The sequence below is a fragment of the Equus asinus genome, chromosome 15 (genome assembly GCF_041296235.1).
Source record: "Equus asinus isolate D_3611 breed Donkey chromosome 15, EquAss-T2T_v2, whole genome shotgun sequence".
NCBI classification, from domain to species: domain Eukaryota; kingdom Metazoa; phylum Chordata; class Mammalia; order Perissodactyla; family Equidae; genus Equus; species Equus asinus.
In genome coordinates, this window is record NC_091804.1 from 37,909,132 (window position 1) to 37,980,964 (window position 71,833).

Here is a 71,833-nt window from a genome sequence, read left to right on the forward strand (position 1 = left end):
ATCAGATTAAGTAGACTTCAGAGCAAAGAAAATTACTAGGGACCATAATGGACAATATATACTGATAAAAGGGTCAATCCACCAAGAAGATACAGCGGTGCTAAATGTGTGTGCACCAAACAACAGAGCTTCAAATTACAGGAAGCAAAATCTGATAGCGTTGAAAGGAGACACAGATAAATCCGCTGTTGGAGACTTCAACAGCTAACACATCAGCATCTGATACCCTCTATCGGTAACTGACATACCCAGCAGACAGAAAATCAGTAAGGGCATAGTTAAGCCGAACGGCACCATAAATCAAGCGGATCTAATTGACATTAATAGACTACTTTGTCAACAATAACAGAATACACATTCTTTCCAAGATCACATGGGACATTCACCAAGAGAGACCATATCCTGCTTCATAAAGCGAACTTAACAAATTTAGAATTCAAATCACAGGATATATTCTTTCTCAGTAACGGAATCCAACCAGAAATGAGCAACAGAAAGACAACAGGAAAATCTTCAAACATGTGAACGTTAGCACACTTCTGTATAACCCATGAGTCAAGGGAAATTTTAAAAATACACCGAATTGAGTGAAAATGAAAATACAACACATCGAAATTTGTGAGGTGCCGCTAAAGTCACGCTGAGAGAGAAATTTAGAGTACTGAGTGCTTCACGTTGGAAAAAAGGAAAGATCTCAAATCGATAACCTAAGTTTCTACCTCAAAAAACCAGAAAAGAGCAAAGTAAACCCAAAGTGAGCAGAGGGAAGGAAGTAATAAAGATAAGAGCAGGACTCAATGACTTTGAAAACAGAAGGACAATAGAGAAAATCAGTGAAACAAAGAACAGCTTCTTTGAAAAGACGGATAAAATTGATAAGTTTCTAGTAAGACTGACAAAGATAAAAAAAAGAGAAGAAACAAATCATCAACTCTAGGAATAAAACAGAGGCTGTCGCTACAGATTACATAGCCATTAAAGGCATAGTGAGGGAGTGCTATGAACAACTCCACACGCATCAATTCCACATCTTGGAGGAAAGGGATCAGTTCTTTGAAAACCACAAGCTACCCAACTCAATCAAGATGAAATAAATACTGAATAGTCCTACAACTATTAAAGAAATTGCATTTGTAATTAAAAAGCTCCTGAAAAAGGAATCTCCAGCCCCAAATGGTTTCACTGGAGAATTTTATCTAACTAACATTTTTAAAAAATGAACACAAACTACACAGTCTACTCCAGAAAACAGAAGAGGAAACATTTCTCTGCTCATTTTATGAGGCTAGTATTTCCCAAAGCCAGACGAAAACAGTGCAAAAATGGAAAAGTATAGACCAATATCTGTCGTGAATTTAGACACAAGGATTCTTAAACATATTAGCAAACTGAATCCATCAATGCATAAAGGAATTATAGAATGTGTCCAAACAGGATTTGCTCTAGTGTGAAAGACTGGTTTGATATTCACAACTCAATCAATGTAATCCGCTACATCAACAGGTTGAAAAAGAAAAATCATTTTAATTGATGCAGAAGAACCATTCATGTTAAAGATGCTCAGAAACCAGGAAGAGGGGGTAACTTCCTCAATCTCATAAAGACTGTCTACAAAAAAGCTACTTAACGTCATACTAACAATGAAAGATTGAATGCTTTGTCTCTAAGACCAGGAAGGAGGCGAGAATGCCCATTTTCACCACTTTTATCCAAATTGTTACTGGAAGTTCAAGACAGTACAATAAGCCAAGAAAAATAAATAAAAGTCATACAAACGGGAGAAATAAAATTCTCTTTAGGGGTCTGGCCCCATGGTGTAGTGGTTAAAAGTTTGGTGTGCTCTGCTTCAGCAACCTGGGTTTGTGGGTTTGGATCCCAGGCATGGACCTACACCACTTGTCAGCCATGCTGTGGCAGGCATCCCATATATAAAGTGGAGAAAGACTGGCAACAGATGTTAGCTGGGGGCTAATCTTCCTCAGCAAAAAAAAAAGTTTTTATTTGCAGATGACGATTTCCTACAGAGAAAATCCCAAAGAATCTACCAAAAAGACTCCTGGAACTAATGAGTTCACCAAGGTTGCAGGATATAAGATCAGTACACAAAAATCAATTGCGTTTCTATATCCTAATAATAAACAAATGGGAACTGAAATTAAAAATGCAATACAGCTTATAATTGCTCCAAATAAAATGAAATACATAGGTATAAAATTAATAAAACATGTATAAGATCTATATGCTAAAAACTACCAAATATTAATTTAGTAATTAAAGAAATTGAACTATGTAATTGGAAAGGCCTTGCTTATGGATTGGAAGACTCAAGACAGTGAAAACGTCAATTCTTTCCTAATCGGTCTATATGTTGAATGCAATTTCTATTGAAATCCTAGCAAGTTTTTTGCAGACATGGGCAGCCAGTGGGCTCTCCGCTCTATCTCTGCTGATGCCGCCAGGGAACGGACGCTCCTACCGGGCCTCCTTCTGGAGGTGGGCGGGGGAGTAGGAGCTGTGGGGTCTGGGTGACTCTGCTGTGGGTGACGGGTGGGGAGACCGTGGCCTGGTTCACCTTCTACTGCTGGATGGAGGGCTGGGGGACACCAGGTCTGAGTCACTCTCTGCTACTGGGTGGAGGGTCATGAGATGCCAGGTTTTCTGGTACTGCCTGGGTGAGCAGAGGGCCTGCATGCTGCAGGCGGGTGTGGGGTGTGGGGTCTGGGATGGGCCCACCCCCAGGATCTCTGCCAGGATGCTGCTGCTGACAGATACAGCCCATCATTACTGCTAGGTGTGGTCCCCACCAGGCTGCCCCTTTCCCGGTCTTGGGTTGGTTGGTTTGTTTTGCTTTTGTGTCTATCCGTGGTTTGGGGTGGCAGACCTCTCCAGAATCCAGTGCAGGATATATGGGTGGTAAAGAGAAAACCCAGGTAACTCACCTGAGGTGTCCTTATTCCAGTCATGGGGTTCCTAGCCAGTTCATTTCCTTCTTCCGACCTTTCCGAGTGCTTTATGATTCCCTGTTGAATTATTTCCAGGGTGTTTAGCTGGATTAGAGGGGGAGAGCAGGCAAAAGTGAATCTGTACCATCTTGTCCCATAACCATAGGACAGTTTCTTTTAAAACTAAGAATGGACTTACCATAGACCCAGTAATTGCACTCTTGGGCATTTATCCCAGAGAAACGAAGACGTGTGTTCACACATGAATTTGTGCATCAAATTTCACAGCAACTTTACTTATAACTACTCCAAACTGGAAATGGCCCCAATGTCCTTCAGTGGGAGAATGGTTCGACAAACTGTAGAGCCTCCATAACGCAGAACGTGCCGACAGTAGGAAGGAGAAACTCTTGAGACACACAACAACTTGGAGGAACCTCTAGAGAATTATACTGAGTGGGAAAAAAAGCCAATCTCAAAACATTACATGTTGTATGATTCCATTTCTATAGCATTCTTGAAAAAAAATTATAGAAATGGAAACCAGTGAGGAGCTGCCAGGGAGCAGGGGCCGGTGGGCTTGGCTAGAAGGGGGAGACCAGGGATCGTTTTGGCGATGGAACACTTCTGTATGTGGAGTGCATTAGAGGTTACACATAGCTACACATGGGATAAAATGGCGCAGAACTATAGAAAAACACACACACACACAGAGTGCATGTATAGCTGCTGGCGTCTGAATAAACTCGTGGGTTGCACCGATACCGATTTCGATGTTTTAATGTCATTCTCTAGACGTGCAAGATGCTACCGTGGAGGGAAACTGCGTGAAGAGGATGGGAACCCCTTAAACAGTTCTCTGCAACTTCCTGTGAATCTACATTATTCAAAATAAAAAGATTTTAAGAAAGCAAAACCAAAACAATATTACCAATTTCCAACTAGATAATATTTCTTTGAAACTCTCTCTCTCCTCAATCTCTTCCTTGAAGCCGCCACAGAGACCCGTTAGCACCAACCTGAAACTTGCTCTCCGAGGTCCTGGAGGGGCTGGCAGAGAGTGGAGAAGGGGACAACTTTTCAGCTGCCCGACTCAGTGGGGTTTAATGTGGTCCCTGAAATACCCGAAATAGTGGAGATTTAGGGTAATCCCTCTGTTTCTCAGCAGCCCCTGCCCCAACCTTTGGGAAACATTCCGGGCACTTGGTATTTAATAACGGGTACAAGGAAACCACTGAACAGTGGCTGATCCTGGTGCCTTCAAACATAAGGCGATCGAATGATGAAATATTGAGATAGATTTCACAAATTCTCCACAAATGGCAATCAAACCAGCGCGTGGATTCCAGGCACTGTGGGTGTCCTCTGAGGGTAGCCTTGCAGCTCTGCATGGCTCACGTCCTTGGGAGGATGGCTGAAAGGGCGTCGCATCCTGGGCAGATAGACAAACAGACACGCACACATATGTACACACACACGGACATGCTCTCCTCCTCCAAGCCAGGCATTTCACAGCCAATTCGTGGATCGCCTAATATGTTTGGAAACTTAGAACTATATCAGGATTTCAGGAAAAAGCACTAAATTCAAATAAAATATGTGTATGTATGTAGATGTATATACACACACCCCCTGAGCACTCACCTCTCAGCCGTGGCTGTTGTGCCAGCTTCCCGCATTTCTGTACGTAAACTTGGTCTGCGGAAGGCAGATCCTCCCTGTGCGCACGTCCAGCTGCCTTCATCCACGTGCCACCCTCACCCTGCGAGCTGCTCACTGGAAACTAAACCACACACGGGACAGGCTGCTTGATGAGCCTTCTCTCCTCCACCAGGTGGGACGAGCAGAGCTGGGAGGGGCTCCCTCACAAGGTGAGTGGTCTGCAGCCCGCCCCCCGCCCTTCTGCTTTAATTTAATTACAGCCCTCCCGTGGTTCTGTAACGGAGCGGAGACGCAGTCAGAAATCCCCTTCACCAGGAACCACGAGGGGACAGTAACTCCTCCGGCTCCGGGAGCGCCCCGGGGGTCCTCCAGGGGAAGCCCATCCTCCCCGCTTCTCAGTCCTGCTCAGGAGCAGCCTCTGCTCTCCGCCCCAAAGGACAGGAGGGCGGCCCTGTGGGAAAGAGGCAGGGGACAGACGCAGGGGTGAGAGGGCGGGGGTCCCGACATGCACAGATGCGCAATTACCCAGATTCAAACGTAAGCTGAATGTAATTACTTGGTTAATTAAATATTGACTTTTAACTCAAAGAGTGATTAAAACAAGCTGCAGGGAAGACTGTCCAGAGAGGAGGGGGCAGGGAGGGTTCAGAACTTTGAAGAAGGCGGGGCAGGGGCAAGGGGATTGTCAAAATGAAGGTCTGCGCGCGTCCTAGTGTGAGCAGGCGCCTACTGTGTGCAGGGGGCGTGGCCTTCAGGCTCCAGGCAGGTGGGGAACTGCGGACAGAGGTCACTGTGCAAAGACTGGGATTTGCGGGTGTCTCCTTACATTTTTCCACCCTGAGACCGCATCTCTTACCAGTTGTCCTCCAAGTGGACCAGAGCCTCTGGCACAGGAACAAGACCTGGCTCATCTGAGTTTTCTTGGAACGTAATGTGGTGCGTGGCAAGAAGCGCTCCACGAACGCCTGCAGAACTAGTGAACTACCGCATAGGCAGGGGCGATGTCTGCGTGTGCACGTGTGCATGTGAGTGCATGTGTGTGCATGCGCGAGTGCCTACACGTGTGTGTGTGTGTGTGATCCCTGCAGGCAGGTGCTTGGATGGGGTCTCAGGTCAGGACTTAAGCCTCCAGCTCAGAGGCTCACGGGGTCGGAGGGTCTGTAAGGCGCCCTCTGGTCATGTTTCTTTCCCCTAATTCACAGCAGACGCCACTGTCCTCTGGGTCTGAGGCCTCGGCCTGAGTTTCCCAGGTCCCCTCCAGGCAGGTGGCGGCTCCTGGCCCCATCGGGAGCTCAGTGTCCGCCTGGGAGACTGGAGGGGCCTCAGGGGCGCAGATGATCCCCAGTCTGGGAAATCACTCAGCCAGGACTCAGCCGGGCCTGGGTGGGGCCCTCCCGGCCTCCTGATTCTCCAGCACCTGCCCATCCCCAACCACCCCGGCTGGGACAGCCTTCCTCCTCCGTGTCCCTCCTCACCCGATGGCCTCTCTCGGTGTGACCGTCCTGGCTGGGTGACTGGGCTTATCAGCCACCTCATGTCACTCCTGACTCCGCCCTCCCGCCTTGGTTTAACCTCCAGGGGACCTTTCTCTCGACACCTGCGCGCCTCGATTCCTCCTCCCGTGACTTCCTTGGCGGCTGCCTGTGCGGGTCGCCCATCTGGTTCTATCCACCTGGCACAGCTGGAATGCTGTTCTGTTTTCTGCACTCCCGTGCAACAAGTAAAAACAATCATTCCTCCTGTGTTTTGCTTTTTCTCCTTCAAGAGCTGAAATACCACCCGAACCATTTTTGTCCAAGTATTTTCCGGCCAAGTTTGGGTTGGAGTTGAGGCAATTTAGGAGGTTGTAAAAGTCAAGCTTTCAGTGAGTAAACGAATCAGCATGTGAAGGAGAAATGTTAAAAGTAGGATAAATGGCTGTGGCCTGGATGCGTTTGGAAGGTTCCAGAAAAGAAGGGCACAGAGTTGGAACCAGGCGACTATAATGGTCACAAAGTTTATCCAAAACTTGCTTTTCAAGAGCAAAAGATGCTGCAGAACCACCCTCGGGGGGTTGGGGCCAAAATCCTCAGCTCCTGGGTGGCGACAGTTGAGCACATGTTTTCAGACAGACCTTCCAGCCACATCTATAATGATGCGCTCTTGCGGTTAATTCTGCCTGAGTATTCATTTAGACATAAGCTGTCTTGTATGTAGAACTGTAATTGCATTAGGAAAAAAAATCTGTTTATATGTCTTGAGAAATTATGGTAATGAAAAATAGCAGCATAAGCCCCCATTAAGTCAGAAGAAAGATAATTGTATTTCATGCTGCCTCCCTGGGCGGGGATCCTGACATGGAGATGGATTTACTTCGGCAAAATAGGGCTCATCTTTGCAGCGCGGTACCCATTTTTCCCTGTAATTACACATAACTGTATAGTCTAATTTATACTGACGCCCAGTGCCTAACAGAGCATCTTCATGAGGGAGGGTAAGTTTGGGAGGCGGGAGAATTATAAACGGGTTTAATTATAGTCACCCGTGAGCTGTTTCATGTGGGGCCTCTGACAACAGAGATGGTTACCCTCAGTTCTCACTAGAGAAAGGCAACGAGGCCGTGACCAGTTAAGACGCTGCTCTGAGCACAGCGATGAAGGTGGCGATGTGTCTGTCTGCGTTATTATCCCACCAAGAGCTCTCTTCTGGTTAAACAGATAAGGAAGATTAAACCCATGGATTTCACCTTGTGGTGAAACAGAGACACGCAAGCCGCACCAGCGCCCGTGTTGTTGCAGTTAGTGCCGTCGAGTTGATTCCCACCCCTGGCGACCTGTGCCCAGCAGAGCAGATCCTGCCCCGTCGGTTCGCGTCATCCTCTCGTCTTCCCGCGCTGTATCAGATAATGCTCACTGCTATTCATGGGGTTTTCATGACTGATTTTTGAGGAAGTGGGTGACCAGCTCCTTCTTCCCTGTCTGTCTTGGTCTGGAAGCTCTGCCGGAACCTGTCCACCATGGGGGGCCCTGCGGGGGTTTGAAATACGAGTGGCACAGCTGTCAGCAGCACACAACAGTGCACATGTAATTGAGGATTAAAGTGAGTAACGCTGCCCCGGGGCAGCACAGCCGCCAGTCTCTGTGGGCAGGGCACAGCTCGTGGGTCTCTGGCAGCTACTGGCTTTCTAAAGGGGAAAAGCAGCGCCTACCTGACAATTAGTGCAACTCAGGTTAGGCCTCTCTCTGTAACAGCAACTCTTGTTTCATAATCACCTTCCAGAAACTTCACCTACGAATGTCAGTGACACGGCAGGGCTGTCCTGTGGACTAAGTGAGGTTAATGCGGGTACAAATGCACAGCAAGGGCCAGCTCAGATCTTCCAACGTCCTTTCTGAGCAGGAAGACAGGCCTCCCCCGTGAACAGGACGTGCCGAGAGGGAAGCCACCTGCGAGATCTTGCAAAGGATGCTTTGATTTGGGTTCTCGGAACGCAAAGCAGCCATGGCTGTCCCTGACGACACTCCCGCTCCTGCATTCATTCATTTGACAGAATACCATTAAGTTAAGCACCGGGTCACCGCATACCCGGGGCTTGTAAATAGGATATGACGCCGTTTGGGGGGACTGTGAATCTAGCAGGTGGAACAGATGTAACAAGTGAGTTTGTGGCAGAGACTCCTGGTGGCTCACCTCTTCTCTGCTGGTAGAAATTGGATCTGTTTGGGCAGTAATGTGCCCATCGCATGGGGCCACATCAACCCTGCCAGTCATGACAGTCCCGAGCGGGGAGGCATTCGGCCACTTCTGGCCAGGGAGCTGTAAGGTCCAGTCAGCTGGGGGCTTCTGGGAAATATTTTCCTCCCTGGTAAAATGAGAAGATGCCCTTCTAGTTCCTGCTCAGGGCCACAGCAAGCTGGAGGGAGCACAGCTCCCAACCCTACAAAGGACAAAAACACATAAGCAGCAAGTTTGTGATTTTCTTGAACCCAGTGGAACTCTGAGATCACAAGGCAACCAAACAGCCCCAGATCTAAGGAGAAAAAGAAGCACCGGCAGGGAGAGACGAACCTGGCTTACCTGGGCGAGACGCAGCTGGACCGGCGCGAAGAGTTCAGTCAGGGCGGTGGTTCTCAGGTGGGGCCATCTTCTCCCCGGGGGGCATTTGGCAGTGTCTCAACAAAATTTTGATTGTTACAACCAGGCTGGAAGAGCTTCTGGCATCTAGAGGGCTAAACATTCCACGATGCACGGGACGGCCCCAGCACGGAGAATGACCCAGCCCCGAATGTCCATAGTGTCAAGGTTGAGAAAACTTGAGACGAACCAACATTGTCTCTCGGCTAAGCACCTGCCACAGGGTCCTAACTGGTCCCCTTGATTCTGCCCCTGCTGCCTGCAGTGTGTTCTCCATCCAGCAGCCAGAGGCTTCTGTGAAAATACAAAACCGATCATGCCACTCCTCTACCGGAAACCCTCCGACGGCTCATCTCAAGACTCCACGGCGTCCTCACAGACCTGCCGTTCTGCCCCCAGTGCTCCTCTCATTTACCATCCTGTCATTCCGCTCCCCCCGCCCCCCCACCAGCTTCTCTCACTCCGATCCAGCCTTACTGGTCCCACTGCATCCCTGGAAGATGCCCAGAACATTCCCACCTCAGGGTTTTGCACCTGCTTCCTCTGCCTGGGATGGTCTTCTCCTGGCCAAGCCTTATCATCACGTTTCGTCCCAGCCTCTGCTCCTGTGTATCATCTTCAAAGAGAAGCAGAGCGCACCCAGGGTCACACGCTACGACAGTCACCGGCAGAAAGCAGGTGCTCAAATAAATGTGTGTCGAAGGAATAAATAAGGGAAATGAAGCCCTGCCCTTTGAACGATCGAATAATCTGGGTTAATCTCATTATATTCTCAGGCTCTAGGAATTGGTGCATGGACATCTTTGGGGGCAATTACTCTGCTTATTTCCACACATGCATACATGTGAAAAGCACATTCCAGGCAGCAGAGGCAGAGGCCATGAGCCACTAACAGGCTTGATTTGTTCAAGGGGCTTCAAGGGGCCAGTGTGGCTGGGCAGGCGAGCCTGGAGGAGAGGTGTCGTGACGAGGTCAGCGAGGTAGTGGGTCCAGGCCATGTAGGGCCTTGTAGACAGTGGGAATGTGTTTGGGTTTTGTTCCAAGAGCCTATGGAACTCGGAGCATTTCCAGAGCTAATATAAAAAAATCTAACTAGTGTTTTAAAAAAAAAAAAAAAAATGACGGGGGTCTGACCCCGTGGCCGAGTGGTTAAGTTCACGCGCTCCGCTGCAGGCGGCCCAGTGTTTCGTTGGTTTGAATCCTGGGAGCGGACATGGCACTGCTCATCAAGCCACGCTGAGGCAGCGTCCCACATGCCACAACTAGAAGGACCCACAACGAAGAATATACAACTATGTACTGGGGGGCTTTGGGGAGAAAAAGGAAAAAATAAAATCTTTAAAAAAAAAAAAATGACGGGCTTCTGTGGGGCAAAAAGCAGGATGGAAACAGGAAGACCAGTTAGAAAGCCATGGCCATAGACGGTAGTGGTTTGAACCAGGATGGTGAGGACAGAACGGAGGTCAGGAGATGCGATTGGAGTCTGGATATCTCTAAGTGATTAAAAAAAAAAAGACAAGCAGAATTTTTTGATGAGGTAAACAAACGGCTTCTCAATTCTCTTCTAGGTGACGACGGGAGGGGTGGCCATGGAGAACATTCATCTCCCTCTCCTGGGTGCCCCACAATCCTCCAACCGAGACCAACTGGAATAGAAATAAAAGCTACGCAGATTCCGCGTGCCCGCGCAAGCTCAGCACTCCCCTGGGCTCGCCACACCGAGACCTAGACGCACACACGGGTGGACACAAACTCCATTTACCAACAACCAAAGGATAGAACGAAAGGAGGATGCTTAGGAAACGGATAACCATTTCTCTGGGATCGGAAATAACAGCAACCAGGAGAGGCCGTCTTTGGAGCAGGAAGGGTGAAAATGCCGCAGAGGTTGGCGGGTGTGAGGGCAGCGTTTTCACCGTGCCGGCACCCTGGGCAGCGCACGGCAGCCTTAAGAAGTTCACGGGCAAAACTCTGCACCGTCCTTCCACTCCTTCTGAGATCAAACCAGGGGGCCTCCGGCTCTGGCTTTGATTAGCTGTGCAAGGCCCGATGGCCTGGGACCCGCGCAACAGAGATGAATGGAAAATGAGGTCTGTAATTATTTTCAAAAGATGCACAGCCTGGCTTCACCCCGTGACAAAGTACAGGCCTCTGGAAAAGGCGTAGGCCTTAGGGGCGTGCAGCCCGTGCAGCCTCACAGGGCCTGCGTTTAGAAGGGCTCATGCTTGGTTTAACGCTCTGCTGTCTTGAAATTCCTAACAATTTTTGAACAAGGGGCCCCGTAGTTTCATTTTGTGCTGGGAAACCATCTCTCTCGTTTTCATTTTGGTTGCTCAAAGCTTTGAGAGGGGAGGGCGACCTGGGAGACATTGCCAGGACTGTGTGGTGGAGGCTGGGGGTTCTCACAGCAGCTCCTGGATGGTTGAGGATGATGGCCCTGGGGACACAAGTTGGGCCTCAGCTGAATGAGACTGCAGGACAAGCCAACCTGGAGATCCATCCTCAAAAGAGGGAGGAGGCATCATTTCACCCAAGTATAGACAATCTGGGGCATAGAACAGAAACTTCCCCAGCCCCAAATTTATCAACAGAACAGCCAGGGGCTCAGTAACACTCTGATCAAACTCGTCCTGAAGCAGCAGGGGCAGGGCCAAAAAAAGGGAGAGGAAGAAACTAACCAGAAGTCTCCTGGCCACACTCCGCTGATGTTCCATCTCTGGCCTGGCTCAGATATTGAAGTTGTGACTTGGCTCTCAGGGTATGAGCTGAGCAACGGTAAGAGCTGTGTTGTTTAGCAAACTCAGTGGTGCTTATGGATCCCAATGAGCACGGTCTTTTTTGAGTGGGACCCTCTGGTGACACACCCACTGATCAGACACTTTGGCATTTCTTTTGGGAAGGGAGTTGCCTTTAATCTGGAGCCTGTGCTTCTCAATACCTGAGAAGGGGCAAACCTTGCTCCCAGGATGGTGGTAGGTCCAGCTACATAATGTTTGGGTCCCAATGCAAAGGAAAAATGCAGAGGCCTGGGTCAAAAGATTCTCAAGAATTTCAAGTCAGCGACAGGAGGGCACTAAAGCAAGCATCAGCTCTTCTCAGCACTGGGCCCTGTGCGGCTGTGCAGCTGGCCCTGGAGAGCGAGCTCAGCATTTGTAAGTGTCTGGAGGTGATTCGGGTTCAAGGTCATCAGGAGGAAACGTGAGCCAGCTCCGAGTGGTCTGGAAGGGCAGGCGAGATGTGGCTGTGGGATAAAGGGACGGATTTCTGTGTGGTTCTCACCCCAGCTCTGAGCATCCCAGAGGAGGCCACAATCGTCTTGACAACGACTCCGTCGTCAGAATGAGTATGAGGTCTCCTGGAGCTGACCCTGCAGGCACCAAGGTTGATTGGATGCCTAATACGTTCTGGTCTGTTTGTTAAAAAATTAGCTTTTGTAGCCAGCCTGGTGGCGCGGTGGTTAAGTTTACGCGTTCCGCTTCTTGGCAGCCCAGGGTTCGCCGGTTCGGATCCCGGGTGCGGACATGGCACCGCTTGGCACGCCATACTGTAGTGCTGTCCCACGTATAAAGTAGAGGAAGATGTGCACAGATGTTAGCTCAGGGCCAGTCTTCCTCAGCAGAAAGAGGAGGATTGGCAGCAGGTGTTAGCTCAGGGCTAATCTTCCTCAAAAAAAAAAAAATTAGCTTTTACAATCGCAGCTCCCTGGGTCTGGCAGAATGTAAGGGACCATCCCTGAGGCCTGGGGGAAAGACCTGGAAACCAGGAATGGTGGAAATCTGCTCCTGAGAAGTTTGGGCAGTGTGCCTCAGTTTCCCCATCTGTGCAATGTGCAAGATAACAGTACTCTCTCATCTACTGCTGTGAGGCCTTAGTGAGTTGGGAAATCAATCAAAGGGACCAACGAACCGACTGACTGGCGGTTCACAAGTAAATAGATGTCGCTCTTTTTGCTGCTTCCTCCCTCTTTTCTCAGATGGAGAGTGGGAGCTGTTTAGCGCACAGTCTCAGAGGCCGCTGCGCTGAAGTGACTGTCTCTGCATGCCTGGGACTCCATCATCTCAGGAAGGACCGTGTCCCTCAAGGCTCTGAATTTCCCACAGAGCTTTGCACAGAGTAGTCTTAGGGAGAAAAATACCTGGACTCCTGTGAAATCGGTGTTACAAATACCTTCTAGGTCACCCCATCCAGAGCCTTGAGTCACAGACAGGGCTCAGAAGATGGGACATCCTGGCCAATGTCACACAGCCCATGGCTGATGGGGCCAGGACTTGAACCTGGCCTTTGGACCTCAAGGCCACTGCTCGCTCTCCATCCTCGTTGACTGCTCGGGTGAAGGGCCCTTCTCACCAGAACAGCATCAAGTGGGCAGCAGGCCGGCAGAGTCACTGCCTCCCCCAGGACAGAGACCAGGGCTGGGGCCTCCGTGCTCAGGGGACTTCTGTGACCTCAGCACAGAGAAGCAGCACAGCGACAGCCAGCCTGGTGGCTCTGGTCCTGCTCTACACATCATGTCTTTCCTTACGGAGCCCCACAGGCAGCCCCGTGCAGGCCCTGCCGGTGAGTCCAGGGTTTTATTTCAAGCCGTCCTTCCCCGTCAAGCTCATCGCCTGCGTTTGGCCACACACTCGCAGCTCTCCGAGCACAGCTGGTTTTTTCCTCTTTGTTTACTCTTTCAACAAAAGCTGGATTCTAGACCAAGCTGTTAAGTCCTGGAGATGCAGAAAGGAACAAGACAAACACAGGCTCAGCCCTCCAAAGCTTTCAGGTCTGATGTGGGCAGTAGCATTTTAACGAGTGGGGGGGACAGAGCCACCCACCCTGGTGGGAGGGGTGTTTTATCACTGAATTTGAGTCTGCTTTATTATTGGTTTTCAATTTTCTACGCATAACGTACCCTCCACTGCCTACACCTGGGGCAGACTGCTCCCGCCATCCCTTGCTTACTGTGCCCTTGAATGTGGGATTCCAAAGAGTACATATGCTATTCCCCCAACACATGAGACAGTCCTGCCTCAGGGCCTTTGCACCTGCTGTGCCCTCTGCCTTGAGCTCTCTTTCCTCATTTAGAAGCTTGACTCACATCTTCACTTCCTTCAGGTCTACGCTTGGTTGTCACTTCCCTGACCACCTTGTAAAAGAAGACATCACTCTTAAGGATACCCCTCATTCCGTTGTACTTTTCCCCACAGCCCTGATCTGCGCCTGACAGACTGTGTCTTGTTCCCCATCTATCTTCCTTAACACAGCCCACCAGGGCAGGGCTTTGTCGATTTTGTTCACGGCTGTTTCTCCAGTGACTGTCCCTCAAAAGAGGCTCAACAAACAGTGAAGGGATGAACGGACGGAAAAAGGTTCTTGTGTGCGAATGCCATTCCTGCCCTGTGCCAGCTGTGTGAGCTTGGCTGAGTTATTGCTCCTCTCTGAGCCTCAGTTTCTTTTTCTGAAAACAGAAACAAGACCGACCACAAAGTGACTGAGCCAATTAATCCAGGCAAGAGGTGAGAACACCTGTTCCCCCCGGGGGAGACGATGAGCATCACCTCCCTCCACCCTTTCTCCCCACGGCCTCTGATTTAATGCAGGGGAGGGCGGTGGGGGTCATCTGAGCCTGTCCAGGCAGGAGCAGGTTCCTTTCCACTCCGCCCGCCCCAGCCTGGTCCCAGGGGCTCACACAGCCGAGCAGAGCAGGAGAGATGGGCTGAAACAGGCTGGATTGATTTCCTGCCTTCCCAGCAAAGTGCTCTAAGATGGTGCACATCCATCACCTCATTTTCCTCACGAAGACCAGGTGACAACCCAGATGGACGGAGATGCATGAGCCTCTCCCTGGTATGAAAATCTAATCCCGAGCATTCAGTGGGGAAGTGGGACAAAATCAAGGACAGGCAAGATAGAAAGAAGGAGGGCAGAAAGGAAGAAAGGCTGGCCTACCTCTGGATGAGCCTGGGGGAGAAGACCCACCAGCAGCTGATGCGAACACACCCACGGCCACTGCCAGGAGCCTCCGGTCTCAATGGGGATGGTGACACCTAGACTACTGGGCAACGACCCTGGGGTTTCTAGCCCAATTCAGGGATGGGAAATGAGAAGTCTCTCCCCCATCCACCTTCCTGAAGCCCCTCTTCTGCCAAGAGGTGCATCCAGCACACATTTAACTCCAATTTCAACTTAAACTGCAGCTGCCGTCCTGCCTGGGGACCCCTATCTTTTTACATGTTATTGTAGATCAGTGGCCCGCTGCTGCAATCAAGAACTCTCGATGGGCTGTCTGGAATTTCTAAATCAGCGCTGCAGAGAGCCCGGCGGATCAAGCAGGCGGGCTCCCCGGCGGGGGTGAGAAGTGCTCAACTCCAGCAGACGACTGCGGGGCCCTGGGCTCCTGAGAGCAGCCCCCAAAGGTCAGCTCAAGGAGGAGACTGGCCTCCCTGCTCTGAGGGCAACGGATGCACACTGTGGCCTCAGGGGCTCCCCCAGCATCCTTTAGTCCAGATGCTAAACAACTCATCAGCCTTCTCTAATGACTTTGGTTCCCAGCATTGTCCTTGCAATTACAGGGCAGAGAAGAGAGGGGCAGATGGTCAGGTATTCGATCAGCCATCATCGAACTGAAGCACTCAGACCCCTGGGGTACATAGTGACTTTCTAGGGTTCACAGGCACAGACAGTTTGCAGATAATCGATTTCCAGACCTTTGACTGACGTGCGTGCTCCGTGGGTTCTTCCTTTCCACATCCTCTTTTACAAATGCCCTTCTTCCACTTTATAAAAGAAGGATTGATCAGTCGGGACTCCAGCAGGAAACAGATGGCACACCCACATTTGCTAATTTGAGGCTAGGTTCATAAAGGCACGACACAGAACCTGCAGGCAAGATGAAGGGAAATTACAAAGGACAGGTCCCTGGCTCTTACCAGTGCGGCCCTGGGCGGGGGGAGGGGAGGGAGAGTTCTGGAATCTGGAGACAGAGGGCTCTACGGCGGGGGGGGGGGGCCCTGCAGACAGGAGCTGTGACCTGGAGAGGATGCAGGCAGCGGGGGCTACACCGAGTGGGATCCAGAGGAATGAAGACCCCCCACCTCACTCACTGCCCACCCTTCCATCTCCCGCTGGATCTCCTCACCCGTTGGCAACGCTCATTCCGAAGCCAGAAAGCAAGGCAGCCCCTTTGGGTGGAAGCCATTCAATATAACAGAAACTCTTCGATTCCCGTCTGTTTATCTAAGCAAGGTTCACCAGGCTTACACCAACCAAACCAAAATTAAAAAGAAGAAATGGAGCAGGATAGCATTGGTGCTGAAAGCTGTCCCTTCATAACCATAAGTAGTATTCATTCATCAATACGTGAATTAATGGAAAAACAGCCCCGCTATTGTTACATTGTTTTCGTCAATTGTGCCGCACTCATAATTGTCGGGATAATGCAATTCAGAACCATGTGTGAAACACTGAAAGCGTTGTGGTCACAGACATTTGCAAATTTTCAAGTTTAATTTATACGTGTTTTTGTTGCAGTAATGATCAATAAAAGACTTCCAAGCATAAAAACAGGAGGTATTTTCATCAAATCTTGCCAGCAGATTACAAGATCAAGGAGAAAAAGAAATGATGCAACGTTTCCAACAATTAGAGCCAAGTTTTTTGCGTGTTTTTTACATCAGCGATGGCGGATGTCAGATCACTGTGGCACTGAGTTTCCTCTGGACACACCTGAAAAGTGATGTAACAGTTTTATTTCAGAATGTCAATATTAAATATGATGCAAAGATTTCAATGTACGATAAAAAAGTTAAGTGTTAAAGATGTGAGAGGGAGTACGTGGATTTTCAAATGTGGGAGGAAATGGAGGGGGTGAGTCTGAGGATTCAGCAGGGGTCAGATATTTATGTGGGCCCTTCAGGTGACTGGGAAATCAGGATGGAACAAGAGAGGACTCTAGAAGATGTCCAGGACGGCCCTCACCACGGGTCTGATGACGAGGGAGTGATGTGAGGTCAGGAGAGGAAAAGATCGCTGGGGTGGTCAGAGTAGATTTTCTAGAAAGGAATAGAATCTTGTCCATGGCTTGAAGGGAGGGTGGGTTTTGAATACATGGGGAAGAGCTGCCAGGACATTCTAGAAAGAGGAGAGTGGCTCAAAGCCCCTGAACTCCTCTAGTTTGCAATCAACAGCAACGACGTTACCCTGCTATGTTTATTGAAAACGGATATCTTGCAGGCACGGGGCTACGCCACAAATATCTATTCCGAGTCTACATGTAAATATCCCACTTAACATAATCCCTGAAAGGAGAAGTCTTATCATCATCATTGTCAATTTATAGATGAGGGAACTGGTTAAGTACCTTGCCCGGATCATTCAGCGGCTGATAAATAGTAACGCTAGAATCTGAACATTTACAGCCTAGTTCTCAAATTCTAGTGCCCGTTCTCTAGCCAGCAAGCCACACTACTTGCCTCTCTGTGGTTTGGTTACTCACATGGTCATTCAATCTTTCTTTCATAAGGCAAATAATTCTAGAGCGCCGGCTGTGTGCTGTGCCCTCTGCTAGAGACACATATCAATACCTCCCAGTTGTCGGGGAGCCCTCGTTCACACTGATCTCCTGCGGAAACCCCCTCTGGTATGGTTTGATTCTCTGCTTCTGGCTTAGAAAGAAGCGACAACTTCCCTTCCCAGCTTTGGAAGGTGAGCCACGCTCTCTCTCCTCCTCTCTCCCTCACTGTCCAGCCTCAGGGCCCAGCGCCCACACCCTGTCTGCCCCGGCCAGGCCCTGAGCGGGCGTCTGCCCCACCCAGTCCTATAACCCTTAGCTTCTGCTCCACGCCGCCCAGCTCCCAGTCCACGGAGTTTTGTACTGTCTTTCGAATCAGGCTTTTCACTAGAACTTCATGTTAAACTTCTTCTCACTGCCCACTTCCTCCGCTCAAAGTTTCTAGCTCGGTGCTGAACAAAATGGTCTGTGTTTTGGCTGAGATTGCAGTCTGCTGGGAGTTTCCCAAAACCAGAAAGGGCAGTACCTTTAATAAGATAAAGATGAAGCTCTGTCATGTAAATGTGGGCAGTCCAGGGCCAGCACAGTGACTCTGAGACATCAAGGCCCAGGCCCCCTCTATCTTGTTGCTCTGCCCAGCTCAGCATAAGGCTCCTCACTCATGGCTCCAGGTCCTGCTCCAGATCAGACACTGAGTCTGCGTTCTGACCAGCAGGAAGCAGGAAAGAAGCGATGGAGGGAGGGAACACTCTGTTTCCTTAACATACTTCTCAGAATTCAAACATACATCACAGAACTTAGTGATCTGGCCACAAGTATCTGCAAGGTTAGCTAAAATATGTTCTGAGTGGCCAGATAAAGATTCTACGGGATTTTATGACTTCAGAAGAAAGAGATCATGGACACCGGTGGCAACCAGTAGGGTTTGCCAGAGCAGCCACCACATTCTTTTCCCTTCGTCCTGACTTTTCTCCTTCCCCCAGCTCCCAACCCTCTGTCCCACTTCTCAAGGGGTTCAGGGACCAGGACACAGAGTCTGTGGCCAGCCCCGCCCCCCCTGCCCCGTCCCAGGAAAATCCTATCCTAGTAGTGACTCAGATCAATCCTGCATATTCTCCAGGGACTTTGTTCTCCTCCAACTTATAACATTTAGAATTTGTGAGAACATGTCCACAGATGGGCTCTCCATTGATTCACAATCCAATTTTCATATTTTCAAGCAAAAAATGTTTTCTGCTCTGTTAGTCTGTCAGCTGCCGCAGGGAGGTGACAAGGAAAGGCTCCTCCACATCAGACACTTGGGTGGTGGCCATGCAGGGCCTGCCAGCTGTGCAGACGTGGGAAGGGTGAGAGCGGGAGGCAGAAGGGCTGGTCCACACATTGGTCGCGGCGCCCAGGTCGCTAGTGTCCCCACCAGCTATTTGAGTAGGAAAGGACTTTAGTAAACGGCGTTGGGGAGCGCCCAGACTCCCTGGGAGAGGCACAAAGCAGGATTCTTGGAGTCTATGCAGCCGGGAGTAATGTCCGAATTACACCCTGGAACTCTCCAGGGGAGACACCGCAGGCCGCTGCGTGGACCCTGAGCACTGGATTCCAGCACGTCGGGCACGGCTGCCTCTGGAAACAGTCAGGATGCCCCCATCACCAGAACTGAGTCCTCGCACACCCTGCTGCCCCACATCACGAGCTTCTCGATGCAAGTCTCCACGGGGGGCCGCTGGCCAAGTCCGGGTCACATGACTGCTCTGTGCCTGCAGGGGAAGCTCAGCAAGCAGGTCTCCGGCTTCCATATTGGAGATGAGATGGTTGCTAAGATGGGAAATTCCCCCAACGCAGGAAGTGTGTGTGGATGTGCAAGGCCGCCAAAACATGCCAAGCATCTCCTACAAACCGGAACGGTCTCACCCTTCTCTCGCCCCACGTCCCCGTCTCAGTTTTCTTCCCACTTCTTCTGAGGACAGTCTTACTGGGGAGAACTCTTGATCCTCTCTCAAACGTTCTCCATTACTGTATCTATCGGATTCTTTGTTTACAAACAGGAGAAACTGGCTCTAGTTAACTTGAGCCAAAAAAAAGAGCTTTACTGGAAAGACATGGGGAAGGTCACTGAGTGAAACAAGTCTGGTGTTAGGAGTGAGGAGAGCCACGAAGCCTCAGAACGCTGCACCAAAGGGACTCTCAGTGCTCTCTCCCTAGGCGCTCTGCCCCCCAACATCCAGTCCTATCTGCTTCGTGGCGCTGTCATCACCTGGAATTACCTCGCTTACGTGTTTGCTGGGCCTTTTTTTTTCTTTTCTCTCTCCTCAACTAGACTGGGAAGAGAGCACAGCTCCTCTGCCCACCATCAGCGCTGCATGTCCAGAGCCCGGGTCAAGGCCAGGCGCAGGGGACGCACTCAGGAAATGTGTGGTGAGAACACACACGAATGAGCGAATGAATGATGTGTTGAGCTCCAGAATTTCTAATTTTCTTCTAAGCCTAGAATTCCATGACTTCTAGGTCCAATATCTGGAGACCCCAAAGGGAAGCAGGCTGGAGAGATCTGGGAGCTGAAATAACCAATCCCCTGATTTCTTCTCGAGTTTAGACTCAGTCCCACCACCCACCCCCCCCCCCCCCAGGAGACATTCATCAGCTCGTGCAGAAGAGCGTGCCTCCTGCTTGCCGTCAGATGTTTTCAAAGCGCCAGCAGGAGACTAGTTGACGGGAAGTCTGGGGTCTTAGAGGATATTGGGCTGCATCTGTCACTCCACGGGGAGCTGTCACTTCTCCTCAGTACAGAGGAGCTGCGATCCGGGGCAGGAAACCCCAAGAAATTGTCAATTTAAAACACACGGGGAGCTTAGGTGGCGGTATCTGAATTAGATCAAATTTCGCCCCGGAGTCCCACTTGAAGGCATTGATAAGCAGCCCAGGTGTTTAATGATCTCAAATATTTGGTTAAAGAAATGGTATAAATACCATGTTAAATCCAACTGCTGTCACTATTACAAACGTCACAGGTAGCTTATTCCTCTCTCTCGCTCAGAAAGCAACCTCTGCTTCACGAGCCCTGGTGAGCCCTTTGCAAGAGGGGGCACAGAAATGAGCAATATCCAGCCAGGTCCTGTCGGTTCCTCCGAGCTCCCCACACTGCCTGCCTGAAATCCTTTCCCCACGTTCATCCACGTGGTTTCTTTCTAAGTAAAACTCATTACCCAGCTTCCTCGGGGCATTCTTTTTCTTTTTCTTTTTTCATTTCTTGACTTTTGTTAAATAAACTATTGATTTTTGTTTTCAAAGTAATTTAAGGGACTAATACAGTTCCGATTTGATAAGTACAACCATGATGCATTCAGAGTAAACACATTTTAGGGGTTCAATTAAGGCTTCTTATTTAAAAAAAAAATCAAATAAATGAAATGATGACTGACTGCCATGGGGATTTCTGGGTGGACTGGATGAAGCCGCATGTGACATTAATAAGGCAGAAACAAATTATCAAAAGGAAAACTGATATTAGCGGCTGGGGAGATTATTGCAAAGACATGTGCTCTTCAAGGATGAATTAACACTGGGTTTCTTGGAGCAGATCAAAGCAAACAGCCATTTTGGAGAAGTCAGAGGAACTTATTCTAGATGGGTCAAGAAAGTCCATCCAGCGTCATTGCAGAGCCTCCGCGTCAAGACAATGAACGTTAGTCCTCAAAGGGGCATATTGCATCTGTCAGGATACACTTGGTTGTAAGTGACGGAAAACCCAAGGCCCCTGGGTTTAAACTCGGGAGAATTTATTGGATCATGCCAAGGAAAGGTCAGGGCTCGAGCTGGCCTTGGGCAAGTCCAATTCTAGAAGCTTAAAACTTTATATCAGGCCTCTGACTCTCTCTTCCTGTCTGCTTGGATTGACGTCACACTGGGGCATGTGCTGTCCCCACGGTGACCTTGGCAGTCCTGGTCTCACGTCCTCCAGCCCTGGTCCCTCTGCAAGAGAACTCACACCCCGCAAAGGCCCAGGGTTCGCTCTGATTGGCTCTGACTGGGTCACATGCCATTCCTGAGCCAATCACTGTGACCAGAGTCATGTGGCATCTGATTGGCCAACCCTGGGTCACATGACACCCCTGGAGCTGGCCTGGGACTGGTGAAGCCTGGCTCTCAGTCCTGTGGCCAGAAGTGTGGGGTGAAGGCCGGGCAGACACAGGGATGAGGGGCCACCCCCCGATCCAGACCAATGGTCCTCCAGAGTCAGCCCAGCGTCCTCTGCTCCTGGGCCCTCCTGGCCCTTGGTGCCTGGACCTCATTTCTCAGAGCCTCTGCCCTCCACCGTGGCCACCCACCTCCTCCCTGAGCCTCTGCTCCTGGAACGTGGCTTCCACCCACATCCCGCCCTTTCTCGCTCTTCCTCAGCTCCCCTCCCGGAATGTCCCGCGCGCCCTCCTCGACCCCCTCCTCGACCCCCACTCGCTCTCCTTTCTTCACCACATCCTGACTCCGGGGTTCCAGCTGTGTCAGCGTTGGAGCATCTGAGCTCTCTGCTCACGTGTCGTCTCTGATGTGAGACATCAGATTGCCCGGTGCAGTGCACACATGGCCCAGAACAGCCCTCAGAACAGCCCTTCCCTCTTGCTCACACAAGGAAGCACCAAACACGCCCCCGGAATTTGCTCCATAAACTGCGCTGCAGCCTCAGGCCAAAGCGTTAAAGCTCTGACGCTGAGTTTTCCTGGAAAAAGAATGAAACGGGTGCTTTGTGTGTGTATTTTATCATATTCTATTTATTATTTTACATTATATTATATGTATATACACAGACACACTAAAATTAGGGAGTACAATGGAAGATTACTCCTTTATTAGTGTTGAAAATTCAACTCCTTATAAATTACAGAACAATGTCGCATTATGGTATCATTCTTAGACACACCATACTTTGTTTATAGACGTGAGTCATTATCGTCTCCACCAGCATCAGCATCAGCACAGCTAGCACTGATTGAGCACCATTCTAAGCACTTACATTTGTCATCTCATTCACCTCTCTTACCAGTCCTCTGAAATAAGTACTGTATTTCTGTTCTTATTTTACAGATGAGGAAACTGAGGCACAGAGGCGTGAAGTGACTTTCCCAAGGTCACGCACATGGAAAGTGGTGAGGTCAGGTACATGATAGGATTGACTTTCTTCACCCTGTGGAGCTGGGGGTGGCCACGTGCCCGGCTCTGGCAGGTGGAAAGGGACGGGAAGTGTGTGTGATCCTTGGGGCGGATCCCATGGCAGTCTAGTACATGTTTTGCTTTCTTGTCTTAGTGACACATTCTAGATGGTTGAGGAACTGCCACGGTGGGGGTGTGAGTGAGGGTGTGTGGCACCGAGATGCCCACTGCCCTGCGGTGGACTTTGACTTAAGCCACTGAAGTCTGGGCTTTTTCCTCGTATGTTTCTGCAGCGTACCATCGACGTCAAAGGGAACTTTAACCTCATTCAATGTTTTCATTATTTTTAATACAGGGAATGTATTCATGTATAATTTGTGTAATTAAAATGGCGCTCAATAAAAAGAAACCTAAGATGCTTTAATAGCAGTAGAATTCATCTTTACCCTGGAACCTAATGAATTCAGGCATTCCAGATATCTGTGTTCTCAATGGTTAGTGATTAGTAATTAAAACTTCATTTCATATTCAAAGGATCTGGTCGTACTGGTGTTCATCGCTCTGTTCCTTTAACTCTTCTGCTATATTTTAGGGTAAGATATTCAGCTGTCTTCTTAAAGCGTAATTTAACTGCTTAGTGGTTCATGTCAGAGAAAGTGATCTCGTACTGTCCAAGGCTTCTACAGCGACTCCTCTGTGCCAGGCGCACTGTAAACGCCTTGCAAATATTTAACTCATTTAAACTGAACAATAACCTTTGAATCCGGTATTCCTATTAATTAACTATCCCACAGTTAGTGGCTGAGGAAGCCAGGATCCAGTCTAAGGCAGAGCAGTCCAGAGTCCCCACCTTCAACTATGACATTAGTCTGTCTTTCTGCACCCAGGGGTCTAGAACAGGGCTGGCTCCACTGTAGTCCGTCGACAATTATTTGTTGAGTGAATAAGTGAATGAATGAATGAATGGCACTTCACTGAGTCCTTTCATTTACATTCTTTTGTTTGAATGTAACAGCAATCCACTCACCGTGAGGAGAAAGCTGTGAGGAGAAAGAGAGAGCCAGGCCAAGACCTGGCAGAGAGCATTACCAGGCAGGGGGAACTGACTATGCAAAGGCCCTGAGGTAGGAGAGCTTTGCACGTGCAGTGAATGGCAAGGAGGTGGTGTGACCAGTGCAGAGTAGGGGTGAGGGGAGAAAAGCAGCAGGGGGGAGCAGCACCTTGCTGTGGGCACCCCTGCCCTGGGGGCTCAAGCTGTTCTGAGGGCTCCTCCTCTGCTCACTTTCCCTTTTCTCCCTCTTTTGGGGTTTCTCTGTGCGTCTCCCATCTCTCTGGCTCTCTCTCCATCTCTTCCTGTGTCTCTGTTTGATGCTCTTCCTCTGTCTCCGTCTGTGTGTCCCCCTGTCTCTCTCAGCGGCACATATAAGCATGCACAAGGGTCTGGACACCAGGAAGTGCCCAAGACACTCACGGCAATGAGAGAAGTTGGCAGGCCCCCATTAGTCATTCATTCATGACGAGCGTTGGCGAAGCTCCTAGCAGGTGTCTGTCCCTGGGAATGTGAAGCCAGTCTCTCTTCTCAGGAAGCTGACAGCCCACTGGGGAGACAGGTGAGCAAATGAAAATTACAGAACCCTCTGAGCAGTGCCCTGGAGAGGAAGGCGGGCTTCCGAGGGGGCCGCCCAGGGAGTCCTGATCTCTGCCCGGGAGGGTCAAGGATGTCTGCATGAGGTCGTGACATTTGACCTGGGGTGGAGGGTGGTAGTGAGAGTAGGGGCTCTGGAGCGAGGTGGTGCTGGTTCAAAAGGGGACCCAAGGGTGTCACCAGTGAGTGTGCCTCTCTGTGCCTCAGTTTCCACATCTGTAACATGGGAAAGACTCTACTCAGGATGCCCACCTCCTGGAGCTGCCGTGAAAGTTACATGTTAGGACATGTTATGCTCAGAACAGTACCTGGCACATGGTAAGTGCTCCTGAAATACTTGTCAAGTGAGAAAACCAATAAATGGCTGAATCCAGAGTACCCTTCCAGGTTTGTAATGTAGATCAGACCAGAGCAGGACCAAATGGTTTTCTCCCTCCTCAGCAATCTCCAAAAGGAGATCATTCCCCTGGTCTGCCGCATCCCGTTAATCCTGGACAGCTGCTGAAATTTCACTGCTCGTGCGATGGGAAGAAGCCGGTTTTCCTTCTTTTTAGCCAAAGGCAGCACCGTGCAGGATTGAGCACGTGGTTTCTGTAGCACGCTCTGCCGCCTACTAACTGTGTCACTCCCGGATTTGTCAAATGGGACTAGTCTTGGTGCCAGGATTGGAGTAAATATATGGAAGGTGCTGAGGACTCACAGAGCGAGTGTGCTCGAGTGTGGTGGGCAGAATAACAGCCCCCCAAACGTCTCATGTCGTAATCCCCGAACCTGCAAGCACTTTACCTTACACGGCAAGGAGGGGTGTAGGTTGCTAATCAAGTGACCTCGAGAATGGGGAGATTGTCCTGATTTTCCAAGTGGACCCACAGTCATCACAGGCTCCCTGGAAGTGGAGGAGGAGAGCGAGAGTCAGAGGACACGCGGTGATGGAGGAAAGGTCAGAGGATGCAGAGTGAGGCCTCCGCCCACCACTGCTGGCTTTGAAGATGGACGTGGGACCCTGAGCCTGGAAGCGCAGGCCACCTCCAGGAGCTGGAAAAGGCCAGGAAGCACATTCCGCCCTGGAGCCTCCACAAAGGAGCACAGCCCCGCTGGCACCATGGTTTCAGCCCCATAAGACTAATTTCGGACTTCTGACCCCCAGAAACGGAAGCGATAAATATGTGACTTTTTAGCCACTGAGATCGCACTCATTTGTTACAGCGGCCACAGGAGACTAGTCCAACAGCCAGCTGTAATATCCAGTCCGTGGGGACACGGGTGTCTGTCTTTTCGCCACTGTTTTGCCGGTGCCTGGAGCACCACCTGGAGCTGAGCGCCTGCTTGCACATATTTGTTCGACGAGTGGACGGATGACGCAGGTCGGTCCATCTGTGCGTTCCGCCCCAGCCGTAGTGCTGGCTTTGGAGTGGCCGTGTGCCCTGCCCCGCCCCCTAGAAGAGGCTACTTGAGATGATTATTGCTGGAAACATTGGGGCAAAGGAGCTCTCCATTCGGATGGTGTGCCATGTGGCTCTGAGGACTGGGTCAGCCACAGCCACCAGTGCGACCATGAGGGGGACCAGTGGAGAACGGGGGTGAATAGTGAGCGTGGGGGACGAGCTGTTGGGCAGGCAGAGAGGGAAACAGAGAAGTGCTGAAGAATTCCCAAGGTTTGAAACCTGGTCCAAAGTTGAGTCAATTAGTCAGAGAGGAGGAAGGCTGGGTTCAGTATGGAATGGAATGTTGGCTCATATTATGCAGAGTCTGGAAAATCCAAGTTTCCCAGGCAGAATTATGGAGGCTAGACATGTGAGGGCAGGAAGCTGTGAGCTCCTTTCTAGTCCCGATCACCCTGTCTGCACAAGCTCTCAGGTACGGAGCAAGAGTGGTACCAACTCATCCCTGCACAGGACTTTACAGTTTGCAAAGCATTTCAAAATATTTTAAAAATTCACTTCTGAAGGCAACTCTTATTAACAGCATGTACACGGAGCAGATGGGGAAACTGAGCTCAGGGAATTTACTCATTTAACAGACACTTACGGAGCCCCTACTTGGGGCATTTTCTAGGTCCTGGGGGTACAGCAGGGAAGAGGGCCCATGAAGACAAGCCCTAGTGGGAGGGCCAGTCAGTCATCGAGGTGATGGGAGGTGCGGCTGCCCGAATCCTCAGCTGGAGGGCTTGGGCCATGATTCCCAGGGCAGCTGGTTCAGATGGTGGCAGAGGTGTCATGGGGCAGCAGCCTCCTCTGGGACACCCCAGACCTGCCTCTGTGGTCACAGTTGACCCAGGCTTTCCTTCCCATCCTGGTACTGCTCTGCTTAGAAGAAAAAAGAAGAAACCAAACAATTGTTGATTTCCTTGGGGAAAAAAAAAAAACTAGTTCCCTATCAGTGGCTCTGGAATTTTTATGTAGGAGATAGCAATTTGGTTTGAAAAGGATTTGAGAAGCTTTTATTGCTCATGAGAATTCTCCCTCCTTCTGGAAACAGAGGTGTGGCTCTTCTCTGTCCCTTGAAGCTGAGTGGGGCCTAGGGACGTGCTGGAGACCGTTGGTGGGGATGGAAGAGACCTGATGTGTCGCGTCACCGAAGCATTTCACGGCAGGTGCGGGAGCCCCAGCGCTGCGATGGTGGAGGCAGCACAGCAAGGTCGCCACCAAGATGGAAGCTCCCAGATGGCTGAGTCTATGCGGCGACACTGCCCTCGAGGGCCCCCTGGACCTTCAGCGGACCTCACATAAGGGAAAAAAAAACCATAAATAAGCATGTACGTTAATACACAAACAAACACTCTTTTGATGTCATCACCACTGAGATGTTGGCGTGGTTGTTATCAAAGGAAGAGCCCAGTGCTGTGTGTGGAACAAGGAGCTCTGACGACGGGCACAGGGGACCGAGGCTGCCTAGGCAGAGCGTTCCGTTTCCATTTAGAGTCTATGTCTCAGATAAATGAAATAGTTTTATGATGATTATTTTATTGTTACTTTACAAACATCTCTTCTGGGTGGGGCACTAATGGAGATCGCGGTGGGTGGCAGACCCTCTTTTCCAGCCTCTGTTGGCCCTACTGCTAGTAAAGAATATTCAGCCAAGAACTCAGGTGCTTGGGGACCTCTTAAGGGCCAACTCTTATTGCAACTTAATTAAGAAGCTTGGCTGAGAAGCATCAGGCTATTAAACAGAGGTCGGGGAGCCGGGCCGACTCAGGGCTGCACAGTCTTTATCAGTCTTCTTCACTTCTATGGAAGCAAAGCAGGCTTGTGTTCCACTTGGGGACTAATCCATTAGTCACTGCGGAATCTCTGAGGATAGACAGGTCCATTTCCAACCTAATTTGCAGTTGGCTTTTCATTTTAGTGGTTTGGGAACAGAATTGATCTGCCTGAACCCCGGAGTGTTTGGTTACTTCATGCAAATATTTAATACCCACAACGCAATTTCAATTTAACACTAACGATTTGTTTTCCCTGATATCGGCCTCATTTGTCAAAGCCGTTGACCCAGGCCCATAAAGAAATGTCACTATCGCTGACTTTGTGATGGTTTTATGCAAATAGCTTTCAAGGCTTAATTCCGTGCAAACGTTTAGGGAGACAGGAGATGGGGAGAGATAAACAGAAAGACGGAGGGGAAGGAAGAGAGAAGCGGAGGAGAGGTGGGGTCGTGGAGAGAGGGGAGACCGAAAAGGAGGAACAGTCACGAGTGTATTACCGGACTTTCTCTGTGACCCGGAGCTGGCGGGAGGTGGGGATCAGTTCCTGTCCTGAGCGCTCACAGCACTGCCATGAGGAGACAAGGATGACAAGGCTTTTGAAAGGGTCAAGCACAACTCACCCAATTTTGGCTCTTACTGTGTGAGCAGAGAGAAGCCGGAACAATAATTTCGTGAGTGGAGCAAAGATGACCTGACAGAGGAAGGCGTCGCTGGGGGCCCGCCCCGCTTTCCTAGGGGTCTGTGGGCATGGATGGTTCAAAAGCTTCCAACCCTTCTTGTTCCCTAAACTGATCTGCCCAAGAACACTCCTGCTGTGTCATCAGCATGTCTGCTGTCTTCTCCCATCCCCTTCGCAATTTGCCTTCTCCCGTTTTGCAGAAGACAAGCGTGTCTTCCAGCCATCCAAACTTTCCCATGGTGCTTTGCCTTAAGGGGTACACACCTCCTGGGCATCAAAGGGGCCACTCAGCAGTGGGCATCTGGGCCCAGGTCTCCTGGAATCAACACTCCATCACGCTCTCTCCCCGTCCTTTGAAACGATGTATTTCCAAGATAAATATTCTTCTAATGTTTAAAAATCACATTTTCCTCTTTATGCTGTTTTCATCAGTTGAGTATTACCGATAATTCCAAAGATAACTTAATCCAAAATATATTTTTAAACCCTTAGAGATTTGCGTTCCCAGTAAATTTAAAGATTTATTTATACATATTATATTTTTATTTTTATTTATTCACTTTATTTATTTACATTTGAAGACCACAGGAGCAGAGATGCGTTTTACTTTAGCTGCCCCAAAGCACTAGGGCCACCTGACTATTATAGACTCATCTTGCAAAACACAGGTGGATCCTGACATCCAGGGGCCGCTGGGGACGCCCATCTTTGCAAACAGTTCTGCGACCTAGATTAGGCCCAGCATAAAATGCAGCTATTTCGCAGGTTGCCTTCCCACTGAAAAAGTTTCATGAATTTCTTCTTAAGTTTCCATTCAGCACAGGATGTGGTCTCATCCATTTCATTAATCTTGGTTGCTTTGCGTTTCACTGTTTCATTTTTCCCGAAAGAGCCCTTTCCTGGCTAAGACGATTCATCATTTAGATTTCTCCACTTCTAAGACCATGTTGAGAGTTTAACTGAACGCCTCCGTAATACTGAAACTCTCCTGAAAGACTCATCATTAGACACAGATATTACAGAAGCCCCTGGCAGCCCCCACACTCAAGTGCATGTGTCTAGGATTATCTATTTCATTTAGTATCAGACTATTCTATTAATTAGCCCTACGAAATGTGTGTAGTATTTTGCACGCCCACCAGCAACTCTGTAAAATAGTCCATCTTCCAAACAGCATCCAGGATACAACTTTCATCACAGAAAAACAAAAATAAGAAGCATCCTAACAGAATTAACCTAAATATGAGCAACTGTCTGATGAACACAGTAGTAGACTGTGAAGAGAAAAAAATCAATAAAAAATAAACTATTCCATAATATTGCTGCCTGGACATCCGTTTTATGTGGTCAAGCAGCCTGCAGGAACTTGAGGGGACACTGGCGCCTCCTGCATGCCCTAGATAACAGCCTGAGAGTCACAAGCAAATGTGAGTTCCTGATGTGACTTCCCCAACGACCCTTGTAACAAGCACCTCCCCAAGGCCCAGAGCCCTCCCCTGGTGCACCCCTTAAATGAGACACCCCTCTATTACTGAGCAAGGGCCCGCTGCCCAACACATGCAGAACTGATACTGTGGCGCTGGCTCTTGAGAAAAGAAAGAGCTTTATTGTGTGGCCAACCAGTAAGGAGACAGGAGGCAAATCTCAAAACCGGAGCTAAAGCAGGGACAGACTTTTAAGGAGTTGGGAGTGAGAGTGGTTATACAAAATACTAGCTTGGTGGAATCTGATTGGATGGTGGGATTGTAAGCATCCTGTAAGTCTGGTGTGCTACCAATGAAGGGACCCCTCACTTCTTCTTAGGTTCCCGGTGCCGCTTTCTTGTCAACACTGAGTTCTGTAGTTAGGGAGCTTTTGGTTCCTAAATTGCTCAGTCATCTGAGGACAAGGTTTCCCCTTCTGTGTGTGCTCCAGCTGTGTGACTTGCAGGTTTTGCTCTTTGCCCCTGCAAGATAACTTCGACATTTTGTTATCAACACAAGAGGGCCAGTGGGAATCGGTCTACGATGGTTATACCTCCACTCCCATGAAGCTTACCAAAACCTCACTCTCTTTGGTTTGAACTGACCAATCTAGCATTAGCCTGGAAACCCCAAAGCACTCCACCCGCAGACCCTAATAAGGCAGTTGCCCCAGGTCCTGCTGTACTCTCTTTGCCTGCACCCTGCCTTGACCCCTGACGTGGCGCCTCCCCCTGTGCCGTGTGCTGCCTCCCGGACCTGTGAGTAGTAAACTGCCCTATTTCACTTTCTCTTGAAGTCTTTTATTGAACTGTGGCTCATCCTACATCTGGGCTCCACTTAACAAATGGTATTTAACACAGTCAAAACAGATTGAAAGCTGGATTTCCATTCAGAGATAATTGTTCACCAAGAATCTGAATTTTAGTCAATTTTTATTATTTATTTGAACACAACATGGATGGGAGACAAGTGCAGCCCTTTCTGTGTTCCATATGCTGAGTGTTGGGCCAGGCTCACTCACCAGCTAAGATGTCTTGTCTCCCTGACCAGCTCTGCTATAGGAGAGTGAAATTCATGTGCCAGCAAAGCCTCACATTGCTGCCTGTGATGGGGTGTGGGGTCATCAGGGCTATCACTTCTTGATAGGATTGCACTTCTCTGCTGTATTTGACATCTGGTGCAGTCACGTGACTGGCTTTGCCTGTGACATGTGAATAGAAGTGGCGTGTGTCCTTCTTGGGCCAGTGTCCAATAAGCCACATTATCATCCACCTGCCATGGTGGTTTTACAGAAACATATGTCAAGACGAAGCCTGGATCCCTGAACGGATACAACATGGGGAAATCCCTGCTGTAAGAGACGCAAGTGCAGCATTTATGAGAATTAACTATTTCTTATTTTAAACCACTGAACTTTGGGGATCTTTTGTTACTGCAGCGTAAGCTAGGCCATCCTGACTAATACACAGACTCATTTGCAGCAAGTTAAAGCTTCATTTAAAGCTTGTTACGCTATGAATTGAACAGTTCTACTACATGCGTCTCCTTTTGGTAACCATATTTTTTTTGCCTACAGAACCTCAGTCCTTCACCAGGTCTGAATTTTACAGCTGCCTTTTGGAACAAATTCTGAGAACTGTGTTGCTTCTCTTCTCTTCTTAGTATATGACTTCAGAAAGGACACAAGAGTTTACCACCATGACCTTTTCTGCTGCCTGACAAAGCCCGTTGAGCAGTGAGTCTGTGCTCACGATGCTAATCCTGGAGGCCACGACCTCTGTAACATTTCTCAGCAATTCCATTTTCTGCCTCGACCCAGGGTCAGAGACACTGGTCAATAAGCAAGCCTGGTGTCCATCAAAAATTGATTTAAATAATAATGTGAACAGGAAGTTCTTTACAAGAGAAAGGGCATGTGGAGCTAATGGAGACCAGAGAAGAAATTCATGAGCCCTGGAAACTCAGGCAAACTGATGAGCGAGACCAAAGCGCATGACCTGTAATCCAGCTCAGCAGCGACAGACTCAGATGCCATCCTGCATGTGTCAGTTCACCTGGTGAATGGCGAGCCCGAAGGCTGGTAGGAACCTTTACCCCTTTAAGTCAACAACAACAACAACTAAAATCCCAAAAATCCAGTTTAGACAATCATCAACAGAACAATCAAAAATCTCTTTGTGACCAAAAGATATTTTTACCTGTATGTAATTGTCTTCCCTTTTGTCTGAGGCCTGAGCTGATCAAGGATCCAGCATTCTTAAACTTTGAGTGAGACCAGAGCACCCCATGCAGCACAGCCAACATCAAAGTCCCGAATGAGATCAGCCGCCCCGGAAAATTCTTGAGAGTGCATATCATCACATTCCAATGGTTCTGGCTTTAATTTTTTCCTCTCTATTTCTGAACTGTAGTTTCTTAATTGAAACCACGCAAAGCTACTTGAGCACTCTGTCTTAAAGGGACAGAAGGACACCTTCTGGAGGAATAAAGGGAGAGGATTAATGACTTGATGACTCTTCTTGCAGAACCAGCTGACTCTAGAGACTCAGCAGGAAGCCGCTATCCAGTGTGACATCAGAGACCCTCTACAGCCCTTCGCCACGTGTCTGCAGTCCTGTCATTATCGCTCCTTCTAGGCTGAGACACTGAACACCGCTTTTTAAATGCAAACTTCATATAATTCAAATGTTCATCAGTCGGGACCCTTGGTCCCACGTAACAGAAAACTTGAGTCAGGCAGTTTTCAGTTAAAGGAATTGTAACATCAGATGACTAAGAAGAGCAAGGAGGGGTTGTTAGTTTCAGGCACAGCTGGATCCAGACGCTCAAAGGATGCCATCAGGTCCTGACTAACGTCTCCTGGGCTCTGGGCTCGTCCCCTCCCTCTTGGGTCCATTCTTAGAGAGAATCTCCTGTCACGGCTGCAGGACAGACGAGTCCAGTAGAAAAGAGTCTCTGTGCACCCCCAGAAGCCACAGCAACAGTGTCCTCGCATCTCATTGGTCCTGAGTGTGTCACACGCCTGTCCTTGAACCAATCAGAGCTGCCAGGAAAGGAAAGCCCTAGGATCTCAGTCCGCCTGACACAGAGGGCTGGTCAAGCCACGTGGGTGAGAGTGGGGCGTGGTTTCCCAGGGAAATTGGGGTTTGGTCACCAAAAGGTGGTGAGATGGATTCTGGGTAGCCACAAAAATGAATGCACATTACAAAACTCATATTCATTAAAGAGGTTTGTAAACTGAAGTGGGATGCACAGAAACAATGTTTCACATCCTTCTGTCTGAAGGTGAAACCCTGGAACCTACTTCCCAGGGCTGACTCCTCAGATTAGGTACCTGTGACCCTGGAAGGAGAAATCCCCTTAGTGCCAGGACACAGAGAAGGAAATTTTGCCCTGTGGAAAGAAATGAGAGGATCCTCAGGTGGAGTAGTGACCCAGATTGAGAACGGGAACATGGATTTTCCAAATGATAGTGTAGAGGAGCGATGTTTCCAAAGGGAGGGGAAAGCAGAGAGGTGACATCCACCACGCCCAGCCTCCCGTGTGAGGAAACCCCATCTTTTCGCCACCTGCTCCCTCGGTTCACCTTTCACAAGTGACTGGATAGTCAGGGATCTTTTGTCACAAGCAACAGAAGCCAGCTCTGGCCAACCTAAATAAAACAGTTTCACAGACTGGAAGGAAAGTCTGAAGAAACACCCTCGGGGAGAGCGAGAGTGACTCAGCTCCAGGGGGAACAACTGATGGGCAGACTTTTCGGGGCACCACGACGGGCTCCAGCCACACCAGAATCTGTGTCTCTTCTCCACAGATCCGTATTCTCAGGTGAGAGGGCACGTGATTCTCCTAGCTGGGGTCAAATGCCCACCCCTGGCCAGGGTGGGAGAGGTAAAAACCATCTTGATCCACAGCTCCCCAAGGTGGCAGCCAACTGGTGTGGGAAGAAATTCCCCAGAGTGAAATCAAGGTGCTGTTGTCAAAAACTGCTGGGAAGTCAGGGCATAGATTCTGACCTGCAAGCAAAAAAGAAGGAAAGAAAGAAAGAATTCTAGATGCAAACCATTCACCATCAACCGTTTTTGCTCCAGATCCCCTTTATTCTCCATCTCTTCTTGGTTTGCACAGGTGTAGCCTGCAAAAGCGACCCTCTCCTCTCACCCATATATCCCTGAGAGCTGGTCTTGGGCACATGCACAAGGACGAGGCTTTAGAACATTCACTAAAGCTTCGTCTGTGATAGTGAAAAACTCAGAGCCAGCCTGGATGTCCACCAGCTGGAGGCAGTGGCATGGAATACTACACAGGGGTTAACATAAACTGGAAAAGTGGGAGTGTATGCCAATGTAACAAAAGTGGAAGAGATAAGCATTAGCATAGCAAATACCAAATTCACTACAGATGGTCCTCGGAGAGAGGGAGTAAGCGTAACCACGGAGCGCTGCACAAGAAAATACAACCGTACTCGTCAAGTTTGATCTGTTGTGAAGTGGTTTGTTGCATAACATTTTTCCATATGCCTAAAATTGTCTAAAAAAAATCAAGCCACAGGTACCTAACCCAGGCCCAGGGCATCGTCTGCTTTGCCCTGAAATGACTCCGGTCGCCGCAGGTCTGCGCGTCTTTCTTGGACGACCTCAGATGTGTGCGCGCTCTTGTCTGTTCCACTCAGCAGGCGCTCATCCCTGCTCCCTCTTTCAGGGTCTCTTTGGACATCCTCGCTGGGTTATGGGGAGTGAAGATGCCTCTTCCCCACAACGATTCATCGCATTGTAATCTGTCTATTGATCATCAGTCAGGACTCAGGCAGGCACTGCAGGTGCAACCATCTCCCCACGGAGACCTGGACATCATCCAGCTGCACTGCACCAGGAGAGCAACTGTCGGGTCCCATCGCACTGGGATCTGCATGGCTCCAGGTCTGTGCGGGAGGATGCTAGAGGCTCCTTTTCCTGGGCGGGTTGGCTGATGGAGCCATATCTGCCTACACTGTAGCAGGGGCTTCTGAGCAGAGATGGGGTTCTACCTCTGGGGGTGGAACAGAGCACAGAGTGGGGGCTGCATTTGAGACGCTGCACAAGCTTTCCATCCTCCCTGCTTTTCCTGGGGGCTTACACAGGTGTATCCTGGGGGAGGGGGGAGGGAGGGGCAAGGGAAAGAATTGCTTTATCTCAAAGTCAATAGCTAACGTCACCTCCTGTCACTGAGTGTTCCTGGGGAGGGGCCGCCCCGATCAGCTGACCAGTGGTTCTTATGGAGGCTTGATGTTGACAGGAGGGTCCTCAGAGGGCCTAAGGGGGGGCAGGGATGTCAAATGGAACCCCCACCCCCAGTTCAACCGGGGCAGCTCTCTTTCTGATTTGTTTAACGAATTGAATTTTTCTGTTAGGTTTCATTTGAAGAAAGTCTTCACACCTAAAAATTTTGAGAATGGCTGCTTCAGTCTAAGCTAGGACCATTTGATTTCAAAACTATCATTTGCAGGAGGAAAATTCAATCAAATATCATTGTTCTAGTCAGGGTCACATGCCCACTCAACTTGGCCTGGTATATTAGTTGTCTGTTGCCGTGCTCTGCCCAAGTTTCAGAAGTGACATCCATCCACTTTTGCTGTATTCTATTTGTTAGAAGCGAGTCACTAGGTCCAGTCCACACACAAGGAGGGGGTAATGCAAGGACCTAACACCTGGAGGTGTGGATCCCTGGGAGCCACTTTTAGAAACTGCCCACCACACCACTTCTTACTAGATTTTGGATAGTTGTCAGACTAAATTGTGAATAATTGACAGACTGTATTTTCTTCTATTTCCCAATTTTCGGAGGCATCTCTCTCCTGGAAATAGCCCTTGTTCACACCATAGTTGTGAACAGAAATTCTTTTGCTTTCCTGGCCTCAAACTCATAGAAAAATGTGACACTTCAGGCAAAGTGTTCCTCACTTCTCAGCTGAATTGTGTCTTTTTTAAAAAATTTCCTAGCACATGTTTTTCTGGAACGTCGAGGAGGACGGGAGAAGTGGATCAGGTTTTCTCTTTTCTTTCTTTCCCTTCTTTAGGGGAAAGAACTTGGCTAGAGTTGAGTGCCTCCTAATCCCCAGTAGAAGATGACGTTTCCATATTGCTTTTTCACCCCCTCGAATCTTCGCAGAGCCTGAGGTGGGGGCGGGTCCGTCCAGCAGAGCGTTACAACCACCCCACCCCGTAATGACACAGCTACGCCTCAGGAGTTCCATGAAGACTGAAACGTCCCGAGCCCGTCTCTTTTCTAAGGTGATGAAAAGTTGATCTGGGCACAGTACCAAGTGTTATTTATCAGGTTCCAAGTGGCGGTGTCCCTGGCGCCTCGCCCTGCTGGTGGCATTTGTTGAGGGTGGGCTCCGTCAAGCAAGCAGGAGGGGTCACCAGGCACCAGGCTTGGGGGATTCAGGGCCCTGGCGCAGGTCCTGATGGGGATGACTATTTGGTTCCAGCAAAGACCAGGGCACCATGGAGACGAGGAAACAGACAAAATGAGTCATCTTGGCTCAGAGCCCAGAAAATGTATGCTAATGCCTTCATGCAGACAAAAATAAGATTATAAAAGATTGAGTGCAAAAAAAAGCCAACCTCAAATGACACTTCTCTTTAATCCATCCACTCAGAAACCCAATAATTTGCTGAGATCTGAAGTGTCAAAGAGAAAGCCATCACATTAGTGGATGTTTTTAAGTCAATTCTGTCTTTTCCACAACTGATACCCCACTAGGGTAGACATCACCAGTGCTTATCAACATTCCAGGTTCCCGTCCTCTTCCAGGCCCACTGGAGGGTCACACGTTCCCCCGCTTTGAAGGTATGTGTGGACACACGATCTTGCACAGCCAATGAAATCTGTGAGGCAGTGACATGTACTATTTTCAGGTAGAATCATTAACGAGCTGGGGTGTGATTCTCTGTGGCCTCTTGCCATGCCATGGTGATCGTGGGAGCATATATTGATACGGTGACATCACAAGATGGTGGAGCCTCTGTCAGCCTAGATCCCTGAAAGACTGTAATGAACAGAGCCGCTCTCACAACCCTATTAGGCGTATAGAATGAGTTATGTTGTGTTAAGCCAAGGAGATTCTGGTGGTGTGTTGCGATAGCAGACACCTTGCCTATCCTGACGAGTAAATCCGCTATCCTGGACCCCATATGCTGTTTGTAGATACATTAAAAGCTTACAACTTCCCCTCAAATTAAGACTGATCCTCAAGTTCCTCCAAAAAACCCCACAGAATTGTTACAGACAAGACAGCAACTGGCTTCAGCAAATAGACATCGCTGCCCTAAACTCGCATGGAATGAAAGGGCAGGGGGCGCTCATAAGCTCTGTCGCTGGGAACAGACGCTTTAATGGTTCTGTCACTGGAGATCTAAAGTTGAAAACAGCCAGGCGTACACCTTTTCAAGGTCTATATTTCAAATGAAATGACGGGAGGAATGAACCTGTGGGACTTGGGTGCTTGGTGCCATCTGGGAATTATTTGAGCTAAATAGTAGTTGTCACACACACTGGGATGTATCTTTTTAATTTCAATCTTTTAAGAAATGGGAAGGAGAAGGTAAGAGAAGGCATGTTCTCTACAAGAGACTGGACAATTGACCATTAACCGCGGCCTCAGAAATCAGAGGAGCACAGTTGCTTTTGTTCCCATAATACGTAAGCTGTGACGAGATGTGAGCTGGTTACCAAATGGTAAGTATAAAGCATTAAAACCATCAGCTCAGCACAGAGGCAGGTGTTGCCTTTGCCCCCAGCATTCATCCACGTGACTTTTAATAAAATTAGGTCCCCCTTTTATTGTCCTGAGCATCACTCTCCAACCCACACTGGAAAGCATGGGTTCTGCTCTCAGCTCCACAAATGAGTTGTCACGGGCTTCGTTCAGAGACTTACTCTATTTCATTCTGCCCAGCCTCAGTGACTGGTTCACAGAGGGACACATAGGCCAACGCGCTCTGTGACAGGTATTGCCAGATCCTGGTGGGCTATGAAAAGCTAATCTATATTTTCGTCACTCACGAACCTGCAGGTTAGCTGACGCATGTCTGTTCCAGACTTCAGGTCAGCGTCAGCCCCACGTTTCTCCATCCTGGGCGCCTCGGACGTCAGAGCCTGCCCTTCTCTTGCCCATTCCGAAAGGGCAACAGCCTAAGCATCCCACACGAGCAGATGTATAGCCTCTTCTCATGTCACGTCCACTTGTACCCCCTTAGCCATGACCAAAGTCCTTGGGACGAGGCCGTTGCTCTGCTCTCTCCACAGGGAAGCGCCAGAGGCCACGCGGCAGAGGGAAGCGATTGGGAAAGGTAATCCAGTCCGCGGCACCCACGTGGCTCTGAACCTTTCAGTGACACAGCAATGACTTCCCTCTATTGTCGAGTTCGAGTTTCAGGTTATGTGCGACACAGAGGGTGCTGACCGAGACCCTGGGCCTGCCTCGTCGTTCCCGGCCACGCCTGCACACTTGCTAGTGTCTCTTTCAGAAGAACCTCCGAGACTCTGCACGTAGAGCAGAAAGCTGGTGAGAGATCAGTGGCAGATGACAACAGAGGTGGAGATGAAATTCTGGGATCCAACGCCTTCTCACTGTGGGGTGGTGTTTGGGCACTGGCTTCCAGCCACGAGCGTGAACATCACAACATGCAGCCCGGGCCAAGGCCACCCCGAATTCAAGGAGTGACTGAATCAACGAAATGAAACGAAATGTTCCCTTCAGACACCCACGGTCACTAACACACAGCCCTCTTGTCCTCTTGTTGACGCCGTTAATTAACATAGGGATGCAAATCAGCCAGCTGAGCCATGCCCACAGATAGGAAGGACTTGGTAACTGTTATCGATCCTTTCTCCCCATCTCTCAAAACATCTGAAATTTAAATGAAGTCAATCCAGTTGACAACTCTCAACCAAGATCCTTCAGGGCCACACGGCGGTTAAGGGGGCACCGCTAAGAACCAGCCTGCCGGGGTCCGACCCCAGCGTCTCCTCTTCTAGGCCATGAGATCCTGGGCAAGCGGCTTCACCTCTCCGAGCCTCAGTCTCCTCATCTGTACAATGGGTCCGTCACCCCCATGCCGCACTCTGGGGCTGAAATCGAAGCTCCTCTCCTTCCCAGCCGTGCGATCTGGGCAAGCGACTTCGCCTGTCCATTCCTCAGTTTCCTCATTTGTAAAATGGGGACGATAACAGCTCCTACCTCACAGCAGTATTGTGAGGACTAAATGGGTTAATAAGTAGACGTGCTCAGAAGAGATCCCATCACATATGTGTCACTCAATAGCTGTTGCTATTGCTAGTAAAATTAGCCGTCATAGTAGTAATAGCGACACTACTATGGGTAGTAATAATAGTAGTGATAGAAATAGTAGTAGTAGTAGTAGTGATAATAGTAACAGTAGTAGTAGTTAACTGTAGCAGTAACAGTGGTGGTAGTAACTGTAGCAGTAACAGTGGTAGTAGTAACTGTAGTAGTAACAGTGGTAGTAGTAACTGTAGCAGTAGTAGTAATACTAATAGTAGCAATACTACTACTAGTAGAATTTTCCTTCATCTTAAGAAAGCTTAGAAATAATCACGGTATTATAAGTATAATGACAATTTCATATGTTCAAACTCATAGTAACCTTTGTTGAATGAACTTGTATGTGTCTGGCACTCTGCTAAGCAACTTACAGGCGTTACCATAGTCCTTCTCACATCTTGATGATCATGATGATGATGATGATGACAACGCACTCTCCGTCACACAGATGAGAACTACGAGGCACAGAGAAATCCAGTCACCCTAAGCGATTAAGGTCACACGGCAGATCATGACAAATCCAGGATTTAAACACAGGCCGTCTGATTCCAGAGCCTGAGGCTCCCCATGTCACTATTCTGCTTCCACAGGATAGGAAAGCTAGGACACATCCTTCCTCATCTCTTTGCTCATTTGTTCAATAGTATTTATTGAGTCCCCTCCGTGTGCCGAGAATAGAACGAGACAGAGACGGTGCACTCACCCTTCTGACTCTCTGTCTCTCTACCCGCCCAGCCGTCCAGCCAGCCAGCCATCTATCCATTCGGCATCCGTCATTCAGTCATGCATGCATCTGTGCGCAGCCCCTAATAGTTCCAGGACGTGACGGCTCCATCGCCAGTAGAGTCGTCGTCATTCAGAGAGTGAACGTGGGTCTTCCTAAGAGGCTTCACCACATCGTCTCCACTGGAAACTACTATGTCGACACTCTATTTCTTAGTCTGTTATTCCAGTCTCTGATAAAACGATTATTCTGTAAATCTCTAATTTTATGCCCCACTCTCTAAAATGCAAATGACCCCTCTGGACGTCCAGCTGGCCACTGGTGGGAGTTTTGATTCATCCTCTTGCTGCCTGGGGACTGGCCACGGCGTTGACGATCCATTATAAGGTTCACCTGGCTCATGTCTCCAAGCCGGTCAACTTATCTTCACATCTCAAGACGTGGACAGATGGCCGCTGGAGCTGGGGTGTCGCGATGTTTACGTCTCAGCCTGAGGCATTGCATCAGCTATGTCTTCATTTTTTGAAATAACAGGCAATAATAGTGGCTTAAATTTTAAGATTTATTTGGTTTAAATTGGGCTCCCAGACTCGGAAATATATCTGTAGCAAGAGCTCTTTCAGGAATACTTTAGGGCCGGCCCTGTGGCCTAGTGGTTAAGTTCACGCACTCCGCTTCAGTAGCCCAGGGTTTCGCCAGTTCGGATCCTGGGTACGGACACGGCACCGCTCATCAGGCCACACTGAGGTGGCATCCCACATGCCACAACTAGAAGGACCCACAACTAAAATATACAACGATGTACTTGGGGGATTTGGGGAGAAAAAGCAGAAAAAAGAAGAAGAAGAAGATTGGCAACAGTTGTTAGTTCAGGTGGCAATATTTAAAAAAAATACTTTAATAATCTGGTTTTGTTAAAGTCTAATCTTTAAAGAAAATATACATATTCAATTCTTTAATGAGCTGGACGCTGAGGCTTTTTTTTTTTCAAGGAAATAAAGTTTAACATTTCGTTTTGATTCTGTGATTGGCATTCCAGTCAATTAGCACAGCTCATTTGGGTATTTGGTTCAATTCCGTGGACTGAAAATACTTATTTATATAGTTAAATATATATGTAAAGTAGAGATATTTCAAAAATTTTGGAAAATAAAATTTTGAAAAAAAGGAAAGTGTTTGATTTGTAATACAGGGTTTTCCATCCCAGAGCTCTGACGCTTTAAGCTCTTCTGCGATATTTCTGATTGGCTCACTGTGGCTCTTGCGCACGAGATCACGGGTCTCTGTAACTGAGATCCCGTTGTATACATTCGAGAGAGGGAAGGAAGAACCACAGAAGTAAGACGGGGACATATTCAGCTGCCTGTTTTCTTTTAATGGAAGATGCGAGAATCCAAAAGTAAAAGAAAAGTGAAATGAGATGAGCTGCCTGATCTTGGAGAAAACCGCGTGCAAAGACACAACTGATTAGGTTTGCATCAGAGACTCCTGGTTGCCTAGGCAATATTCCTTCTTTCCTTCTTCCTTTTTAATTGAATCTTTTTTATTTGAAGAAGTTGTATTCCCAGCTAAAAACATTCACCACGTTGTTCCCTTCCGTCCTGGGGTAATACAAAGCTCTAGCTACTAAATGTAAGCTACTGGATGGTGGTACCTCCAGGAAAATTCTTTTATAGGAGCCGACTCTGCAGACAAGTGCTGTTTGCCATTGTCTGCCTTCTGAAATTTTGTCTTGCTGGTTGGAGCTCTGGCATCCATCTTGAGACCATGAGGACAAGGCTCATTATAAAGATAAAAGTCAGAAGGATCCTGGGTTCTCGATGTTATCATGGAGCCATCATACCAACCCTGGGCTGCCTACCTCCAGACTTGTCTGGCATGAGGAAAAAGAAATCCTCAAATTATTGGGCTTGGGGTGGGGGGCGGTCTCTGTAACTTGTATCCAGAGCAAGCCTCAAGAAACTTTATCCCTATTTTTCAACCTCCCATAACAAACCACCCCCTGATGTGACAGTGTGTATACTTCTCCTCTTTCCAGGTGGGCTCTTTTTTGAATTGGAAAGATAGATATTTCTGCTACTTTTCCATTTGCATGGAAAATGTCAAATTATAAGGTATCATTTTCATTTCACCATACTACCAAAGCCTTTCTTGAAGTCCATAACTAGAGAGCTCATCCGAGAAGTAATTTCCCGATCATCACATTTTCGAACAGGTAGATATGTTAATTTGCTACCCCTGCTGGGACACCCGTTGACGCCTGTGCTAAACGCTGAAAATGTCAGTGTTATTTTTCCAAGACTGAAACAAGTCCCTCAGATAGTCTTCAGTTGTATGCGTCTGTTAAGGGGCATCGTGGAAGCAGGAAATCAAGAGCTGGGAGGGACTTAATTAGAGTTGAGATTTGCTCGTGTGGTGGGGAGAAAGTTTACAGAAGTTGTCAGTTGTCAAGGCACACTGAAGGCTTGTTCAGTCCTGGAAAAACCACAGATATTCCAGAATATTCCATGGGGAGTGAGCATCCTGACCCTCTACCCACTGTCTCTGCTCCGAGTGTCTCTGAGGCTCCATTCCTCTCAGTTACTCAGTTTGGATCAGCCATGGACCTAACCAAGGTGATCCAATCAGAATTAGTCCCAGATCTTTGTGGAAGCCATTAAAAAACAAACCCCCTCTCCCTTTGTTTGAGAATCTCAATGGATGCAAGGATGCAGGCACCGGGGACCTCTTGGCCCCAGCAGGTCGCTGGGGATGAACCAACACCAAGATGTCCTAATGACTTATTTGAGCGCTGGATCTAGCTGTTCCTGACACCTGCCTAAGACAAGCATATAATTTACTGTCGAGCCCAAGATACTTGTGGAAATAAATGGGAGCACTATTAATCATTATTACAATTATTAATTAGCAGGCATAAATCAGGGCTGTCCTGAGCAGACTCTCAGTCACACAAGACAAGGAATCCCCAACTTGATAAAGTCAGTCCATATCCTCGCAATAATTTCTTCTGTTTAAGTTTGCCAGAGAGTGGTTCTGTGATTTATGGATCATTTGGCAAAATAATTTCTTGTTCAACCTGGGTCACTTTGGAGGCTGAAAGAGGCTGCTGTTAATAGTTAAGGAGGCCAGCAGGCCACCCTGGGCTTGCCCGGTCAGAGCAGGACGTGTGCTCGCCTCAGGACCGAGCATCCTGGGTTCCGGGCTCTGTGCTGGGCTCGAGGCCTCTGGGATGAAGGAGTCACTAAGAGTGGGCCCCGTCCTCGAGGAGTTCACTGTCTGGGACGAGACAGAAAGGCCTGAAATCGCAGTTTCCGCACAAGACGCTGAGGGAGGACGACAGGTGAAGACCGCCTGCGCAGCTGTCCACAGTGCCCATTTTCCGTGTTTGCCTTCGTTCAGTAACACCAGCGATGACGGAGTGCTGAGCGTGACCGACCTGCCCTCCTCCCTTCTCCAGCATTTACTCAAGGCTTCCAGCACTTCAGGTCAAAACGGCAGGCCACCTGTGGGTAATATTTGAGCTATGTCTTGTCCCTCTACCGTTAGAAATTCATCCCAGGAGCCTTAGAGATGGAAACCCCTCCTCTTTGGGGCAAGAAGACAGCAGGGCTGGACAGAGAAAGGCTCAGCCTCCTCCTCCAGCCTTCCCACCACAGCCTCTGGAGGAGACGCGAATCTGCTCTGGGTGCAGTGTGGGCCACCCCGCCCGTGCTCTCCACTTCCTTGTGAAACGGAAACATCGGTGACTTCCCCAGGGCCTTCAGTGAAGCTCGATGGACGTTCTTATCTGCACAGAGTCAAGCCTGGTCCCTACAGCAAGTCATTCCCATGTGGTCCCAGGGCTGTCTGGACCAGGCTGCAGGGCCCCACTGCAACGGGCAGCTCTGGGAGGGTCGAGATACTTGTGTCATCCTCTGCTTCCCGATTTATAGAGGAACAAGGGCTTCCTGCCCTGGCCTCCAGTGACCCCGCTATATTTTTAATTCTAACATGACTCTTGACTACAAGATAGAAAGGGGCCTTTTATAAACATCTCAGTTGTTTCCAGGCCGTGTTTTCAGATGGCTTAAACATCAAAACAGCGTGAAAGGATATGCATTTAGTGGCCTCATTCCCACTCTGAGCACCCCAGTGCCCCCACAGGGAACTCCTTCACTGGTTTCCAGGGCATCCTTCAGTGCCTCCTCAGGCAAGCACCAGCAGCGTGAACGTACGGAAGCTCATAGTCCCCCTTTCGGGACACAAAAGCACCATCTATACACACTGCTACGCATCTTGCTTTTTATCACTTACCAGATCTTGTGTATATCCAATAATTTTTCTACCGTGATCCCCTATCTTCGTTTTAACCATTCCATAATGTTTCCATATGTAGCGATTTCATAGGTTTTGTTTGTTTATTTACATTTTTGTTTTAAACCAGTATCCTGTAGACGGGCGATAGGGTTGGTGCACAGCCTTGGCTCTCACACACAGTATCGTGATACGTGACCTTGAAACAAATACGAGTACCCATGCGCGATAGTATTTGTATAGCAATACCTGCAGAACAAAGCCCCAGGAGCAGGATTTCTGGCTCAAAGAGTAAATGCATTTGTCAATTTTCTAGATATTGCCAAAATGTCCCCCTAAGGGGTAGCACCATTTTGCCCCCACGAGCCACGTTTGGGAATGCCTGTTTCCCCACAGCTTCACCAACAGGGAACGCTGTCAAACTTTGGAATTCTGGCCCATAAGGTGCATAAGAAATGGTGGACCAATCTAATTTGTTGTGATCAAAACCATCTATATGACAAAGACATCTAGGAGGTCATAAAGCAAGTAGCCCCTCTTGGCATCACGGGTCACACTCAGGGAGCAGGACAGAACGTGCTGGCCCTGCTGGCACTGCCACCAACGTCCCCCAATGCAGCAAGAACAGAGCGGCCGCACGGACGACCCAGTCCTCCTCCAGGACCATCTCACGGTTCTGGGGGTCCTGGAGTTCTGCACGGTTTTATTGATTGTGTGGTTTTTTAGGGGGGTTGTTTTTTGGCTTCTTTTGCTTTGTTTTGGGGAAGATACAGAATGCGGCATAGAGGACCTGCCTGTGTAGAATGACCACGCACACCGCTGGATGTCACCAGCGCCGACATCTCTTCCAAAGCTCGCCGTGTGAGGGAAAGTGGAACTGCATCCTCTCCCCTTCTTGAGCGGTACCCGCCACGTGTCAGGTCACCCAGGGGACTCGACGAAGTAACAGACCCTGCCATCCGACCGTTAGTGGCCTCGTTTCCTTTCACTGGGGTAATGCTGGATTTCATACCGAGAGCATCGACAAAGAAAGGTGGGTACCAGCAGCTAACATCTGCAGAACACGTGTTTCTGCTCAATCTTTGCACCTTTATTGCTCCACCTGACACCGCCATTCTTGCTGCTGCGTAACAGCCTGATTCCATCAGCCGTCTTACGTCTAACTCAAGTTGAAGTCTATTAGGCAAGCCCATTCCTGGCCTATCTGTGTCCCTTCCCACAAGTTATCGTGGCTGATTCTCTGGCACTCCAGTTTTTTTCAGGAACAAACAGCTGAAAAAATTCTGATGCTGTTAAAGGAGATTTCATATTCTTTTTCATGTTCTTTTAAATGAAAGATGACAATCTGGCATCCCCACGGGACAGCAAGTGTCCATCTGGCATAAACAGTGTGCTACAATTTTTTTTTTATGCTTTTGGTGAGGAAGATTGGCCCTGAGTGTTGTAACATCTGTTGCCAATCTTTTTTTTTTTCTCCCCAAAGCCCCAGTCCATAGCTGCATATTCTAGTTGTAAGTCCTTCCACTTCTCCTGTGTGGGACGCCACCGCAGCGTGACTTGATGAGCGGTGCCAGGTCTGTGCCCTGGATCTGAACCTGTGAACCCTGGGCCACCAAAGTGGAGTGCGCCAACCAAACCACTACACCACCGGGCGGCCCCTGCAATTTTTTTTAAAGAAACCACAAAGCAAGAGAAGCTGTCTGCCTTTACTTCCTCAAACACAAAACTAATTCTTTGGAAACCTGTATGTTTCTAGATAAACTTATCCAGGCTCTCGCAGCTCGAAACTGAAGTTACTCAGACCAACAGCTTTGTGCCGTCTGGAGACTTGTGTAGTTTTGTTTTTTCACCTGTAACACGTCCAATCCATTTTACAAAAACTGTTGGTTCTACCCTAAAAACATATCCAGCTTCAACCACTTCTCCCACCCCCACTGCCACCGCCTTGCTCCAAGCTCCCATTAAGGTCACTTCTCACTGGTCTCCTGGGGTCTGTGCTTGCCCCCACTCTTGCTCCTTCCTTGAGTCTGTTCTTAACAAAATGCTCAGAGTGGTCCTTTTAATTAGAAGTCAGATCATGTCACTCTTCTGCTCAAAATCCTCAAAGTCCTCCTACCTCCCACAGATAAAACCCAGACCCTCACAAAGTGGCCTGTGAGGCCCAGTGTGGTCTGGTCTCCCCTCTTCTCTGGCCTTTTCTGCATAGCTGTCTCCCTCCTTCACTCTGCTGTGGCCACTCTGTTCTCATCCTGCTGCTCAAACATGCCAGACACGCTCCTGCCTCAGGACCTTTGCACTTGCTGTTCCCTCTGCCTGGAGTACACTCTCTCCCCAGACATTACCTGTCTCTCTCCCTCACAGCCTGCAGGTCTCTGCTCCATGTCAGCATCCTCTAAGGAAGCCCCGTAGGCCCCAAACCTACCATTCCCTGCCTCAGCCACTTCTTAGCACCAGCCACCTCTTGATTATTCCAGACGCATTTGATCTTTTTACTGACCGTCCCTGACCAGGAGGTGAGCTCCATGGTGTCGGGACCTTCACTGACCCTTCACACATCGAGCCTAGAACAGCGCCTCCGACATGACAGACATTCGATAATGAGGTCCTGAATGAATGAATGAATGATTCAGGGGTTAACTGGGAAACCAGGCAAAACAGAGCGACCACGGGAGCCCCGAACGCCAAGGGAAGCAGGCCTCATGGACTTTAAAGCGTCCGCAGAGGGAAAGGCCAAAACCACAGAGTTCCATGAAACTTATTTTAGTGCCTCCCAATCTTTGTGTTTTTTGAAGAAACCAAGTAAACACAGAATTGCTTTTGGTTTTGTTTTTTTATCAATAACCTGCCCAGCAGCCACCGGAGCCCCTGGGTCCCCCAGATGCCCATCTGGTCATGGGGTCATTTGCACTTCGGAGAAAAAGAGGCCGACATGAGAAGTCGCTGCCTCTGCGAGTCAAGGCCAAGGCACACAGCAGCGAATGCCAGCCAGCTATGGGGCCCTGCAACAAGGGGCGGCTCCGCCGGAACATTCTGTGTAATTGGAAGGCGAGGTCAACAGCAATAAGGGAAAGTAACGTGGACGTCCAACGGTTTATGAAGCAGATGCTGGAAAATAAACAGGGCAGACGGCGGCCAACCCGTCGGCCTGACTCTGTTGTTTATTCATTTATAGAGCGACGGACAACACGGGGCGGGGAGAGGGGAATTCAGGGCTGTGGAGCAGCGTCGAGGACTCGGGGTGAAGTCCAGCTGCCCGCTCTCCAGCTGTGTGGCCCTTGGCAAGGCCGCTATCCGACCTTCCCCGGGTTATAAAGAGGAACAACATCGATGAGAGGCCTTTCTGTGTGTTTTAGCCCAGGGTTTGAGTGGTGTTGGTTTCTGCAGCAGCATCTTGTCTGTCCCGAAGGATGCAGGTTCCTCTGTGGTTAACTGACAGCCCCCCAAAGCCGTCCCCACCCTCTTCCCCAGAACTTGTGGACATGCACCTCACGTGGCCAAAGGGACTTTGCAGACGTGACTAAATTAAGGAGGATTAACCCGAATTATTCAGATGGGCCCGATGTAATCTCAGGGGTCCTTATGAGAGGGGGGAAGGAGGGTCAAAGTCAAAAAGGGTGATGTGAGGACAGAAGCAGAGAGAGTCTGGAAGATGCTGCCCCGCTGGGCGTGAGGAGGGGAACGGGCCGCGAGCCAAGGAGAGCAGGTGGATTCTGGAAGCCAGAGAAGGCAGGGAAATGAGCTCTCCCTGGAGCCGCCCTGGCAGCCCATTCTAGACCCCTCACCTCCACACGGAGGAGGACCGCTGTGTGTTTCGGGACGCTGAGTCTGTGGTGATTTGCTCCGGCAGTAAGAGGAACCTGATTTGTCCCCTGATGTTTTGTATAAAATAAACTGCTTCAAGGAATCTCCTCCTCCCACCTCTGACACACCCAGGTGCTTCTCAAATTCAGATTCTTTAACGAAGGGTGCATTCTACAAAATTGTTTTCCTTTTTAAGAGTAAAAATGAACTTTCTGCTAAAGAAAATTACATTCAAAACTTCTGAAATGCCTGAGGTTAAATGCACAAGACCACGTATGAACCCATCGCTCCCGGTTTGATATAAAGTTCTGGTAACTGCCGTCCATTCTCCTGGTGACATTTTTGTTGAATTGGGCACAGTCGTGGTTTGTGGCCCGCCTGGCACGGACAGTTCGCAGACCTGGCATGAGGAACTCACGGAGACGAGACCATCCTACTGAGAAGAGGGGGTCTCAGAGGCTCCCTGGTCTCTGCCCCGACCACAGACGGGCATCCCCTGCTGCACTGAGAGCTGCAGCTGCGGGAAATGGCAGGACAGTCACCCCGCAGGATGTCTCCTGGTCTCAGAGCCCAGGTGTCACTTTGCATTTTGCTCCCCCGTATTTAACCCAAGAGGGGGTTAGGGAAAGTTGCAAACCACCAGTGCAATGAATAGTCTCCAGCCTCACCAAGCCTCGTCCAGCCTGTCTGCCCCTTCTCTGCCTTTGTGGCTAAAGCCCTTCCCTTTGCCTTTTCCTCCCCAGGACCCTGGCGTGGAGCAGGCCTGTGGAGGGGCCAGGATTCTTAATGGCTGGTTTGATTGCTCAGGTCTGAGCCATTCTCTCAACTGGGTCACAAAGGTTAACTGAGCTCATCAACAGACAGATTAATCGCTAACGTATGCGGTGCATTTTCCTCCCCTTCCAGGCTACAGGACGGTTATAGAGAGATCGCCAAGTCATTTGAAAGCTCTGAGCATTTAGATCGCTTCTGAGCTGAGCCTGTCCTGGAACATGGCAATTTTGAGCCTTTGTGCAGCTCAGATTCTGCATAAGCTGGTAATGGGAACGTGGGGAGGGTTAAGGAAAGCCTGCATGGCTTTCATTTCGGATGAAATGGAAATCCAAACAGAAGTTGCAGAATCATCATTAACCTTCACAATGACAGCCGCACCTCCCGAAGTCGGGAGGCGAGAGCTTTAAAGATATCGCTGTTGTTTACTGGGCACTAAACTGGGCCGACGCGACCCTGGTCAAGGCTGGGGCTCCCCAGATTCCCACTTAAAAGGTGATCATTTCCAAAGGGGCGACGGCAGGCCTGGCTGGGGGATGGGGAGGCACGGGAGCCCAGACACAAAGAAAACTAGCGCAGTGACAGGTCCCTTTCCACTCACTGCCCAGAGGGATGAGAGGAGGGCAGGAAAGTGAGCATCTGTCCAGCATCCGCCAGAATTTCACCCTCAGAAATCGACATGACTCTGCACAGTGATCCATATAGGTCCGTGCGGTTTCTCCGGTGTGACCCTCCTGTTTGGAGCTGCCAGCACACATCCCCCGTCCTCTGGTACCGGGCCGATGGGTCCTGGTACCACGCTCCATTCATGCGCTTGGGATGAGCGCCACGTCTGGGCCGAGGGTGGAGCATGTGACCTGGGCTGGCCAATCAGCGGGCGGATCCCCAGACCGGGACGTGGTTCGGGACGAGCATGTGGCAAGAGCTGCTCTGAGCAGAGCGACCCTGTCCCCGGCGCAGGCGTGACTGGGAGGGATGCTGCCCGGGGCGGGCGCTGCCCGAGGTCCACCCAGTAGCTCCCACCCTCGTTCCGGCCGCGGAGGCGGCGGTCCAGAGGCAGAGCCCAGGGCTTGCTCTCCCCTCCCCGGGCAGCGAGGCGTGGGCGCCTGACCCAGCGCCGGGCAGATCCGAGGGAGGCCTGTGGGGGTGGGGGTGGGGCTGAGGCTGGGGCTGGGGCAGGATGGGTCCTGGGAAAGATCTGCTCCACCTGGAAGAAGAGATGCGCCTGATGGGAGGTTTCCTTTCCTGCTGTCTTTGGATGCTGTGGGATCAGTACACAATGCTTGGAAATGTGGAGGCCGTTTTCTCACAAAGAAATACGGAGAAAGCTACTCGGAGCCCTTCCATTTTGAGTTACTGAATCCTCTGCGAGCTAACTACATTTAGGCTTCTTGTGTGGGGAAAAAAAGAACTTTATAATTAAGGCCCTTTTAGATAAGATTTTGTTACTTATATTGAATCTTATAAATAGAGCTACTGGGAGCCATGTTGCTACCCTATTGAGACCTGGAATGACACTATAATGAAGAAGAACAAAGCTGGAGCAGTGTCCTGATGACATTGTTTGAGCCCCTGGATCCACCTGCACCTGAAGCCTTATCTCTGAGTTGTTCAGTTCTGTGAGCCCATACATTTTCTTTTTGCAGCTTTTGCTTGGGTTAGGTTTCTCAATTGAATACATGAAAATTTATAACTTCTGCATAACAAAGGATTGCATTAACAAAGACAAGGAGGAGATATCTTGCTTATACATAACAAAGGATTAATTTAATATGCTCCTGTAAAGCAATAAGAAAAATATAAATAATTCAATAGAAAAATTGATAAAGGATATGAATGGATAGTTTACAGATGAGAAATGCAAATGACCAATAAACATATGATAAAGATAAACATATGAAAAGATGAAAATTTAACCTTTATTTAGGCAAATGGAAATGACAAATATCTTTTTATTGGATTGGCAAGGCAAAGCTTTCAAGGCTGTGAGTAAAGAGCTACTCCTATTGGGCTCACTGAACAGGACCCGGCATTTGGGCAGGTAACTTGCAATAGCTGTCAAATTAAAATAAGAATGCTCACACCTTTTGCGTCAGAGTCCGGGCAGGAAAACAGAAACCATTCCTAATCTGAAAAACAAATAGCAAGAATTGTTAGCTGGGTAAATAAAAATTAATTGTAAAATTCCAAAAATGATCAAAGGAGAAAGTCACCCATATCCTATCACTTTTTTTTTTTTGTAGAGTTAAGCAAATCAGTAAATTAGCATGGCCACCACTGCCTCCCCAGTCAGACCTGGCATATTGGGCCACGGTGCCGGGAACTCTGGAGACGCCCCTCCGCCTCCGGCAGGCCCTCCAGGAGAAACTCGCGGCCCTGGGCAGGTCCCTGGGCAGCTGAGGCAGGACAGGCCTGTGCCCCCCACCCCACGTGGCCTCTATCTCAGGCGACCCCTCTCAGGTCCACGTTTGTGGGTCCTGAACCACAGCCAGCACCCCAGGGGCTGTCAGAAAGAGCTTCCCAGCACCACAGGGCTGGCGTGCCCCCTCCTGCCGCGGGATGAAATCCCTATTTCACCTTCGCTTGCTGAGCACCGGGACCCCCAGGGAGACCAGGAGCCCGTGAACAGGCAGCTGCCGGGGGCCCTGAGCCCACAGCCCCGCCCCACCTGTGGTCCGTGTCCAGCAGGCCTTGGCCGGCGCACAGACAACTGGCTGCAGGGAGTGGGCATCCTGGACAAGGTGGAGGCTCACCGTCCCCACGCGGTGGCCGGCTCCTCTCCCCGCTGTGCTCCAGCAGGGTTTAACTTTCTTTACCTGAGCTGCACCAGTAAATAAACACCTGAGTGTGGATGGATCCTGCCCACAGCTGGGCTGTCCCGAGTCACCGGGATCTGAGTAGTTCAGATGAGGGACGCCCTCTGGCTCCAGGTCCCGAGCACCAGGGCAAAGGTCCTCCCTGAAGACAATCATTTTACAGTTTCCTGCACGGCACTTATTAGTGTGTTTGTGCCCTTCCCTTGCTAAGCGCTAAGCGCCACGAGAACTAATCTCCATGCTTCCAATTTATCCTCATTCCTGTCCCCACCCCTTCCACATAATACGTTATTGTCCCTCAAGGACAGGTCTGGGGCTTGTTCAACATGCAGCTTCTCACATCCCAGCCCTAAATGCTGAAGTCGGGCCCGGGGAGGCAGACACCTCGCTCAGCTCCGCAGCTGACCCACAAGCACGCGCACCTTCGAAACCCCTTGTGGTAGGCGAGGCAGACCCGTGTGTCTCTGCAGATGAGAAATAAGACGGGTCCTTCTCGTTTGGAATTTAATCTGTTTATATTTAATGCGATTATTCCTGTGACTTAAGTCGACTTTCTTACTATTTGTTTTGAATTAGCCTTATCTTCTATTGGTTTTCTATTTGTATCACTTTTCCTCTCCTTTCCTGCCTTATTTTGTATTAATCAAGTGGATTTTTAAATTATTCTGTTTTGTAAACTTCCATTAGGTTGTCAGTTTTCTTCTTCTGTTATTCATTAGTGGATACCCTACAGATGACAACATGTATCTTCAACCTTTTAGAATCTATCTTAAATCACAACTTTACCACTCGGACAATGGGAGAGCTTTGGAGCTCTTTAGAATGATAGAACCTCCTTTTGGCTGTTGTGTCATCCTTGGCAAGTAATTTAATTCCACATATATCATAAACCTCCACAAATTATTATTACTATTGCTATTTTGTGCACTCATGGTTAAATTTTCCAACATATTTACCCTTTCTATTAGTCTTCGTTTTTCCTGTATTCTTCATTTAGAATCATTTTTCCTTCTTCCTAAACAATTCCATTTGGTATTTATTTTAATGCACATCTGCTGACTATGAATGATCTGTTTTTGCTTCCATGAAAACATTTATTGAGTATCCACCTTCAAAGGATAATTTTAACAGAATAAAGTTCTAGATTGGCCATTGTTTTCTTTCAGGTATGTATTTCTTTGTGTTAACATGCCAGGGGTTCCTGAATCTCTGACTTAGTGTCTTTCAACTTTGAAGAAGCCTCAGCTATATACCTTCATACAGCACTTCTGACGGTCTCTTTCCCCTGTTTTTCGGATTTAAGTTACACTCACGTTAGACCTATTCACCCTGGTCCAGATGTCTAAGGCTCTTTTGTGTACCTGCAATCCTCTTTGGTCGCCAAGCTTCAATATGGATATTTCCAACAAATCTATCTTCTGCTTTGTTTAACTGGCTATTACACCAACCTATTGTCTTTTTAATTTCTGTTATTGTATTTTCCCAGTTAGCAAATATTCATGTGATTATTTTTTAGATATTCTGTTTCTCTAATAAAGTTTTCCATCTTGTCATCTTTTTATTGAATATGTTAATAATAGATATTTTACAGTTTATCTCCAACAGCCTCATTAACCAGTCATCTGTGAGCTTTTTCTTATTGTCTATCTCTTGTTTTGTTTGCTCTTGGTTTTTGGTTATTTGGTCCTCTTTCTGACATGTCTGGTAATATTTTTATAAATGCTGGTTAGGCATTTTGTTTGAAATATTGTAGTGTCTGTGGATGATGTTATATTTTTCCTGAAGAAGACTTACCTTTTTTGCCCTGACAGCCACTAGAGTAAGGATAACTTACCATGATTGTAATGATTCAAGACTGATTTTCCATTTTAATGAGATCTGGTTTATTTGGTTTGTCCTTACTTCCTAGAACAAGTCTGTTGGAGGACTCAATAGAAACCAGCGTTCATTTTCCGTGGCTCCACCTGTTGGGTGACCACCGAACTCCAAGTTCGGCTGTTAGGGCGTTATGATATTGGTGCAGACGTTGCTCACTTTCTCGGCCTCTCAGCTGCTCAATTTCTGCTTGTCGTCTGAGCCTCATGTCTGTACAGCTTAGGAATCAGCAAAAGCTTCAAAAGCGAAAACACTGCAGAAAATCAGAGCCTCTTCTAGGGGGTCCCATCTTTTCTAAGATCTCGGGCCCTCAAACCCTGGCTGCCTTGGGGCCTCCAACTTCAAGTGTTTTGTCCCCAGATTCATGAGGTTGCTGAAAGGTTCTCGGTTTCTGTTGGCACCCACCCCCGACTTACGAATTGGGAAATCCTCAAAGAGGAAGGAGGTGGAGGATGTAGGGCTCCCCTCAGCGCATGTCCCTCGGTATGAGATGCTGGTCCCTCAGGTCCTGGCAGCCTAAGTCGCTCTCTGATGCTTTCAAATAGGTTTTCCCCCCTGCACATTGCCAGGTTTTCTCTTGGGCTTGTTGAAAGATGGGGCTCCCGTTTTGAAAGCTGCCATCTCTCCTGACAGACAAATGGTAAATGATGTTAGCAATTAGTGTCTCATGAAGTACAAAATAGTGACATTCCAGAGACGGACACCTTTACAGAACCAGAGCTTCCAACTTCTTAATATGTAAGTTCTGTTTCTATAGAAAACTACAAATGTTTTAAATTTGACACCTAATTACTTCTGAAACACTGAGGAATTGTAGCACAGGTGTTAAAGCAGGGTTTGGAGGACAAACCACTGAGTTCAACTCGTGCCTTTGCTCCTGCCTGGCAGGTGACCCAGAGTAAACCACGTCAGCCCTCTTGGTCAGAGTTTCCCCATCCGTGAGGTGGGAATGATGAGAGCATCTGTCTCTCATGGTGGTTGGGAGAATCAGACAATTAACAGACAGGAAACACAGAGCCCGAGATCATAAGTCTAGGATGGTGCTCATTAAACAGACAAAAAACAGCTGGCCGACAGATTCCCTCTGCAGCTGAGCGCAGCCCACGGGCACCGTTTCTAGGCATCTGCCTGGTGCAGGCTCCTTCCTCCACACGTGGGGCACGTTTCAGGCACAGGAAGGGGAGGGGACCCGCTCAGGCACGCATACAGCTCATTAGACTGCAACTGGGTCTAGGACTGGCATTCTCTTTTGCTGCATTTTATCAATTAAATCTGAGTGCCCTGGAAGCCACCCAGCCGATTTTCGTTGGAGGCAGAGGGGTTGAAGTCCCCTCGAACTATCGATACTCCTCTAATTGCCGTGTCTGCCTCGAATTCGTTGTGATCGTTAGCAGAGCCCCTGTGCTCCGGCTGAGACAGGAGAGGGAGGCGCAGACCTATCATTGCTCATCTAAATTTTTAATAATGCTCCAATCTTCAGATCATCGGGGTAATCAAACCCAAATTAGCCTGATACCCACAGCCACAGAATAACAAGGCGAGGGAAACGGATAACGTTTCTTTAATGAAAATTTCATCAATGCAGATTTCTCATTGAATATTAAGGGCCTTGGCTTGAAGCCAGCCTCAGAGCAGACTGCTGTGACATTGACCTTTGTCTCTCGGAGGGAGACACAAGTGCAGAGCCTGGCTGGCGTCACCCGCTCGGGGACAACACAGGTGGTCGTCCTTGCAGCTCAGATGAAGGAAGTTCCTGGGGGGGGGAGGCCAAGTTGGCTCAGGACCCCAGACCTTTCTGGAAGGTCTCTCTGCCTCTCAGCTGCTCCCTGCTCCCGCCTGCTCCTCCTGAGACCTCCCACACCTGACTCAGGAGCACGGCAGTCCTTCCAGCCGCTCAGCCCAAAGCCCTTGGCGTCCTCCTTGACGGTCTGTTTCCCTCTTACCACCTCCACCCCATCCATCAGCAGATCCCATGAGCCGACCCTCAGGTGCAAATCCCAGAGCTGGCACTGGTGACCCCAGCCTGCACCTTCCTGCCCCCGCCCTGGTGGCCTCCTCGCAGGTCCAGCTGCTTCTGCCCTCCGCCCCACAGTCTGGCCCCGCACACAGCCTGAGGGGTCACCTAAAATGAACTCAGAGCACGTCACTCCTGTGCTCAGACCCATCCGAGGGCTCCGACACTCGCAGGGAATGCCAGTGTCCTTTCAATGGCCCTCAAGGTAGTACACGGATCCCGTCCCGTCACCTCTCTGACCTCGGCCCCCACAGTTCCCTCGCCCACCTCCCTGCAGCCACTCTGGCCCCCACTGCTCCTCGCACACACGGGCCGTGTACCGGCTGTGCCCTCTGCCTTGAACGCTCCCCGCAGAACACTCGTGCCCCGCTCATTTCTTCAGGCCCCTTGCCCCATGTCACTGTCTCAGTGAGTCCCTCCCTGAACAGCCTGTTGAGCCCGCACCACTCCTGTCCCCGCCTCCCTATCCTGCTGTGCTTCCCTCTTGCCGACCTTCACCACCGGCCATGTGCGGTCCCGCTCGATTTCACGTTCCTGTCTCTCTCCTGCCAACGTGGGAGCCCCGTGGGGCAGGGACCTCGTCTGCTCTTGTCTCCGCCCCTGGAAGAGACATGGAGCAAGGAAGGCATTGGACACGATTTGCTGGGGACGTACACATGAAGAGAAGGCTTGGTCTGCCCTTTAGAATAGGTTCACAGTATTAATTGAGCACCTACTATGTGTCGGCTGGTTCTAGTTGTGGGATGATCCAGAGGACAAAAGAGAAGGAGTCCCTGCCCTCTGGCTGTGGATAGACACTAACAAGCAGACAGGCAGCAGCCTCAGGGGCAGCCGAGCTCTTGGGAGGGTGCTTCTGCGAAGGGGCCATCGGAGCTGAGCTCAGAGGACAAGGAGAGCCACCCTCGTGGAGATCGGGAAGAGCACAAAGGCAGAGAGTTTTCCAGAAACAGGAGGAGGCGGCCTTTGCCTTCAACCAAGTGACCGAGGGGACGTGAGATGACAGGGTCGTGCTGGACCTGGTGATAGCATGGCGCTGACGCTCACTGATACTCACCATGTGCCACTTTACGTTTATTATCTCGTTTCACCCTCACAACAACCGAGGAGGCTGGTACTGTTATCTGTCCTATTTTACAGATGGGGAAACCGAGAGGGGGGCTGAGTGCCCAGCGGCATATTTCTGTTTTCCTCGGCCACTGTCCCAGTGATGATCTGTAACGAACCATCCAAACGCAGTGACTTACAGCTCGCGGAGGGCAGGTTGTCTGGGCTCAGCTGATCCAAGCTGGGCTCAATGGAGCAACTCTGTGGAGGGTCACCGGGCTGCTGGGCTTGGTCGCAGGCTGGGGTTCTGCTTCAGGTCAGCCCTGCGAAGCTCTCATCAGCTCTAGGAGGGCAGCTCCTTGGGCAGGACCTTCCAGAAGCCAAGAACCAAGCCAGACCCCACAAGTGCACTTAGGGCCTCTGCCTGGTCAAGCCCACAAGTGTCCCATTGAGCAGAGCAGGTCACCTGGCCATCCTACATCATTGGGAGGCCCCGTGACATCACGTGGCAAAAGGGGAATAAAGAACAGGGAGCCATGACCCACCACCCAGGCACACGGGGGTGATGACCGAGCTGGGTGCTCACCCGGGCAGCCCAGCTCCAGCCTCCTGGTCTCAAGCACCAGGCTGCTCTGCCCCACAGGCCTGGAGAGGGCTCAGCTTTCAATCCGGGAGAATGGGAAGCTGCACTGGCTTGAATAGCGTTGCCCCTCCCGGAACCTCAGAATGTGACTTTCTTTGGAAAGAGGGTCTTTGCAGAGGTGATTAGTTAAGATGAGGTCGTACTGGGTTCGGGTGACGCTAAATACAATGACTAGCGTCCTTGTCTGAAGCCGTGTGAAGACACACATGGAGAAGGTCGTGTGACCGTGAGGCAGAGATGGGAGCGATGTATCTACAAGCCAAGGGACCCCAAGGAGGCCGGTCCCCACCAGAAGCTGGAGGGGGGCCTGGAGCAGATGCTGCCTCGGAGCCCCAGGAGGGACCGCCCCTGCCCCTGATTTCAGACTTCCGGTTTCCTGAACTTGAGAGACAAATCACCCCTGTCTGAAGCCACCCGGTCTGTGGTCGTCTGTTAAGCTGCCTCAGTACAGAAGCAGCGAAGGTTCCAAGCAGCGAACACGTGATCTGATTTCCGTGTGAAAGGCCCCTGGCTGTGACAGGCACCCAGCGGATGCTTCTGTCCCTGAATTACCTTCTTGAGGGATTTGCCTCAGCCTGTTCCTGCCTAAGGCCCTCCCATGAGTTGACCCTCAAAGTTGGGGTTCACTGGCTCCTCAAGCCATTCAGGCCCCTCGTCCTCGGGGAGCTTTCCAGGCCACTGGGCACCCAGCCACCAGCTCTGTCTCCCCTGAACCATGTGGCTTTTAGTCTTTTGTCTTTTGGCATATTTGTGCCTTTTATCCCTATCTTCCTTGGCCATGTGTCAGGGGTAGACGAGGCCCGACAGCCACATGTGGCCCCCACAACCACGCAGGCGGATCCCCCCGCACAGAGCAGGGCCCCAGCTTGGGGTGTGGAGCAGGCACTTTGTCCTCCTGGGTCTCAGTTCACCCATCTGCAAAAGGAATGGGTTTGGCTGAATGGTTTCCAAGGGCTCCTTCTGACTCGAACATTCTATGATTTAAATACTTATTTTGGAATTCTTGGAATTCCATCTTATGATTCTTCTTGCTCGTTCAATTACTCAACAAACACAAATCAAGAACTCACCCTGTGGCTGACCCCGTTCTCAGAGCAGGGATCCACAGCGAACAGACAGTTTCTTCTCTCACGTGGTTGACATTCCTGTGGGTGGAAATGACAACAGAAGGGTATAAAATGAGTACATCAATTTCACATGGCGACAAGTTCTGTGCAGGATGTAGGGACAGGACGTGGGTGCCGAGGGCTTCTTTAGATGGGTGGTCAGGGCTGTCCTCTGAGCAGGTGACACCTGAGCAGAGTATGGAAGGGCGTGAGGGAGCAGGTCATGTGAGAGCTGAGGGAATAGCATTCCAGAAGAGGGGGCAGTATGTGCAAAGGCCCTGAGGCAGGAAGACTTGGGGTGTTGGAGGAAGAGCCGGAAGGCAAGTGTGGCTGGAATGGGAGGAGTGAGGGGGTGGGTGGTAGGAGACAACTTGGGGGAACCTGCAGGAATCCTGGGAGCCTTGTGCCATATGATGGGGGCTGGGGGTCACTTTCTTCCAGGTGCAGTGGGAAGCCACTGAAACACTCACTCCAGGTGAGAGGAGCTCATTTGATTTCCCTGAGCTCTCTCTGGCTCCGGGTGGGTGTTGAGAGTAGATTTCTGGGTAGGTAGAGGACAGGCGGACAGTGACCCAAGCAACGACGGAGCTGCCCACTCGAGAGCAGGATGGGGGCGGAAAGACTCATGGCCTGTTTCAAATTTAGCATCTTCAAGGTAGGCTGGAGAAGAGGGGGGACCCCAGGATGCCCGTGGGGGGTCACTGGCCTGAGTGACCAGGCGTTTGGTGGCTCTGCTCTCTAAGTAGGGGCCACGGGTCTCTTGCGGCTTTGTCGAGAAGGGCCCAGATCCGAGAGCCTGGAGCCCGAACGTGGAGGTGGCAGGAGGCCCCACGGCCGGCGGGTTCACAGCGGGAACCGGGAGGGGCCCCACGCAGCAGCATCCTCGTGACCCCAAACCCAGAGGAGGAGCCACAGGGGCACGTCCTGATGAAATCTTCAGACGCCTTGGACCTCCCAAGGCTGCCTTCTCAGCGCCGCCTCCTTCACAAGCCCTAGAAACGGGAAGTAAACGTAACTGCAGAGAATGTCACATCAGATGCTGGGCTTAATCAGGGGCACGTTCTCATCGGTCTGGCTGTTCGACTTCTCGGAGGACTCGACAAAAAGACGTCTCATTTTGCACCCCGAGGCATTTTCCAGTGCAATTGAGGGAAAGAAGAAAGAGAGGGAGGGAGGGAGGGAAAGGAGAGGAAGGAGAGAGGGGACGTCGGACCCCGATGAGACCCGAGCTCCTGGATCCGCTCCGCGCTGTGCTGCGGGGCCCATCATCAGCCGCTTCGCCTGCGGGCGTCTCTGGGCCTCTCATGCTGCGCGATGGGGCGCCGGGCACACGCGCCCCCCCCCCCCTCCTGGGGCGCCGGGGACTGTCGGTGGCCCAGACCCCCGGCTTCATCATCACCAGCACGACAGCCCCGCGGCCCCGCGCCCTCGGGAGTGCCCGCCCCGGCCGGCCGCCCCCCAGACCCCGGGGGCAGCGCCGCTCCGGCCCCGCCCGGCTGCGGAGGACACGCAGGGACAAGAGCACTTTCCCGCGTGGACGCGGCCTGGGGAGCAGGGACGGGCCCCCAGCGCTCCCGCCCCCAGCCCCTCTTTCTCCAAGGAGGCAGCCGGAAGGAGCCAGCTGTTTCATGTTGGGGACAAATAGACGATTGGTCCCCGGGTGGCCTTGGCCTTGAGAGGACCGACCTGGCTGTAAATACAGGGCTCGCGGGGCGGCCGGGCCTCCGTTTCCTGTGAGTCCAGCTTCTGGGAGGAGCAGAGCGGGCACCTGGAGCCTCGAACCTCTGCCTGGCCTCGCAGGGGAGACCCTGCGCCGCCCCCGCCTGCCCCCTCCCCGTCGAGAGGCAGAGGCCGGCTGCACGTGGCGGTGCCTCCACCGTCACAGCCACAGGCGGGTCCTCGAGACGCGCCCGACCGCGTCCAGGAGCGCAGGTCGGCCCGCGTGTGAGAATGGCACGCCTCTTGCTGTGGGTAATTGTGCATCCAGGACAAAAAAAATAAATTAAAAAGTGCCTTACGGACGGATGCTGTAGGGCTCCTTTTATTATTACACACTCACAACTACACAACGCAGTGAACCGCCATTCCTCACTTTAAGCCACGTTCCGGCTTTGGTGAAGAACTCATTCTTCTCCCCTTTTCCGAGACCTTGCCTTGTGGTATCTTTCTCCCAGGGGAAGCCTGCAAGCCCGGTTCCCACGGCGCTGCCCCCTAACAACCCGGATGCAAGGATATGAACGCTTGAGGGCCTTTTCCTCTCCTCTGATAAACATGTGACAACATGGATTTTCAAGGCCCATTTGAGTCCTTCAAGAAGAAAGAGATTCCGGAATATACGAGGAGACTTATTAGAAATTTTGAGGGAGGAGATAGGAATTATTCTTTTCTTTGGACAGATTTTTGTCTCGTGGCAGCAAGCTATAAAGCAAATAAGAAAGGGCATAAACGTAACTCAAAAACAGAAGGAAAATCCCTGCTTTTAAGGAAATATGTAAACAGTAAGAGAATGCATGACAGAATGTGTTTATGGATTCTGAATCTTGCCAAAACTGAAATAGTTTTTAAGAAAATATTTGAAGCGTCACTGTAAATAAATGCATCATCTTCAATGGCTTTAGGAGACGTGGGACCATAGCAAGTTAAAGATAATATCTAGGAAGAAATAAAAAGCTAAACTAGAGTTAATTTTTTGTTTCGTAATGAATGAGAAGAAAACACTTGGACTATAGAAAGGAAGTCCAGATCAAACAATACTCATCTGGAAGTTTCAAAAAAATTAAGATTTTAATTTTATGTACCTTTTTTTGCCAAACATTAATAATTTTGCATGTTGTATTTCTTTCTCTTTGTCTTATAGGAAAAGATAAATGATGAGGCAGTGAATTTCAGCTCGGTTCAGCCTGTGACGTCTCCATGTTCACAGACAGCCTCTGTGAGATTTACGCAGCATCAGGGGAGCATCCAGCACGCCGTGACCCACACTGAGTCCTGCTGAAGTGACCACAACGTTAAGATGAGAAACTATATCAGCCCCAATTAAAAGGCAACATTTTGTTCGCATCAGAGAAGATGTTCTCTGTTGGGGTCTTATGGTTGAAGTAAGTTAGCATCTATCAGCACATCTCAGATCTTTTCTATGTTGGTCTTTGTATTAGTCACCCTATCCTGATTGCAACTGACAGAATCCAAATCAAAATGACTGAAAAAGGAAAAACAGGCAGGGAGGAGATGTTCCTAGCTCTTGTTATTAAAAGGTCCAGAGGTAACAGCTTCAGGCATGGCTGGATCCAGGTACTCAAATGATAGTATCAGGAAGTGTTCCCATCCACCTCTCAGCTCTGTCTTGCCCTCTGCAGTCTCATCTTCAGACAGGTTCTTCTATCCTGGCACCTAGTCACACCCTCAGCAGCCCTGGTAGAAAAATGACTTTTCTGTCTCACAGTTTCAACAGAAGTCCCAGAATTGAGTGCCACTGAATCGTGTGTTCATCCTTGATCCAATCTCTATGGCCAAGGGTGTGGAATCCTCCCGTGGGTCAAGCTCACGGCTGTTGCAGAAGAGGAATCCAGACTCCTGCTTTTGAAACAAGGCCTCGCTGTCGAGGAGCGTGGTGCTGCCGGAACAAAGGAGGAGAGAAAACTCATCAGTTTCCAGGTGGCCTTTTAGGTTCAGCCTTGGAGGCCGCATAGCAAGACAAGCAGGCTCAGAATCAAGGAGGGGGAACACCATCCCACCTCTCACGGGGGGAGCGTCACCACCCACGGTAATCAGCTGGACACACATCCTGAGCTTGGCTTTTCCTCTTTCCCCATTTCACTCTTTCCAGTCCTCAGATCACCTCCCTAAATAACCTCCCTGCCTACAAACCCTTGTCTCAGGCTCTGCTTGTGGGGGAACGCAAGCAAAGACCCCGTTCACAGCCTCGACCTCAAGCAGCTTGGACCCTCCCAGCTCACGGGATGAGAGTTAGTTTAGACAGAAATGAGTTCTGCAGTGAACTCGCTTCAGTTAGGACGTGTGCTGGTGTCTGGGAGAAAAGCAAACTCACCCGGGAGTAAATTTCCACATCAACGCGTCCTCTGCTTTCTTCCACAAAACCACTTATCTCCCCCATTTTAAATCTCTCCCATTAGTGGCTGCCTGCATTCCTTGAACCTTGCATTATTTGGAAGAGTTTTTTAATTATCTTTTAATTCTTTCTCAATTTTCTGATGCATCAGCAGGTATAAAAGGGAGGTGAAAAATTGCTGCCGCTGTTCTCCTTGGCGTCATAATCCCGTGATCGGGGTCTGGGTTGACTCCAGCTGCGCCACGTCTGAGGGACCCCATTAAAAAGAAATCCCCCGGGAGTTTGAATTTGCTTTCTCTGCTGTTGGCTCACTTCACTCTCATCCGCCTGGAGCATGGAAAGTTCAGAACTCGAGGTCAAACTCGGTGCTGGTTTATTTCAAAGCATTTGCCACTCAGGGCTCAGATTTTTCCCCCTTTCTTAAAAACAGCTACCTGTGACTTTTTAGCACTAAAGAACAGTTCGCATGCTTAAAATCTTCACTGATTCAGAAGTCATGTCAACGGCATGCTCTGACCGATCTACTTGGTCTTACTTAGGGGAAGTTCTTTTAAAAATAGGTCACAGGCTAATGATACGGCTAGGACACCCCCAGACACGAGGACCCCAAAGCTCACCAGGTGGACAGGTGAGACCCAAGATAGCGTGTCCCTGTGCTGGTTGGATTCTCAGAAAGCCACCAAATAGTGCTGTGGGTTGAGAGGGTGGTGCCTGGTCTATGCATCAGGACACCTGCAGCTCATCAACAACGCCATGCTGAGTGTGCCTTCTGTGCCCAGGAACTCTTCCAGGTGCCTACCAGATATTGACCCATTTGACCCTCCCAGTGCCCTCTGGGGAAGACACTGTTATCTTCCATTTCAAGCTCAAACAGGAGAAAACAGCCTCAGAGAGCCCATGTAATGAGCTGGTGGGTGGTATCGCCTCTCCTGGAACCTAGAACACCAACCCCAGAGCTTAGACCAATAACGATCCATGTCCTATGTGGCCACCTCGAAAGGAGCTCTGTTAGGGTAGCCAGATTTAGCAAATAAAAGTACACATGCCCACCCAGTTAAACGAGGAATAGTGTTCACGTCAGTCTGCCCCAAATTTTGGATGGTCCTGAATTTTATCTAACAACCGTGGATTCTGTTAGCAAGAAATAAGAGGGGGTGGCTGGTGGAGACAGACATGCCACTGAATGTCCAGTGCTGAGAACGTGGCCCCGCACACAGCCGGCCACGGAGGGCCTGGACCAAGCAGGGAGCATGGACTGTGGGACTCATGTGGTCACCATGACACCCATAAAGAGGATGACGGAGCAAGACCAAGAGGACAGAAGGAACGGCTTGAATCGTGTGGCTATTTCTGGAAAGAAAATGGTAACCAGCATCCTGGTGAGGACACTCGGGTCATCTGAGTCCATGCTGGGTTTGAACAGAGTCAGCAGGGGGTTTTGAAGACGCCTCAGAATTATTGCCTTATCTATACCCACTTAAACTATGATATACTTACCTTTTCTTTAATTTGACTCACTTTTTTACATAAATAAATGCATTCAAACAGAAAACTTGATATCACAACTGTGAAAGTAAAATCACTATCCCTTTCTATAAATTGAAGGGAACTCTTAGGATAAATCTATAGGTTTTTTAAAAAACTACCCGAATAATACGTAAAGTGATCCCCCATGTCACAGTGGATATGTAATACCCTTTAGGAAACATTGGTTGAAATAAACGATATTTAGGTGTATAAATTTTTACTATACGATACAAAATATTTATTTCATATTTTAATTTAACTCCTTAGGAAATCTGATTATAATTTTAACTCTGTAGAGTTATTCTTGAGTAATCACTTAAAATCTTAATTTAAGCAACTTAACCAGCCAGGAACACCCAAACCCAGTTGAGCCCTAAAAAAACCAATATGGCAGTCACTTCCCAGGTTGGATTCCCCTTAACAAATGTCCCAGGAGTGGTTTTCGTGGAGGTGCCTAGAAAACCTATTGCTTCAATCTGAAGAGAACCATCTGGGATGTCAGCCCTGAAATGGATCGGTTACAAATTATTGTGGAAAAGGAATCCCCAGCTAAAGACAGCCAGGGTTGGGTTTCTATGGTCACCCAATCACTGGGCCCAATCCCGCATGCCCTGTAATACGATTACACACTGACACTTTTTGCCATGTACCTCTGCTGTGCCCTCCCACGTGGCAGAGAGGACATCCCCCCTACTCACTCTGGGCTTGGCCACGTAACTCGCTTTGGCCCCTGAGAGCAGAATTTGCGTAGACCACAATGGAGCAGAGGCGCTACACCTGCATGACTTGGAATGGCCTCTCGTCCTCCCGCCTTCCACGTACGAGCGCGCCCAGGCCGATCCTCTTCCAGTCAGAGTCCCAGAACAGCAGACACTTGAAGCTGAACTGAGACCATCCCACAGCCCGAAGCCAAGCCCAGCTGGTCTGCAGCCTGAGCCACAGACGACCAGACACGGCCAGCCAAGATTAGCCAAACCACAGTCAACAAGACAGACACTTGAATGTGAAAATAAATATTGTTGTTCTAAGTCACTGAATTCTGAGCCGGTACATTATACATCACTATTGCGGTAAAAACTGACTCTTAGACCTTCCTGCTTGGAAAATGGGCCTTTCCTTGTCTGCGCTTCCTCGAGACTGGCTCCGAAGATGTCCCTGGCACCATGCATAGACAGAAATATTGGGTGGTATGGACACTGTAAGCAGGATTTGCTCTTGCCGTCATTGGGAGAAACCACAGTTCTTCTCAGATTTCTCAGTCCTTCTACCTCAAAGCAGATCAGCCAAGTTCACAAACCATCTGCTTGAGCCAGGCAGTGCCCAGTGACCTGCCCCTGCGGTGGATGACCTGGGAAGAAAAGGATGAAGGGTAAAGAGAATGTTCTCTGGCTCAGTCCACCCACATCTTCCTGCTCTTTGTTCCCAAAATAAATAACTAATGAACTTTTTTCACCCTGATCCTTTGAGACCAGACAGAAATGGGTACAGAAATGAACGTATCGATCAGGTGCGGCTGGCAGACCTGCTCCTCTTTCGTTAGAGACGTGATCACAGCGCTGTGATTTTCAAGTCAGTGAAATGCTAAATGGAAGTGCGTCGGCCGGTTATAAAAGAGATGCCTCAAATAACATCACTGGGAATGGATCTTTTGATAAAATATTCTTAAAGGGTTTTAAACTAAATAACATTTTCTACCCCTACATTGGCGGCTTTTGCCTCTAGTTTCCGATTTCCATTCCAGAATGTTTTCTAATGTCGCAGAATGTGCTTACTGCTTACGTTTCCCCTCCGGTGAGCGGCCTCTTTTGCATTTTGCAGTTGATTTTAAACCTGAGACTGATAACTTTGTTCGTGCTGAGTCACTGGTATAGGAACACCTGATTTTCACCTTTCTGGAGGCAGAAATATGGAGCCTGGAACTGGTGGAAAAGCAACACTTGGCACATCCTGTAAGAAACTAAAAACAACAAAGCCGGCTGGCCACTCCACCCTCCGGTTGTCTCTGGGGATGACCGTTCTTTGGTAACAGAGAAAAGGAGTATTTCTGGCCACCTGTCAGATTCTCGACAAGTCAAGAAATATTTAATATGTGTCTGGGGAACATTTTAGGTTTATGAAAGAAACACAAAGAGAAATCTCTCTCTTCAGGGAAACCATAAGATTTAGACAAAGATTTTAAAACGTAAAAGAAGGATGTGTGTGTGCTGTCGCTGTGCCAGAGAAACGTTAAAAATTCAGATTCCCTGAGCCCCCACTCCGGAAAAGTGTTTCTCTTATAAGCTGGGTTTTAATTAAGTATTCTTGCTTCCCCACCTAAACCATGGATGCCATGAATTCAAAGTCTAATTTTTAACGGTCTCACCACGTGTAAACCCAAGAATAAGAAATCCTCAGTCAGTTCTGGCTGACAACTTAATTAATGATTCTGGAAAGACTGAGAAGAGAGATCTCCACGTGGGCTGGGAGAGTTTAAGAGAAGGAAAGTCTTCCTTTCATGTCCCCCTGCACAGGCACTGTATTTTCTCAGAAGCTGACGTTGCCTTCAGGCATGAGGCCAGGAGTGAAATACGACCTCTGCTTCATGTCACAGCCAAGAGTGACCGGCTGGAGACTCGAGCTCGCCTCTCAGTTTGTGCCTGAGCAGACAGAGCTGCTGGAAAACGCCCCGTCCCTAACAGTCTGAAATGATTTGTGATCTCAAATAGAGGAAAAAGTGGAATAATCTTTCACTGTTAACATTTGGAGGCCCTGCACGCACGTGCACACACACACACACACACACACAGGCTCTCAGACATGTCCGCCCCTGAATGATCTAAGCAGAGATCCCCAGCCCCACAGTGAAGCTCGGAGGCCAGACTAGCTCCTGGCCACGGGCACAGAGGAGCCAGGAGTTGTCAGCTCCTCCATTTCATTGTGCAGACCTGGCAACAAGAGGCTGTGAGCTGACCAAAAGAATTAATACGTAAAAAGTGGGCCATCAGAAGAAGCCATGTTTAGTTTGCGCCGAGCGTGGCACCAACTCAGCATCCCCCCGTCACCGCTGTCCTCTTCCCTCTCCCCTGTTCACAGACCTCCAGATCACCTTGAACCCACCTGGCTGGGCGTGGGAGGGACACTGTCGTCCACCCCCTGGCCGGCGGGCGGGGACACCAGCAGTGGGGGAGGTTACAGATTCTGTGTTGTTCTCCATGTTCCCTTCCCCCGGTGCCGGGGCTGTGACCCATGGAAACTGCTAGACCAGAGCCCAGGAGACCAGCAGGAACAGAGACTCTGATCAAAGGGGGCTCAGCACAGAGCAGGAACCCAAGTCTGCGGCCGAAACCAGCAGTATCCCAAGTGGCCTCCATGTGCCAGCCCTGGGCCTCCTTGGCCCTGCACACACCAGGCCCTGGGGCGCCCAAAGCCACAGTCGGCCGTGGGACTTTGCTCTTGCAGTTGAGCCAGGCTGCAGAGTAGTGATGAGGGGCATGGGCTTGGCCCTGCAAGCTGTGTGACTATGGAGAGGTCACTGCCCTCTCTGGCCACAGTCTCCTCCTCTGTATAATGGGTGTCATGATGGGACCTGTCTCCTGGGGCAGGTGGGGGCTTAACGGAGATGCTCCAGGCACAGTGCTCGGTGCCGGGCCTGCATCAGGACCAGCTCAGTAAACCTGAGCTCTGGTTATTCCCTGGTGTCTGGGGCTCGCCCTGCCCAGCTTTCCTCCCACAGCTCCGGCCTCTCTGTAAAATGTGACACTACTCTGCAGGAGCGAAGTCCCATGGCTGGCTGGATATAGATACAGACAGAGATTTAGATATGGATAGACACAGATACAGTATAGGGATACAGACATGTCGACATATAGTATAGACACATCTCAAGTCTCCCTCTAGCTCGCATCCCTCCCTTTAAAGCAAATGCGTGTCCTGAACTTAGTGTCCACAGTCCCCTTCTCAACCGCCCCCTCACTTCCCAGCCCACTCCATCCGGGCTTCCAAGCCCCCACTCCACGGAACTTCTCTTGTCAGGTTCACCTGGGCTCCATCAGATGGGCCTGCCCCAGTCCACAGAGAGTGGTCCTGAACCTTGATGGCTCCCTCCCCACTGCTTCTAAGGACTCTCCCGGCTCCCACCGCGGCTGCCAGGCTCTGCACTCTCTGGCCTCGGCTGCCCTCCAGCCCCACCCCTGCCTCCTTCCCTCATCATCCTCACCCCCAAGCCTGCGCTTCAGCCACAATGAACTTCATTCCTTTGTTACACTTGCTGCACCATCTTGGCCTCCAGGCCTTTGCACATGCTGTGCCCCCCGGCAACTCCTTTCCCTCGCTCTCTTCACCAGCCTGAATCCTCACTCATCCCCAAAGTCCCAGCTTAGCCACCATCAGCGCACATTTGACCAAGTGACCAGTCGGCCCAGCCCCCTGCAGTCTCGTGTTGACCCCTCCTCCTCACGGTGGAGAAAGTAAATATGCAAATACCGGAAACGGAGGGAGGGGACAGGCAGGAGGGGGAGGGGCTCGGGGCAGCCGCTGAGCGGAAGTGACCTCATCACCGACTTCCGCGAGATTGGAAGGGATTTCCGGAGCTGGGGTGTCTGGGCAGGTGTCCCGGCCTGAGGGTATTTCTTCCACGTCCGCGCCCCAGGTAGGAGGGACACGTCTCTCTGCAGAGGTGAGGTCCAGGCAGCCACATTGGAGAAGGATGCTCGGCACCTCTCTCCATCTCCTCCGGTCCTGATGGGATGTGGCGAGCTGACTACAGCAGGAGGAGCAGGGAGAGGCCCCAGGTCAGCGGAGCCCAGGGCCTGTTCAGAACCCGTCAGGGGCTCGGGTCCTGGAGGCGATGGGTGTTGACCTTCCCCGCTGATGAGCCGGACCGAAGCCCTCATGGGGATGAACGGGGCCGCCTTGGTGCCTGATGTGGCCTGCCTGCTCCATCCACCTGCTGAAAGCTGGCCTGGGATCTTCCCGGGCCTGTCAGGGGCCCTCCCACAGATGGGAACAAGGACTGGCCCAATGGTCGGGGGCACGGAGGCAGCAGATGATGGCAGACGTCCTGGTGGTCAGTAGGCCCCTGGCTGACCGTCTGCCCGGCCTCCAGTACAGGGCTCCTGGCTCAGCGCCTCCAGCCCAGCCCCGCTCACCGCCCTGCTCTGCTCGGGGTCGGCTCAAGGCTCCTCCTTCTCCGAAGCTCAGTCTCCCCTCAGCCAGATGGGCGGATTGACATCCATCCCCTGGATTGTCTCAGAGAACCACGGAAGGAGCTCGAAATGGGGGTGCGGGGATCCACGGAGGGAGTCGCGATGCAGGGGCATATGCGGAGCCCTGGAGCCCCCACTGCTTCCCAGGGAGCCGTGGCGAGATGGCTTTTCTTCCTTCTAAAAATTAAGCTCATTTATCATATTAAATTGCTGCAGGAGCATCTGTTGTTTCTGCCTGCCCAGCTTCTGGCCACTTGTTTTTCCCACATCATTCCAGTTTTCCCTTGGGGAAGCCTCTCCCCCCATTCCCAAACCTTGTGGCGGTTCCCAAGGCTGACCCCACTCCCAGCGGACAGTGACCCAGGGCTGCCTATTAGAGCACCATATCTCCCAGCAATAGCGATTGGCTCAGGGTGGAATGTGACCCAGCCTGGTCCAATGACTGCCCTGCCCCAGAACAACTGGGAAGGAGAGCAGCCTTCTTTCAGGCAGGGCTGCGTGGCTGATAGAAGCCTGGTGTCCACTTGCTATTGCACATAACAAATTATTCCAAGATGTGAGGGCTTAAAATAACTGTTTTATTATTTCACTGGTTTGTGGGTCAGGAATTCAGACGGATCAGAGCAGGAGAGTTCGTCTCTGCTCCCCCATGTCTGATGCCTCAGCTAGAAACGATCGACAGCTGGGAATGTCTCGAGAGCTGGGGTCTGGAATCATCTGGAATTATCTCCATTCAGTCTGGTGCTTGCTGCTGGCTGTCGACTGGGACCTTGGCTGAGGCTGTCACTGTTGGCACCTGTGCCCTCCTCATGTGGCTGGGCTTCCCCACAGTGTGGCCGTCACAGGCCAGCAGGACTTCTCACCCATTTGGGGCTCCAAAGGCGGTCCCCTGAGGACGAAGCAAGAGCTGCATTGCCTTTTCTGACCTGGTCACAAAAGTCGTGCAGCAGCATCCCCACCCACTGTCTGTTGATTTCCAGTCAGTCACAAGCCTGCCCACACTCAAGGAGAGAGGACGTAGAAGTGTCACTGAGTGGAAAGAATGTCAAGGTCACATCACAGACGAGTGTGGAGATAAGGGTATTGTTGTGCCATCTTTGGAAGGTAGGAGCTGCCACAGCTGGGGCTTCAAAAGGGAAGAGCCTTCTTATGGAGAAGCCAACACAGAGGAAAGTAGAACCATCAGATGAAGGGAGGGACTCGATTCTTATGACATCATGCCAGTACCTGGATCAACCCGTGTCTGAAGTCAGATACTCTTAGACGTTTAAGTTACATGACAACAAATTCTCTGTTTACCTTAAGACCCAGATTTCGACCATTTGCAATGAAAAGAATCCTGATAGTAGAAAGGGAGTCCAATGCAGTAATTATGAGTGTGCGCTTTGGAGCCAGAAGACCTGAATTTGAATCCCGGTGCTTCCTCTTCAAGCTGTTTAGCCTGGAGACAAAGTCTCAGTGGTCTGGCTTTGGCCACTTGATTAATAGAAACTGTCAAACTGCATGCAGGGGAGGCAAAGATTTCCTAATATAACAGTAAAAGAAAAGATTGATAAATCAAACTTCAATACAATTCAGAACTTCCAATCATTAAAACTACCATTAAGAAAGTGAAAAGGAGTGAAAAGGCAAACCGCAGATCAGAAGAAGATGTTTGCAAGATGCATACGTGACGATGGATTGTATCTAGAATATATGCATAATTCCTACAAGTGAATAAGAAAAAATGCAAATAAGTAACAAAGAGTTTGAACAGACTTTAACAAAAGAGGACATCCAAATGTCCAATAAACATATAAAAGTATGTTTCATATCATGACCATAGGGAAATGGAAATTAAAGCCATAATGAGATACCACCACACATCCACCAAGTGGCTAAATTTTAAAAGATAGACAATAGCAAGTGTTGACAAAGATATAGGACAACTGGAACTCTCATATGCTGTTGATGGGAGTGAAAATTGCAACAACCATTTTGGAAAATGTTTGGCAATATCGACTAATGCTGAACATCCACCACCCCGTGACCCAGAGCTTCTGCCCTGGGAACCACCTTGGAGAAATGAGTGCCTGTCTCTCCACCAAGAGACACATACATTCATGATCATAGCAGTTGTATTCATAGTGGGAAAAAAATGTTTAAACAGATGTCCATTAGCAATAGAATGGGTAAATTGAGGTCTGTTCGAACATACAATGGAATGCTACAGAAGAAAAAGAATGAACTCTGCTACAAGGAACAGCATGGATACATTTAGTGAGGCCTAATGAGGAGCAAAAGCAAACAGACACACCAGACTTAATATGATAGGGCCCCATTTATGTGAAATCAAGAACAAGCGAAACTAATCTCAGAACTAACCTATGACGGTAGAAATCAGAATGGTAGTTAACTTGGGTGTTGCATCAGAAGGGGTTGGGGGAGCCTTCTGTTTCTTGGGGACGGTCTATATCTTTACTTGGGGGTCGTCACATGGATGTGTGTGTACATGAAACAGTTCGCTTTGTTTACACTTAAGAATTGTTCATAGTGATGTGTTTATGTGATAACCAATCCAAGGGGGAAAAAAGCCCCTGAAGCGGGGGTGTGGCTGCTGTGAAGATTCTGGGATGAAGGATGCTGTGTGGTGAAAATGGCAGAGGTCCTTAATTCATACCCCATCACCATGGGGCTCCACAGCTCCCTGCGAAGGTGACACTGTCATCCTCACTTTCTACATGAGAAAATGGATATGCACAGAGCTTAAAAGACTTGCTTAAAGACAGATACATGAAGAAAGTTTATTCCTCTCGGATTTCCCAAAATGTAGCTTATTAGGATTTTTTATGCTTTTCTCTATCTGTGTTATAATTAATAAATGTAAGAGTTACTTATAATTAATAAAATTAATAAATTTAAAATTAAGGTTTATTTAAAAAAATAAAACCTCCCAAATGGTCTTGCACATAGATTTGAAGCGTGCCTGGTATAGACCCCAGAAGCCCTAACGCAGATTTTCCTGCAAGCTGCTGGGGAAGCGGGGTCCCCACACATTCCAGCCCAGTGACACTGCTGCGTGGGTCCTGGGTTTGGAATCACAGAGGCTTCACAGAAGCATCTATCTTCCTCTGGGATGTCCCTGCTCTGTCTGTGGTTTGTTCACAGATACAAAGATGTCCTGTGACAGTTTTCAGGGTTAGTGTCAGTAGAACTGGCCTGAGGGCAGCACGTTGATTAATTCCGCATAAAAGACAGTTACATTGTTTTCACGTTCTATGGCTGACGTCCAAGAACAGGAGTGTCCTTGGATGGGGGTGGGAGAAAATT

General features: G+C 49.7%; 1 long non-coding RNA gene across 2 annotated transcripts; it reads right to left on the minus strand.

Annotated features, from left to right (window-relative positions):
* Window positions 1-21,959: 21,959 nt before the first annotated feature.
* LOC123277311 (uncharacterized) lies at window positions 21,960-32,255 on the minus strand. Of its 2 annotated transcripts, XR_006514167.2 has the most exons (5): window positions 31,532-32,255; window positions 26,548-26,709; window positions 26,018-26,292; window positions 24,776-24,875; window positions 21,960-23,942 (listed from the first exon to the last, which is right to left on the minus strand). It is a non-coding gene; the product is annotated as an uncharacterized lncRNA (long non-coding RNA). The 2 variants fall into 2 exon arrangements; XR_011494661.1 differs by having other exon boundaries at window positions 24,776-26,292.
* Window positions 32,256-71,833: the final 39,578 nt, after the last annotated feature.